Source organism: Teleopsis dalmanni, chromosome 2 (genome assembly GCF_002237135.1).
Source record: "Teleopsis dalmanni isolate 2A chromosome 2, ASM223713v2, whole genome shotgun sequence".
NCBI lineage: Eukaryota > Metazoa > Arthropoda > Insecta > Diptera > Diopsidae > Teleopsis > Teleopsis dalmanni.
The window spans coordinates 62,777,376-62,832,125 of record NC_051847.1 but is presented as its reverse complement, the minus strand read 5'-3'; the positions used below and the strand labels follow the sequence as shown (position 1 = coordinate 62,832,125).

The 54,750-nt window shown below is 28.3% G+C and overlaps 4 protein-coding genes and 1 long non-coding RNA gene across 8 annotated transcripts; 2 read left to right on the top strand and 3 right to left on the bottom strand.

Annotated features, from left to right (window-relative positions):
• Nucleotides 1–3,282: 3,282 nt before the first annotated feature.
• Nucleotides 3,283–13,959, bottom strand: LOC119678650 (multidrug resistance protein homolog 49-like). Its single transcript, XM_038090615.1, has 12 exons — nt 13,903–13,959; nt 12,499–12,685; nt 10,957–11,017; nt 7,848–8,041; nt 7,647–7,791; nt 7,462–7,562; nt 5,880–7,402; nt 5,217–5,386; nt 4,882–5,148; nt 4,376–4,821; nt 4,153–4,315; nt 3,283–4,090 (listed from the first exon to the last, which is right to left on the bottom strand). Exons 2-12 carry the CDS (start codon nt 12,648–12,650, stop codon nt 3,341–3,343), a joined length of 3,972 nt encoding a protein of 1,323 aa, XP_037946543.1. The 5' UTR covers nt 12,651–12,685; nt 13,903–13,959; the 3' UTR covers nt 3,283–3,340.
• A 2,842-nt stretch (nt 13,960–16,801) lies between these two features.
• Nucleotides 16,802–27,228, bottom strand: LOC119679636 (multidrug resistance protein homolog 49-like). The gene is made up of 10 exons (XM_038092101.1): nt 27,172–27,228; nt 21,978–22,171; nt 21,748–21,892; nt 21,563–21,663; nt 19,981–21,503; nt 19,262–19,431; nt 18,912–19,193; nt 18,422–18,867; nt 18,208–18,367; nt 16,802–18,148 (listed from the first exon to the last, which is right to left on the bottom strand). The coding sequence occupies exons 4-10, from the start codon at nt 21,568–21,570 to the stop codon at nt 17,390–17,392; spliced, it is 3,348 nt and encodes a 1,115-aa protein (XP_037948029.1). The 5' UTR covers nt 21,571–21,663; nt 21,748–21,892; nt 21,978–22,171; nt 27,172–27,228; the 3' UTR covers nt 16,802–17,389.
• On the top strand, nt 25,101–26,106 carry LOC119679637. Its single transcript, XR_005252416.1, has 2 exons — nt 25,101–25,531; nt 25,612–26,106. It is a non-coding gene; the product is annotated as an uncharacterized LOC119679637 (long non-coding RNA).
• Nucleotides 27,229–31,642: 4,414 nt separating the features above from the next.
• LOC119679635 lies at nt 31,643–36,986 on the bottom strand. 3 transcript variants are annotated; one of them, XM_038092098.1, is made up of 3 exons: nt 36,952–36,984; nt 36,590–36,631; nt 33,244–34,185 (listed from the first exon to the last, which is right to left on the bottom strand). In XM_038092098.1, exons 1-3 carry the CDS (start codon nt 36,953–36,955, stop codon nt 33,326–33,328), a joined length of 906 nt encoding a protein of 301 aa, XP_037948026.1. In that variant the 5' UTR covers nt 36,956–36,984; the 3' UTR covers nt 33,244–33,325. The 3 variants fall into 3 exon arrangements, with proteins under 3 accessions (XP_037948025.1, XP_037948026.1, XP_037948028.1); XM_038092097.1 differs by lacking the exons at nt 33,244–34,185; nt 36,590–36,631 and adding an exon at nt 31,643–33,099 and having other exon boundaries at nt 36,952–36,986; XM_038092100.1 differs by lacking the exon at nt 36,590–36,631 and having other exon boundaries at nt 36,952–36,986.
• A 10,276-nt stretch (nt 36,987–47,262) lies between these two features.
• Nucleotides 47,263–52,531, top strand: LOC119679634. 2 transcript variants are annotated; one of them, XM_038092095.1, is made up of 3 exons: nt 47,263–47,346; nt 51,483–51,882; nt 51,951–52,531. In XM_038092095.1, exons 1-3 carry the CDS (start codon nt 47,343–47,345, stop codon nt 52,405–52,407), a joined length of 861 nt encoding a protein of 286 aa, XP_037948023.1. In that variant the 5' UTR covers nt 47,263–47,342; the 3' UTR covers nt 52,408–52,531. The 2 variants fall into 2 exon arrangements, with proteins under 2 accessions (XP_037948023.1, XP_037948024.1); XM_038092096.1 differs by lacking the exon at nt 47,263–47,346 and adding an exon at nt 47,489–47,587.
• The last annotated feature ends 2,219 nt before the right edge of the window (nt 52,532–54,750 follow it).

Genomic DNA, 54,750 nt, shown 5'->3' with positions numbered 1-54,750 from the left:
AAGCGAATAAGATTTGTTATTTTATTATATATGTTAGAACCTAAAATTGTTAATGAAACTATATTGAACTATTATTCGTTTCAATGCTTATGCTAATATGATAATAAAATTACTTAACAGATGTTGTATCAGTAGAGACGTGGACTCATAGTCGATTTGCAATTAAATTTTTATGTTAGAAATTATAACTTAATAACTTAGAACTTATGTAATTAAATTGAAGGTGATATTTTTATATTATATTTCACAATAAGAATGGAGTGATTAAAATGAAACTCACCATTGAGTATGAATTACATGAGACTTGTACTGGTCTAAGACGCAATATGCATTTGAATCATTGTTTCTATTTTGCATATTAATAAGGCGAAGTGAACTATACATAAGCTAACACTTTCGATTTAAATTTTATTATTTTTTCTACTTTTACTAGAATTACATTATTTGTGAAATTCGTTTATACGTATTATTTCTTTGATGTTTGGAATTGTTTTCTCTCCTGAAAAGTATCTGGTTTCTCATGAGAAGTTCTGCATTGTTGTACTTTGGGGAAATCACTTACATCACGTTCCGTTAGTATATTGAAGTTGTTGTATTCTATGATGTTATTTATTATTTTTATTATTTATTTATTAATAGTTTTTATTATAAGTGAGAAATTATTTTTATTTTATTTCTTGGAATTATATTATCTTTAAAATGAAATTGTTGTAATTAAGTTGTTGAAATACATGAATTCAGAATTATGTATGTACGTATTTATAAACTTTTTCAATTCTTCTCTTCTGTCAAAAGTTATGGAAATCCTGTTTCTAAAGCGCCTTACACCGATTATTCAACAAAACAGACTCATCCCTGACCATCAATTCGGCTTTCGACAAAAACACAACACAATAGAACAAATTCCTAGACTTGTCAGACATATCCATAGTGCGATAGATGGTAAGAAATATTGCACTGCGGCATTTATAGATATTTCACAAGCTTTTGATCGAGTATGGCATGAGGTCCTTCTTTTCAAACTTCAATTGAATCTACCCCTAAATTTTTTCATATTTATTAAATCATACCTTTCGGCAAGGCATTTTTTCATTAATCATGGAAACGAAACTACAGGACTTGATGATATAGTAGCAAAAGTACCTCAAGGTAGCATAATGGGAACAATGCTTTATCTTCTATATACTGCGAATCTTCCCCTTACTGATGACACTGTTATCGGAACATTTGCAGACGATACAGTTATTTTCTCAGTTGACAGTGACCCAATTCGTTCTTCCACCAAACTACAAACCTGCCTTAACAATGTTGCTCTCTGTATGAAACATTGGCGTATCAAACCAAATGAGTCAAAATCTGTCCAAATAACAATTACTACAAAATGTTCTACGTGGCCGCCTGTGTAATAAACAATACTCAGTTACCTCAAGCTGTAGAAACAAAATACTTGAGCATACATCTGGAAACCACACATATTTAATATGCGTAAAGCCTTGGGTCTTAAATTGCGAAATTTATTTTGGTTCCTCAGCCGAAATTCCAAACTGTCACTAGACTATAATCTGCTTATATACAAAACTGTACTAAAACCTATATGGAATTATGGAGCACAATTATGGGTTACTGCAGCAGACTCAATATTGGCATTACCTAGCGTTTTCAATCTAAAACACAACGAATGATCATGCATCTTAGTATGTAACGAATGAACAGTTGCATAAACAACTACGTATTCCGACAATCAAGTAAGAAATATCTCGAAATACAAAGAATTACATTCATCGCATATATATGCCTCCTAACCCTCTGGATACACACCTGATGTCCCCCTCCAACACTTTTACAAGGCTAAAAAGAAAAACATCGAGAGACGTTTTAAATATGTATGTTATATGTAGGTCACACACTTCTATTTTAATTATACATATATGGATATGTCACTGGACATAGTCCATAAGTGCCTTTTTTTTTAAGATCGTAATAACTATTATTACGATTCATGTTAATATATACTACTTATTGTCATTCATACCTGACAGATTGTAATAAAATAAAAGGATTAATAAATATATATGTGACATATGTCGTCAATAATGACACTTATACATATATAAGTGTCACCTTATATGGTACCTTTAAAGCAATAATGATGTTATATTTCCTATGCCTGTCCTCAACTTCATCTGGAAAACCAAATGGTTTAACAAGAATAACAAGGGTTAGAAGCTCGCAAAATTTTTAAGGGCATCACAATGTCAGCACTCCGAGTGAAAGTGCTGACAACTGCCAGCACGCGCCTTCTGAATCTAAACTAACCTACTATGCAATATTTGACTACATATTAGTTTAGTACATATTATTTGATTAAAAATTAGATAATTTTAAATACACCGGAATTAAGGTTTAGTAATAAGTTAGTATACATCATATAACATGCAAAATTATAATATAAATAAAGAAACCTTACATATATTTGTTCATTATATATGTTTGGAAACATTATTAAACCCTGTTAGTCCATGAATATTTTATATTTGAATATTTATTTTGTCCAACCGTTCTATCTTTGGTAGCTTAGCTCGTCAATAATATTACTTCTTACATAAAACTGTTTTCTTTTTTTCCGCTATTAATTATTATAATTCATTCAAGTCAACAAAAAATAGTCAGATGTCCCATTATAAGAAATTGAAGCTGTGAAATAAATATGCTAAACATTATTTGCTAAAATAATAAATCTCAATAAGTTAATTGTTCATTAACCTTTTAAATAAATGAATAATTTATTCACAACAATTTCCTTATTACCTTGCGATATCCACTGAAATAATTTTTGTAATAATAAATAAACTCCTATACAACACAAGACAACATCATTTTTATTGCAAATTAGTTTCTTCTTCTTTATATCTTATATCTTCTTTATATCTTCTTCGTTATATCTTCTTATAAATATGTTCTAAAAAATAAAAATTAAAAATAATGATTGTAATATTATTTACTGAATATTTAATAACATTTATTTTAAATGCAAATGTGATTATAATTTTTTCATTTATAAGTGGATATCTTATTATGAGTCAAACGTTTTAGAAGCTGTTCGTATTATAAATAATCAATCATTAATTATTCTAATAATTATCGGTATTTAAAGTTTTATAAGTATTCTAAGTGAACGAAATAAATAACTAAAGTATTTATTCACAAAATGAGTCTACTTTATCTTAAATAATTTTTTGAGAATTACACGCTTCAATTTGAAAATTAAAAGAATATGAAAAATTTATTTTAAATAAAATTTAATTTTAATTTATTACAACTAGCAATAAAAAAGAATACACTATGTGACCTGTTGCATAACATAAAGTTTGGCATAGACACCATTGAGCAGCATAAGCTCATCATGTGTTCCTTTTTCTACTACCAGTCCTCTCTTTAAAACATATATCATGTTTGCATCTTGTACTGTTGTCAGACGATGTGCTATAGTAATACAAGTTCTACCGCTTCGAGCAGCATCCAAAGCTTCCTGAACTACTTTTTCACTTTCTAAATCTAAAGCAGATGTGGCTTCATCCAAAATAAGTGTTTTTGGATTTCTTAATAAGGCTCTTGCAATGGCAATTCGTTGCTTTTGGCCACCGGACAATTGTGCGCCTTTATTGCCTAAGGAAGTACTATAACCTTGAGGTAAGGAAACAATAAAATTATGTATATTCGCTTTCTTCGCAGCTTCCATTATCTCAGCCATAGGAATATCATCACGGAAGTTATTTCCATAAGCAATATTTTCTGCAATTGTTCGATCGAATAATACAGGTTCTTGTGATACTAGACCTAAACTTGAACGCAAAGTATCCATTGAAAAGTCTGTAGTTGGTATACCATTTATATTGACTGAACCACTATTTGGATCATAATAACGTAGTAAAAGTTGTACGCAAGTCGATTTACCAGATCCAGAAGGTCCTACCAATGCTACTGTGGTTCCACGTTTAATATCTAGGTTGAGATTTTGTAAGATTTGTATGCCTTTTCTTGTTGGATATTGAAAGTCGACTTGTTCATACGTAATGTCACCATCTGTTTTCTATTTAATTAGTATTAAAAAAATTAATAATTTTTTTTAAATGCTTTATATGAAAATCTTACTTTAACTATATTGTAAGGATCATCTTGCACACTTTGTATTGCCGGAGCTCTGTTAAATAATTTCAATAGTCTTCCAGCAGATAGTATAGCTGCACTTACATTTGGTGCATAAGCAAAGGCGTGACCTAACATCCATGAACCAAATATTAAAGCTTCAGATACTCTATAATATTAATAAAGCTTGTGTAATAAATATACGTATAAAATTATTTGCTTATCATACTTTATTACGTTTTTGTAGTGCACACTTTTGTTCGCAACTAACCATCCTCCGTAATATAGTGATACGCCATAAGACAAAAATAGTGATGCTTGCCCCATTCCGAAAACGGTTCCCCGAAATTTAAATTTTCTGCGACAAGCTACATTAGCATGATCAATTTGTTTATTGTAGTAACTCAATAAACTTTTTTCCAATCCTAAACTTGCCACTGTACGTATATTTGATATTGCTTCCACTGCCACTTGAGAAGCATTTTCAACAGCTACTTTTTCAGTAAGTGCACAAGATTTCATAAAGCGTGATTCAATATATACAGATAAGCAGACAAAAGGCAAGGTAACTAATGTAACCAAAGTTAAATTCCATGATGAAACGAAAGCTACTATGGAGCCGACAACAAGCGCAGATATAGACTGAACAATCATACCAATCCTTGCACCAGTAGCCTAAAATATATCAAGTAAGTCAGTAGACTTTTTTGAACACTAAATTGATATTGTACTTACGCCTTGAACATTTGAACAATCACCAGCTAATCGTGCACACAATGCACCTACAGAATTTCTTTCACTGTCAAAGTACGACACATTTTGACTGATGATTGTTTTGAAAGCCGTTTTACGTAGCCGGGAAGTCATCTTTACTCCAGCCATGTTAAACATATAATTTTGTGTTAATGTTCCCAAACCCGCTATTAAGCCAACCACAATGAATATATACGAGAATTGGTTAGTTTGCGATTGCACATATTCAGCGTCTTCATCGGACATAATCTGCGTATATGAAAGGATTTTCTCATATATATAGATTTCAAAAAATCTGAAGAACTATATATGTTTACACCGAAAAAGTCTCCAAATAGAATAGCCCAAACTGGACAAATAGCTCCATGTATAATTGCTGCTATACAGCCCGTCAGTAAATAACGCCATTCGGGTGCATTTAGTTTCATTAACTGTTTGAAGGATACTTTGTATTTTTCAACCTCCATTCTTTTCTCATTTGATTTCCCTTAAAATATATGTTGGAATATTTGGAATTTCAATACATTTAATAAATGTCAGTAATATGTTATATTAACATCGACAAAAGTAAACAAAATTTGATACTCAAAGTTCTGTATATTAAACAATATTATTTCAGTATTAATCAACTGAACTCTTAAAATAACTCTGACAAATTTTTAAAATATAGCTATTGAAATGTTATGAATTGAAAAATCGGTTTCAATTTCGTATCAGAATCACACTAGTAAAGTAGATTTCCGCATTTAGGTACGACTATTTTGTTATTAGCTATTGTGTTAAGAGCTATATATGTTAAGAAGCACTGACTTGAAGTCTTGAAGAAAAATTCTGCAAATAAATAAGTTTTCCGTACCCATCTTCTATATTCATTATATAATTCTCAAAGGAAAACTGGACTCAAATAACTAATGAAACCAATGACTATAAGTATATATAAGTATATTAATGAAATTTAATTTATTATAAAATAAACTTACTTTTCTCTTGACACGTGATATTGTCTTCTAGCTTTTCCCCGACATCATCTTCACTTTCAGAATCTTCTTCGGTATTTAAATGGTTTACAGAAATTGATTGAACTATATTACCTTCATTTGAGTCAGCTTCTACTTCTTCCTTCCGTTTAGTTATATTTACAAGTTGGAAGTAAAATCCTTTCTTTTCCATTAGTTCATCATGCGTTCCTTGTTCAGCAATTGTACCATTCTTAATAAATACAATTAGATCGGCACTAGTGATTGTAGATAAACGATGTGATACTACTAATGTGGTGCGACCCTTGCTTGCAGCTTCTAAAGCGTTTTGAACCCGTTTTTCAGATGTCGAATCTAGTGCAGAAGTGGCTTCATCCAAAAGTAAAATTTTTGGATTACGTACTAGAGCACGTGCAATAGCAATACGTTGTTTCTGTCCACCGGACATTTGAGCACCTCTCTCTCCTACCAATGTGTCATAACCATTTGGTAATTTACTTATAAAATCATGACAATTTGCCATACGTGCAGCTTTCTGTATATCTTCTACACTGGCGGAAGGATTACCATAACGTATATTTTCCTCAATGGTAGTAGCAAATAGAACAGGTTCTTGTCCAACCACTCCAATTTGAGAACGAAACCATGCGACATTTAATTCTTTAATATTTATACCATCTACTTTAATTGAACCATTCAGAGGATCATACAAACGCTGCAATAATTGTAATATGGTTGATTTACCACAGCCTGAAGCTCCAACCAATGCAACAGTTTGACCAGCTTTAATGTTTAATGAAAAACCTTTTACAGTTTCTAAATCTTGTCGTGTTGGATAGCGAAAATGAACTCGTTGAAGTGAAATATTTCCTTTAATATTTGAAGGAATTATGCCTTTGTCGTCTAGTGAATCAATAGCTGACTTGCGCTCAATAATTGAGAAAATACTTTGTGCAGCACCGTTAGCTGCACTAAAAGTTTCCACATGGGGTGAGGCAAATCCTAAATTTTGTGCACCCATTATTATACCAAAGAGGACAATAACTAAAACAGCTGTCGTGTATTGTCTAATTTCTTCGTGTCGATCCGCAAGTATAAGTTTTACACCATACCACATCGCAATAGCGTCACAAGCGTAAATAATGAACCACATTATGCCTGCACTTATACCAGAATAGAGCCCCTTTTTACGTCCTATGATCTCAGCAGGAATAAGTAATTTACTAAATCTTTCAGTTTCTTTATGTTGACCACTAAATCCGAGTACAGTACGAATACCAGAAAATACTTCTTCAGCTATAGTTCCAGCAGCAGAATATGCCTTCAATTCTCTTACGGTAAGAGGACCTTGTATTTTAGCAACCATAACGGTAGATATTATAATAAGTGGACAACAAATAATGACGACCAAAGTCAGTTTCCAGCCATACAAGAAAGAGGCGATTATTCCCGTTGTAAAGGTCATAAAAAGGAAAGTAAATATAGCAATTTTCTCTCCCATGCCATCCTTCATTTTCTCCAAATCTCTGTAGAACAACATTCGATTTTAATAAAATTTGAAAATAAAGGAGATTAGTTTAATTACTCTGTCATTTTTGTTGCAAAATCATTTCCTGAGTTTGTGTCATACCAAGATATATCTTGACGAAGTATTGCTTCTAAAAAGAGTTTACGTATTCTACTAGTCTATAGAAAAAATTTAAATCGTTGGTAATAGTCTAATTATCAAGTAGCAATAATATAATTATGTTGTAAATTATTATTATTTACCTGTTTTAAGGCAACATGATTCAATAGATCGACGGCAATAGCTAAAAATAGCCATTCTGCCAAAGCACCCACCAAACATCCTATGCCATACGCAAAAGCATCATCTCTAATGGCTTGTAGATTTTCTTCTTTAGTTGCATTTGTTCTAAAGAGACGTGAGTGCTACTTTTAATATCTTTTAAAATTAAATTAGTGACTTACAATTTCTTTCCACCTCCAAATAGTTGCAAAACCAATGTTGGGGAGGATGTACCAACTCCAACTGATCGATCTATGAGTAATGACGTGAATTCTCCATAAATTACAAAAGAATAAGTAATGCATATTGAAGCGAGTGACGCTAGTACTATGCCTACAACTACTAATATACATTCCAGAGTAGTTGAATACTTAAACTAGATTAATAAATAAAAGTGAGCGTTAATTCGTAGCTATATAAATTTCATTTCAGGATTTGATTCCTCACACCTGAACTAGCTTATGAATAAATCAGTATTCTAAATTTAAAGTTAAATGTCGTCATTACTTTAAAGTTAAGTTTACGCTTAAGGTTTAAACTTAGTACATTTCATTTCAATATAAAAAATGTTATATTTAACTAGCGACGCGATCTCAGTTATACATCTCAGGTAGTAAAATATGACTAGAAATACAATTAATAATTATATTAAGCTAATTATAGTGATTATGTATGGTTAATTTCTTTAAGGCAAAATCACCGATATGCGAGTCTGTCATATCTGTAACTTTCTTTTAAATATCTATAACCAGTTGTAATTCGATATTACTCACAGCCAATAACAGACACGACTGCAAAACTTTCAATCCTTGTAGGTCGAGAATATACCCTTAAATACATTTAATATGAATAAGAGCCGATTTTATCTTCAAATCACGAAATAACGCTTGACAAAGTGATTTTATATAAATTTGGGGAAAATATTTGATCGAAAGAATCGATTTTCAAATGAATTACAGAATTACTGATATATCCTTTTAAAATAATTTCGAGAATTAAGGTATTCTAAGTAAAGTTTAACGTTAGAATAAAGAGTAACATATTTTTTCAAATAATTTAAAATATAGATTTATTTAATCATATATTTAAATTCTATGTATATTTAGAAGTAGTCTCTTTGTTGAAGTATTTTAAACGTCAATTAAACGTGTTCACTGGCTGATAATAATAAATAAAGTTTGCCTAACTTGATATAACACCCATACATTATTCTTAAAAGATATATTGATATGGTGAAAGATATGTAAAACATGTTGCGGTCTCTCATTGAACTGAACTACCTTAAAATATTTCTAAAGACAATAATATACCTTTGGATCTTTTTAAAACCATACAAGCTTTCAAGACTTTGAGATGAAAACCATTTATTAATAAATCCTCAATTCCAGTAATTCAACAACAGTTTTTAAATCATTAGATACATAATATCTTATATATAAAATTAACATTGTCAAAATGTTAGTTACCGTACTCCTCCGAAACGGCTTTACCGATTTTTACTGGATTTGCCAGGCATGCCACCACACATTTTACGACTGAAAGTTGGATCACCGATTATTTTACTTCGGAATTTGAACCCACCACGGCTATGCAACAGTACGCGATTGGTAATTAAAAAATTGATGAAAAACATTATCGAAGCCACCATTTTGAATGGCAAGTTCCAAAACGAAAAAGTTTTATTGCCACGAATTCCAATGATTCTCACAGACAAGCCAATTTAATTCAAATGCGTTCAATTTTCTATTAGATTGGCATTTGCAAAGACCATCAATAAGTCACAAGGCCAAACGATGTCTGTTTGCGGTCTTACATATAAAATTTCCATGTCACAATATTAGTTACAGTACTCCTCCGAAACGGCTTTACCGATTTTTACCAAATTTTATATGCGTATTCAGTAGGTTTGAGAATCGGCTACTATCTATTTTTCATACCGCTAAAGTGATTAGGGAGTCCCTACACAGCAAAATATCCTTATTTTTGACATAAATTTTGTTTATATTTTGGAAAAAGAAAAATTTTTTTCATTTACATCCACTTCGTTTCTTCGTCTTCGCCTTGCATGGCAGATGGAAAATGTACTAAAAAATTTTCTAAAGATTTCACTAATGATACTATAACAAATACCGACGGATATCCAATATATCGTCGAAGAAATCCCGATAATGGGGGACAATGGCGGGTGGTTCCGTATTCGCCTCTGCTAAGCAAGACATACAATGCTCATATTAATGTTGAGTTTTGCAGTTCTGTGAAGAGCATCAAATATATTTGCAAGTATGTCCATATAGGCAGTGATATGGCTGTGTTTAGAGTAGAAAATACTAATGTAAATGCTCCTCCAATGAACAAAAACGGTGAAATTACACTCTACCAAATTGGTCGGTAATCAGCTCCAATGAAGCTGCTTGGCGTATCTTCGGTTTTCTAATTCATGAACGGGATCCAGCAGCTGTTCAGTTAGCCGTCCATCTTGAAAACGGTCAGTGTGTATTTTTCACGAACGAGACAGTGATTGATCGTGGTACAAATCCACCTAAATCTACACTCATTGCATTTTTTGAATTGTGTAATAGTACGGATGATTTTGGTGCCTTTGCAAGAACATTACTTTATTCACAAGTACCACGCTATTTCACATGGGCTCAAACAAAAAATGGATGCCACGCAAGCAAGTTTCACCAGTTGATGCATGTCTCAATTTATTTAAATCGAACGCTTATTTACAGTTAATCCAAGACACACTGAGTGCTTTTATCTTCAACTGTTGTTGCTTAATGTTACTGGCCCATTATCATTATTACTATTTACAGTCAATCCAAGACAATTTAAATTTGAAGATACAACAGTTGTTGCCAGGAAACTTGGTATCATACAAATCTATTGATTTTAAATTAATAATTTAATAAATAAACTGTAATAACTTAAAAATAAAATTGTTTGGCGTTTGTTATTTTTATTTTCCTTTTCGTTCATAGCGCTCCATGCCTATTTCATGCATATACCACATACTTACACACTTATAATAAGTAAGTTACTTTTTGTCAACACTAGAATTTATCTAGAAACTAGAAATAATTTATAAGGCAAAACAACGTTTGTCGGGTTATCTAGTAATATATAAATTCTCAACCATACTAACTATATATTTCACTTTTTAATGTGACATATGGAGACATATATAATTATTTTTTAATTAATATTAATGTTAATTAAAAATAAATTAAATGTAGAATATTAATTTATATATTAATATACAATTTATAATATTGACTTAGTTATACTTACTAACTGAAAATGTGAAGATTGTTTTTCCTTTGGTGGTTTACTTATATATTTTTCCAGTATACTAAAATAGGAAAAAAAATAATTCAGTTGTGTATGAAATAATTAGTCGTTATTAAATTTCTTCTCACATTTATTAGTATTTAATTTATTAAAACAAATTTTTTAATAAACATTAATTTTTTTTTTTAAATGTTTTATTTTTTTAAATTTTTTTTTAAATTTATTAAAAACTGATTTAATGAAAAGTTAATTTATATAACATGCATAATTTAATGAAGAATACTGTCTTCGACATTGCGTACAAAAATGTTTAAACGAGTTGCAGAAAGAAAGTATAATTATCAAATTTTCTTTTAGAATTTTAAATATTATACCAATTACCATAAGCTGTAGTAACAAAATACATCTGGATAGTGAACTACACTGTGAAACACACATATTCAAAAAACGTAAATTGAGACAATTTGGGTCTAAAATTGTGAAACTTATTTTGGTTCCCGAGTCGAAATTCCAAACTGTCACTCAATAATACGCTGTTAATATACAAAACTGTACTAAAATCTATATGAAGTTATAGAGCCCAATTATGGGGTACTGCAGCAAATTCAACCCTGGCAATTATCTAGCGATTCCAATCTAAAATACTACGTATAACCAAAAATGCACCTTGGTAAGTTTTTCGACAATTAAGGAACATTTATCTCGTATTATAAAAAATAACGTTCATCGTATATCTGTGCATCATAACCCACTGGTTATACACTTGATGTCCCTCTACGACACTTTTACAAGGCTGACAAGAAAACTTCGAGAGATGTCTTAAATGTGTATATGAAGGTCACACATTTCTATATAATGTATATATTAATATGCCATTGGGCATAGTCCATACACACCTTTTTTTCTAGATCGTAATAAATATTACGTATTGTTATTCATACTTGACAGATGGTAATAAAATAAATGAATTAAAAAAAAAAAAAAATATATATATGTACATAATTAATTTTAATCAATAAAAAAAAACTCAATCAGAGAATATATAATAGTTATTTTAATATAAATTTATCTAAAAATTAGTTATCTACATTATAGTATCTATTACCTTAGTTATCTGACCTGCTTGACTAGACCTGTTCACCAAAAGTAAAGAAACTACTTATAAACTTATATTTTAAGTAATATATTTTAATACTTATTTCTATATTAATATCAATTGTAAAGTAAAAATAAAATTTGATTGACATAGAAAATAACATGACTATATCTATATTCTCATATATTAAAATGAAGTGTAATATTTTTAATTCCATTTAAATGTCATTGATATATTGAATAAATATTAACTAACTATATATTATATATTTTCACGGAAATGAAACGATAAAGTACTGAAATACTATAAAAAAGGGTAGAGCTAGTGTTATCGGTTATATTTTAATTTTACAATTCATATTAATAATTATAATATGATATTATAAATTAATGAATTAAATTATATAAATTAATAATTCATTTTATTTCTAAGTATTCTATACGAACCTTTTATTTAATCCAATGAAATTATTTTTGCAAGGTGGATTGTTTGATATCTTAAGAGAACTTCTCCATTGTTTTTCTGTAGGAGTTACGGATATACTAAGGGCTATTGGTTCGCTAGAATTGTTGTGTGACATGATATATGATGTTACCATTAATATTTGTTTAACTCGATATATGATAGTTTTATCTAAATAAATTATTAAAGCATATAGATATTAAGTATCTTAACCTTTGCATGATTACAGTAATAATATAATAAAAATATTTTAAAAATATTGATTAAATTTATTAAAATTTTTTTTTTGTTAAATGTATTAAATATTTTTTTATAGATAATTTTTTGTTAGATTATATTTTGGAAATTAAAATATTAAATATTAAATGATGTTGAGAATTAAATTATAAGTTTTATAAAAACCGCTTTCCACATAATACTTTTAATTTTTCTTAAATATCTTTAATTCACAATTAATAAATTATAAAAAAATTGTAATAGTGAGGATATCAAAAATTTAAAAAATTAATTTTTAGTGAAATATATTTCTTGAGTTTTGTATGGTCAGTTGTTTTGGATACGCCAAATATTTATTTGCAGTAATTTTTTGACTCATTTGCTGGTTTAAATATTTAATTTAATATTTAATATTAATATATTTTAATATTATATTTAACAAGAATTATTAATGTGATTAATATTATTATTATTAATAATTAATATTATTAATTATTAATAATTATTATTTTATAATTAAAAAAAAAAAATTATAAATATTAAGATTTTATATATTAACTTTTATTTCTGAAATTAAATGATTTTACTTTTGAAATAACGACACTTTTGTTTGTTTTTTAGAAGTATTATTGCTTTTCTTATATTTATTTTATTCATTTTTTGATTATTTCGTTGATTTCATTTTATAAAAAAATGAAAAAAAAAAATTATAAATATCAAGATTTTATATATTAATTTTTATTTCTGAAATTAAATGATTTTACTTTTGAAATAACGACACTTTTGTTTGTTTGTTAGAAATATTAATGTTTTTCTTATTTTTTTTTATTTATTTTTTGATTATTTTATTGATAACAGCATAACACTAATATAATTATATATTAATTCCATTTACGATTGAAGAATATTTGAGACATTGTTTTGTTAATATTCTTTAATTTAAATTTTTTTAGCACTAAATCAAATATAATTTACATGTGATAAAACTAAGTAAATTCACTAGTTAATAGTTTTTTATTTATTATTAATTATATAATTAAAATTAACACATTCTTCTTTATATTGTTTAACTAAAATATATACACTTTCAATTCAGTATATTTTAACAGACCAAAAAAAAAGGATCAAACTTGGCATACCATATATTTATTTTGGTAGTTTTTGGAACTGACCTCTTTACTTTAATTTACTCATTTGCACAAATATATCTTTATCGTTGTTTGTAATTTTAATTAAAATTAAAAGTTTATTTATTTTATTTTAATATTTTTTTGAATGTATTTAAAATGTTGGTTTTTATTAAACAAATGTTCAGCTAACACTACCGGTAAGAAAGTACATCGATGATTGTCTGGCTCAAGTGAAATGTAAATCTTTTTATACATTTGCTCCTGTGAAATATCATAGGTAATTATTAATATTAATTATTATAATTTATGTAGCATGAACTATCTGATGAAATAAATAAACAGGTTACACAATACGTATGAAAAAATCATTATTATATTTGTTTCATTCATAATTAAAATCAGATTTGTTTACACATATTAAATATGTAAGAAGGGAATACTTAAATATGTAAAAATATTTCTTATTGCAGACATACAATTAAGATGACAATATATACAATACTATAAAGCATTTGCACTATTTTGCATATAAATATTATATTTTGCAAGACTTTTTTAAGACGTCTGTGCTAACCGATGCATTAATTAAAAACAGGTGGCTTCAAATAGAAGTATTAAAAAATAGCTAAGAATAATAAATTGATGAAACTTTCCCAGCAAATCATTAAACAATGACACTATGAATCGAATCTATTCTGTGGAGCTATAGTAATCATAATTAATCATCTACATAAAAAAATTTAAAAATTTCAATTATTTACTTTTAATAATTAGTTTTTATTTATTTAATGTAAAAATAAGTATTTTTGAAACTTTTATTTAATTTCTTGACGTATTTATAAATTTTAATGAACATTGGAATTATCATAAAAGTCTGATTAGTGTTGTTTGCTTAGATTTAATTTATAATGTTGCTTATTCATAAATGTTTCTTTGTATAATATTTATTGTTGTTAATGTGTTTTTTCTATAAATTAATTAATTTAAGTCAATTCATATTTAAATGCAATAATTATATAAAAACTTATATGAAACTAATCGTGATTACAAAAACTACTTAATTAAACGTGAAACAAACATGATCATTAATATTATTACTTGACTTTTTGTAAAAGTGTTAATCTATAATATGTCATTATTTGGATTAGTAGAACTCGCTCCATTTCTTGGAGATAATATTATTATGCTTCACGTTTTGAAAAATAATTCGATTTGGTTCTGTTAGTACTTTTATATGAAGAAGTTTTATTTCTTGAAACAATTAAATGCTAATATTTAAATTATATTTTGTAAGTGACTATAAACTCGTGATATACCCTATATACATATTTTTATAAATTATTATATAGTGCTATTTTTCATATTTTGTTGAATTATTGTAATAACATCTCTATTTTTTGTTATAATATAACGTCAGTTATAATAGAAGTGATTATTTTAGTTAATAAAAACTATTGTGTTTGGTAAAGCGGTTTCGAAAAGTACTAAAACAAACATTTTTATTTATTTTTATAATTTATTATTTATATTTAAACAAGTTATATTTTATTAAAATATTATTCCAATATTTCGACTATCTTCGATAGTCATCTTAAGGAAAACTAACAAAATATACAATGTAAAGCATGTATAGCAAAAAAATAAAAAGAAAATCACAATAAATACAATAATTATGTTGAAGCTGTTTTGAGCTAGTGCACTTAAGCACTTATACTCTTTTTTAACTCGAGGTATTTTCAAAACCCCTCTTTACACCTTGACTGGATTATTGTTTATCACTTCATCATTCTAAGCAATAATTGAACTCAGATCTGCATACCTCCCCAAGGAGCGTGTAACCATTATGAGATTTGATAACGCGGTGTTGGTAAGTCTGTCAGTTTTCGCAAATAATTTCAGGGCTCTATCCTTTATGTATTTTTTGATGAGATCAATCTTGATGTCCCTGAGGATGTTATTCGTCCTAATGTACCATGGAACTTTGAAAAATCTTCTCAGAGCCTGGCTTTGTGCAATTTCTAGCTGGTGAATAGTAGTGTTTGAAGCTTTGCTAAACGTTACGCAACCATATAGAAGTGACGAACGAATTATTTGGTTATATATCAGTTTCCTTTTTTTTAGCATTGAGATGTTCATTTCTGAATAGCGGTTGAAGGTGATGAAGAATTTTGGCAAAGCTAATTATTTTCTTTTAACAAAAATACAACAACATAAAAAGAGAATAAAAATTATAAAAAACATTTACAATATCATGTGTTATTTGTTTATAATATTCCTATAAATCTGGACACAGTTGTCCGCATCCGTTTTATAATTTAGTGTCTTGCTATTCTGGATTTTTAGATGATGACTATCGAAGATAGTCGAAATATTGGAATAATATTTTAATAAAATATATCTTATTTAAATATAAGTAATAAATTATAAATTATAAGTGGCCTTTTTAACAATATTTTTTATATTTATTCATTCGTAAATAATTGTTTTGAGACGACAAGTACAAAGGGTTAAAACTCGTGTCTTGCCAAGTTTGGCGCTCAGAGTCAGTGTTCATTAGCCAACTGATCCAATGTTGTACTTGACTAGTATGTTCCATATTGGACTTTTGTTAATTTCCTGTAAAATTTCATTACCAACATATCTTGCTGTGTTATATTAGAATGAAATTATAAACCAGCTGTAGAATAAATGAATTAATTAATTATGAATATATTTTTAATTACTAAATTTCAATACTATTTTTTTTAGAGGAAATAACTTATCTATGAATACTATTGTACTGGCTTATAATATAAATACATATGACATTTAATTTAAAAAAAAATTAATTTCAATGTATATACATATAATTAAATAAACATATTTATAATTAAATAAAATAAATATTTATTTTATATAAATTTAAAAAATAAGTTTAATATAAATGTCTAATAAATTTAAATACAATTACTTGAAAAAGTAGAAAGTGACAGAAAACTTGGAACTTGAACATTGAAAGTTTGTGGAGCCTTGGCTACTCGTGGAAAACACTAATAGTCATCGATTTTAATTTGACAGTATACCCGAAACAGCGCTACTCGTGGAAAAACACGATTACTCATCGATTTTAATTTGACAGATACGAGTTCTAAGCCTAGCTCTTGCAGTTCAAACAAATTATATACGGTCTTTAAACTAATTAAATAAAAATTCAAATATTTCCTAAGACCAAAGTTTCTGAATTGTAAAAACTTTTTTTGGAAGATAAGAAGATAATGGAGATGATATGAAATCTGGACACTCTGACATCATTATCCATATGAATATGTGAAAGACATCAATTAAATTGTGATTTCGCCATTAGACTATCCTAAAGAACAAGATGTAAGAATTGAATGTTCTTAAGTTGCTAAAGTTGATAAAAAATTATAATCACATATCTCAGTTTAATTATAAATAGAAATGTATCAGAAATGAAAATGTTGTATTTCTACTTTTAGTTTCACCAAATAATTTGCAAAAAAGGAATTGTTATTCTATTATAAAAAAATCATAAATACACTTGCTGCATTAAATAATGCTTAGCATAGATGCCACATTGTAATATAAGTTCATCATGTGTTCCTTTTTCTACCACTAGTCCTTTTTTTAAAACATATATCATGTCTGCATCTCGTACTGTTGTTAGACGATGTGCTATAGTAATACAAGTTCTACCATTGCGTGCAGCATCCAAAGCTTCTTGAACCACTTTTTCACTTTCTAAATCTAAAGCAGAAGTGGCTTCATCCAAAATAAGTATTTTTGGATTTCTTAATAAAGCTCTTGCAATGGCAATGCGTTGTTTTTGACCACCAGATAATTGTGTGCCTTTACTACCTAAGGAAGTACTATAATCTTGAGGTAATGAAACAATAAAATTATGTATATTCGCTTTCTTCGCAGCTTCTATTATCTTAGCCATAGGAATAACATCACGGAAGTTATTTCCATAAGCAATATTTTCTGCAATTGTTCGATCGAATAATACAGGTTCTTGTGATACTAGACCTAAACTTGAACGCAAAGTATCCATTGAAAATTCTGTAGTTGGTATACCATTTATATTGACTGAACCACTATTTGGATCATAATAACGAAGTAAAAGTTGTACGCATGTCGATTTACCAGATCCAGTAGGCCCTACCAATGCTATTGTGGTTCCACATTTAATATCTAAGTTAAGATTTTGCAGTATTTGTATGGATTTTCTCGTTGGATATTGAAAGTCGACTTGTTCGTATGTAATGTCACCATCTGTGTTCTGTAACTGAAATAAACTAAATTAATAACAAAACTTTTGAGCCCCAATTATTTAAAAAAACTCACTTCAGTTGTGTGGAATAGTTCATATTCCACATTTTGTAATGTTGTTCCATTTAAAAGGTTTAATAGTCTTCCCGCCGATAGTATAGATGCACTTACATTTGGTGCATACGCTAAAGCATGTCCCAATATCCATGAACCGTATATTAAAGATTCTGATACTCTATAACAGAAATAAAAACTGTATAGTTCTTTGGGTATTTATTCATTAACGTACTTCAGTAATTTCTCATAGTGTATGCTTTCGTCCGCAACTAATAAACCTCCGTAATACAGTGACGCACCATATACCAAAAATAATGACGCCTGTCCTAGTCCAAAAAAGGTTCCTCGAAATTTAAACTTTTCCCGACAAGTTCTATTAACATGATCAATTTGTGCATTATAAAGATGAAGTACATATTTTTCCAAACCTAAACTGGCTACAGTACGTATATTTGAAATCGCTTCCACTGCTATTTGTGAAGCATTTTCAACAGCTAATTTTTCAGATAGTGCATATGATTTCATGAAATATGCCTCAAGGAAGACCGATAAACAAATAATGGGCATGGTGACTAATGACACCAAAGTTAAATTCCATGAAGAAAAGAAAGCTGTTAAAGTGCTTGCAATAAATGCAGATATCGCCTGTACGATTACACTAACTCTGGCGCCACTTACCTAATAAACAAAATAATCAAAGTGGTTTTTTTGTAGCCTAATACTGATGTTGTACTTATGCCTTGAATATTTGAACAATCACCAGCTAATCGTGCACACAATGCACCTACAGAATTTCTTTCACTGTCAAAGTACGACACATTTTGACTGATGATTGTTTTGAAAGCCGTTTTACGTAGTCGGGAAGTCATCTTTACTCCAGCCATGTTAAACATATAATTTTGTGTTAATGTTCCCAATCCCGCAATTAAGCCAACCACAATGAATATATACGAGAATTGGTTAGTTTGCGATTGCACATATTCAGCGTCTTCATCGGACATAATCTGCGTATATGAAAGGATTTTCTCATATATATAGATTTCAAAAAATCTGAAGAACTATATATGTTTACACCGAAAAAGTCTCCAAATAGAATAGCCCAAACTGGACAAATAGCTCCATGTATAATTGCTGCTATACAGCCCGTCAGTAAATAACGCCATTCGGGTGCATTTAGTTTCATTAACTGTTTGAAGGATACTTTGTATTTTTCAACCTCCATTCTTTTCTCATTTGATTTCCCTTAAAATATATGTTGGAATATTTGGAATTTCAATACATTTAATAAATGTCAGTAATATGTTATATTAACATCGACAAAAGTAAACAAAATTTGATACTCAAAGTTCTGTATATTAAACAATATTATTTCAGTATTAATCAACTGAACTCTTAAAACTTCCAGCTTTAGCTTTCATTATATTCTCTGACTTATAGTTATTAAAACCTAAAATAACTATGACAAATTTTTAAAATATAGCTATTGAACTGTTATAAGTTGAAAAATCGGTTTCAATTTCGTATCAGAATTACACTAGTAAAGTAAATTTCCTCCTTTAGGTACGACTATTTTGTTATTAGCTATTGTGTTAAGAGCTATATATGTTAAGAAGCACTGACTTGAAGTCTTAAAAAAAAATTCTGCAAATAAATAAGTTTTCCGTACCCTTTTTTCTATATTCTTTACATAATACCCAAAGGAAAACTGGACTCAAAGAACTAATGAAACCAATGACTATAAGTATATATAAGTATATTAATGAAATTTAATTTATTATAAAATAAACTTACTTTTCTCTTTACACGTGATATTGTCTTCTAGCTTTTCCCCGACATCATCTTCACTTTCAGAATCTTCTTCGGTATTTAAATGGTTTACAGAAATTGATTGAACTATATTACCTTCATTTGAGTCAGCTTCTACTTCTTCCTTCCGTTTAGTTATATTTACAAGTTGGAAGTAAAATCCTTTCTTTTCCATTAGTTCATCATGCGTTCCTTGTTCAGCAATTGTACCATTCTTAATAAATACAATTAGATCGGCACTAGTGATTGTAGATAAACGATGTGATACTACTAATGTGGTGCGACCCTTGCTTGCAGCTTCTAAAGCGTTTTGAACCCGTTTTTCAGATGTCGAATCTAGTGCAGAAGTGGCTTCATCCAAAAGTAAAATTTTTGGATTACGTACTAGAGCACGTGCAATAGCAATACGTTGTTTCTGTCCACCGGACATTTGAGCACCTCGCTCTCCTACCAATGTGTCATAACCATTTGGTAGTTTACTTATAAAATCATGACAATTTGCCATACGTGCAGCTTTCTGTATATCTTCCACACTGGCGGATGGATTACCATATCGTATATTTTCCTCAATGGTAGTAGCAAATAGAACAGGTTCTTGTCCAACCACTCCAATTTGAGAACGAAACCATGCGACATTTAAATCTTTAATATTTATACCATCTACTCTAATTGACCCATTCAGAGGATCATACAAACGCTGCAATAATTGTAATATGGTTGATTTGCCACAACCTGAAGCTCCAACCAATGCAACAGTTTGACCAGCTTTAATGTTTAATGAGAAACCTTTTACAGTTTCTAAATCTTGCCGTGTTGGATAGCGAAAATGAACTCGTTGAAATGAAATATTTCCTTTAATATTTGAAGGAATTATGCCTTTTTCGTCTAGTGAATCAATAGCTGACTTCCGCTCAATAATTGAGAAAATACTTTGTGCAGCACCGTTAGCTGCACTAAAAGTTTCCACATGGGGTGAGGCAAATCCTAAATTTTGTGCACCCATTATTATACCAAAGAGAACAATAACTAAAACAGCTGTCGTGTATTGTCTAATTTCTTCGTGTCGATCCGCAAGTATAAGTTTTACACCATACCACATCGCAATAGCGTCACAAGCGTAAATAATGAACCACATTATGCCTGCACTTATACCAGAATAGAGACCCTTTTTACGTCCTATGATCTCAGCAGGAATAAGTAATTTACTAAATCTTTCAGTTTCTTTATGTTGACCACTAAATGCGAGTACAGTACGAATACCAGAAAATACTTCTTCAGCTATAGCTCCAGCAGCAGAATATGCCTTCAATTCTCTTACGGTAAGAGGACCTTGTATTTTAGCAACCATAACGGTAGATATTATAATAAGTGGACAACAAATAATGACGACCAAAGTCAGTTTCCAGCCATACAAGAAAGAGGCGATAATTCCCGTTATAAAAGTCATAAAAAGAAAAGTAAATATAGCAATTTTCTCTCCCATGCCATCCTTCATCTTCTCCAAATCTCTGTAGAACAACATTCAATATTAATTAAATTTGAAAATAAAGGAGATTAGTTTAATTACTCTGTCATTTTCGTTGCAAAATCATTTCCTGAGTTTGTGTCATACCAAGATATATCTTGACGCAGTATTGCTTCTAAAAAGAGTTTACGTATTCTACTAGTCTATAGAAAAAATTTAAATCGTTGGTTATGGTCTAATTATCAAGTAGGAATAATATAATTATGTTGTAATTTATTATTATTTACCTGTTTTAAGGCAACATGATTTAATAGATCGACGGCAATAGCTAAAAATAGCCATTCTGTCAAAGCACCCACCAAACATCCTATGCCATACGCAAAAGCATCATCTCTAATGGCTTGTAGATTTTCTTCTTTAGTTGCATTTGTTCTTAAGATATTATAAAATTTTGTTTTATATATTTAAATAAATATTTTGCTAAGCAAGTATAGCTTTTCTCAAGTAGTCAACTTACAATTTCGTTCCACCTCCTAAGAATTGCAAGATAAATGTTGGAGAGGATGTACCAATTCTGACTGTTCGATCTATGAGTAATGACGTGAATTCTCCATAAATTACAAACGAATAAGTGGTGCAAATTGAAGCGAGTGAAGCTAATATTAAGCCGATAATTATTAAGAGGCGTTCGAGAGTAGTTGAGTACTTAAACTAGATTTATGAACACAAATTAACTTAACATGAAACTTATGTAAATTAAATTTTTATAAATATTTATAAAAACTACTTGTATAATTATTTAAAGTAGTATCAATTAAGGATTATATCGACCTATTTAATAAATGTTTACACGTATATTGTAAACTACACGTCTTATTAAATATACTATAGTTAATGATAAAGATAGAAGTTCAATTTTTAAAACGTGTGCAGTTTTTCTGAATGAAGTGTATGGTTATTTAATTTAATAACCTTTGTTATAATATAATTAATACTGTTTTAACACGACAAGTTTACTCTCAATTTGCATTTTTATTTGTGTTGTACTCAAGTTATATTTAAAAATATTACCATAATATACTGTGTTAGTCACAATTTCCAGAAGTAAAACATATATGTGGTAAATAAAATAAAAAATGACAATAATCGTATTCATATGTTCAAATTAATTCGGGTGATGACAATTTTTCCATCCTATCTACTTATAGGACAAAGAACATATTTGGTTCAGTAATGTTGTAATTTAATTTATAAATTTTTATTTTATAAAATTTCAACGCTTTCTGTCTTAATTGCATTATTGCCTTACGTATATTATATAATTTTCTAGTATTAATATATTTTATTTCTACCACATATTTCTAAATTTTAGCCTGTTGAGCAACTGGCAAACAAAAACATAGCAGTGCTTTGCCGAGAGCCTGGTCGCACAGGAATTAAGGACAATGAGTTATATCGCAATGGTCGGATCAGACACTCAATTCTGTGAACCAAATCCTTATTATGTTTTATTAGATACCACAATAAAAATGGGTTATAATCGAAAGTAGACGATACCAGCACGATACTACTGGTATTCCCAGCCTGGTGCATCTCTTTAATTACTATAGGTTGTTCTTCTTCAGCAGAGTGGAACAGAAATTGTTCGAGACAATCTGACGAGTTATTATGACCTGGGTTATGATTTTAATACATCATGTTCTCTCTGCTTGCAAGTAGGTGAGCCCTTCAGTCACATTCGTTGTAGTTACACGGCTTTGATTTGACCCGAAAGAGATTGCCTAACAACAAGAGACAAGCATAGATAATCGAAAATGGCCAATATTATCAAAAAAGCTATCAAAAATTGTTTCCTTCTGAGGGATCGACGACGGAACAAATTTTTGTTATCTAACAAATTTTTGACGATCTGGAAATTTTGACAATATCCACGTCTTTTATATAATTATACACTTTAATTGTGTCTATAATCAATTAAAATAAAAAATATCTTTTTCAAGCCACGTAATAGTTTGGACAATTTAGTAAACGAATAATAAGTAAATTATGACCATAAATAAATGCTATAAAATAACAAATAAATTTAACAACTACAATTATTACATAAAGGATAGAGTTCTGAAATTATTTACTAAAACTGACAGGCTTATCAACACCGCGTTATCGAATCTCAGAATGGTAACGCGCTCCATGGGGAGTTATGCGTATCTGAGATCAGTTATTGCTTAGTCTGATAAAGTGATAAACAATAATCCAGTCAACGCGTTGAGAGGGGTTATGAAGAAACCCTGCAGTTAATAGAGTGTAAAAGTGCTCAAGTTCACTGACTTATGTTAACAAGCCTCAACGTAATAATATTACAATGAAACGGAGATCAAAAATCCAATACGATCTATTACTCGTACTCATTATTTTTAGCGAACTAAGACAAGATCTTTAGCAAAACACTTGAAAATGGGAATGAGATGCAATATGATAGACCAGATAGCACATATATGCAGTAAGAATCTTCGAAGAGCAAACTCTCTAGCAGATATTTGTACCAACAAGTAAAAACTGTGAATAGTGAATTCGTCACAATGACGAAATTTCTCTATTATACAGCCAAACATATATCGTAACAGATATTAAATTCTTTAGATTCAAATGGGCAAGACAAATACATAGATCCCATGAGTACGATATCCTTAACGAAATCAAATGACATTTAAGACTCATCTTTAAATCATAGTGTTCTTCAATATGGTATGGCACCTTACAAATTTGCAATTTTTTATATTGAAAGTGACTTAATTTCCAAATTTCTCGAAGTTTCATTATTACTTGAACTAACCCATACCAGAGTACGTTAAAAATGTGCTTTCTATTTAAAGATTTCACCTGTATTTAGTAAGTAATAAAATTAGCATATATTATTCATTTCATTTATTTTTCTTTCTTTTTTTCTGTCGTACAGATATTTGTCCCTTAAAATGTTTACAATGTTTTAAATAAACAGATACGAGATACAGAATACTTCCGAAGATCAATGTCTTTGTTGTAATACTATTCCAATTTTATCTATTAAATATCTAACCTATTATATCTAATATAGATAGTGCATGTGGATTCACACACAGAGGGCGCTGCAGTGTGTTCGCCACAGATCTATATTAGGTATCTAATATTATAGAATCTAGTAAATAAATATCGGACGTAGTCCGAAGCTTTTCCCTCAGTATTCTACGTCCGACTAAAGTAAAGGCAGACTAATGCAATATCTTTATCTCAGATAGACCTAACTTGTTGCAATATTAGCATAAGTTAAAATTTGTTTATAGATGACTTGGAAAAAGCTTTTAATTGATGAGAAAGAACTGTAAACAATTAAATTTGTGAAATAATGACTTCATAACATATATCACAACTTTAAATGGCTTATATGGATATATTGGTAAAGCTACTTATACGTTATCATTATATATTAAATATACTTTATTTCTAGTAAATAGAATCGCCTAATATATTATTTCTAAATAAAAATAAATAAATAAATGATAAATATATTTTTGAATTTATTTTTCTATTTAAAAGCGAAAATGCACGTAAACTAAGCAGACTTGGTAAATTATTTTGATTTTAAATAAAAAATGTTTAAAGCTTCAGTTAAGAATTTATAAACATATTTTGGTAGAATTATTTCCGGTCAAAATTTTCAATCTTCAGAAATGATTAAATTTTTAAATCTAAATTTTAGTAACTTTGGATCACCAGAGTATGTAGGTGTCATAACAAATCAAAATGAAGAGAAAACAATTCACTATATTCTACATAGTCCCATACAATTAATCAATCTACAAGCACATACTCTAAAATATAACACAATTATGGCACTATTTTCTACGAATATTCCATTTGGAGGTTTTGCATATTGTAATCCTCGTAATCTTCTTGCTATCTCGTTGAAAACGTAATTAATATGAAAATTCAGGTGGTGTGCGTGGTGGTGTTGGGATTGGAATTCACAGACTTCTTCCTGTGAGAAAATATTTCGAGAAAACCTTAGTGCAAAGAATGCCATATTAAACTATGGTAAGTACTTAATTTCTATCACAATACTTAACGCAAAGATAACAATTAAAGATAATATTTCTTCACCATTACTATATTAGGGCTGGAATGAAGACTAAACTGAAAAAAATGTTTAAAGAAGACTCAATGCAGAAGATGGCATTCTGTATTATGGGGTATGACTCGACTTCTGATGACATAAATAAAAATGAAAACATTAAACAAGAACAATATTTTCTCACAATCTGGACAGAGGTATTGAGATGCAAAAAGATGATTTCTGGTGATTGTTAAAGTAAAACTAAAAACGCCAATCCAGAGTAAGAAATCTAAACTTTGAATAGTTTTCATTTATAAGTCGGGCAGACTACAATTAAGAACAATTTGGTTCAGAATCAGGACAGTGGAGTTGAAACAGACGGAGTCCGTATTATGATAAGTTTTAGGAGGTTGGATAAAATAGTTATGGTAGTGAAGGCATCTACGAAGAAGCTGTGACTAAATTAAAAATTTTTTTTTTTTGAAAAATGAAATGCATGTTTTATTTTTTCTTTTTTTTTTGAACTAACTTATTAAATCATTACAGCAAACAGTGATTAATTTTTTTATATTCCAGTAATATTGTACTAAGCACTGTGTGGATTGTAAACATTAATTCAACACGATGGTGTAAACGTGAGTTTCAATGAAAAGCCTTAACAATACTATATTTATTAGAAATTGCAAAAAAAAATTTCTAGTAAGACAAAATTAAATATTTAGTAAGATTAAATTAATTAAGAAAATAATAAATTAAAATTAAAAACTTATTGTATATTAAAAGATTATAAAGTCAGTATGGACTTATTGTATTGTCGATAAGTCCATATATATATATATATATATATTGATATAAGTTCAGCACTATATTTCGAAGTGTAGACAATGTTAAAGTGTGATCAAATTACAAATACACGATTTGATATAATAAATTAAACTAATATAGAATATTAATATAGAAGCCTATAATCTTTTATATGTGTGTAGGCTATAAAGACACGTGAAGTGAATAATCCCTGCGACTTCTTCAGTAAGGAGTTAGAACAATAAAAAAGTTCAATACCCTATTTTATCATTCCATATGTAGAAATGAGATAGGAATATGACATATCTCTTTCTATTTTGTTTCCCTCAACGATAACAAAAGTAAACTTTATTTATATTGGATATTGTTATTTTGAAATCTTTAAACCGACTGTTTTTATTTTCTTAGTACCTATATGAATATTTTATTTAAATACTATATACATGACAATTATGTAGATAAACTATCACTCAGTAAGTCTGGAGAAAAACTACTAGAGGTAAACCAAAAACGACTGAATTCATATACTGGAATTATTTTTGTTACATGGGATCAGGCCTGATGAATACTTTGAATGAGGAAGAAATTCGAAGAAAATATTCTATCTCGATTTTTTTCTTTAAACGCGAAAACCTCAGCTATTATTTAAAGCTGATGGTGTGTGCTTACCTTAGCTTCGGAAAATGTGTTTTGTATGATACGTTTTGGTATATAATTAGTTTATATAGTTTATATAGTTTATATATATATTTTTAATATTTATATAATGCAGGTATACTTGTAGATGCTATGTATACAAAATTTATTCAATACTTACCAACTGAAAATATGAAAAGTGTTTCTTTTTCAATGGCTTAGTTGTACTTTTTCCAAGTGTGCTAAAATACAAAATATTAATTTTGTACCAAATTATATAATTAACTAAATTAAAATAAATTTCTAATTGGTTATAAAACCAAATAAATAAAAAAGTTTAATACAATAACTTATAAGAGTAAAATTTTTGAGGTGACAATTGTGTTGTAAAAATAGGAGACTACATTATATGTTATTTGTTCATAAAATAATGATTTCAATATTTATACATTCAATAAAATCTTTTTTGTCCTTGGGGGGATTCCCCAAGGATATAATATACATGTGCTAGCGCTTTTTCCAATTTTCGAAGTTTGAACACAAAAAAGATTTTAGGCAGAGTTATGCTATATCCAAAAAAGACTGTGCTATAACTGGAGGGTGTCAGTTTTTTGGACTTTCACGATTAATATCATATTCATGTAAAGCCATTAATCTACTCGACAAGGGTCGAATTACACTGGAGAATACAGGTTCCTTCGAGTTATTCTCTCCAGATCCATTCTGTTTAGTTAGACTTACGACTGAACGTAATGAATATCCACATTTCGAAAATGATATACTATTCTAGTAGGCATCATGATCCTAATGTCAGAAAGACTGTGGTATATTAGTAATATTACTGTGATAAAAAATGAGGCTCACTTTTTAATTTAAAATACTCTGGATGCCCATTTAATTTGGCCAATTTGTTTTTTTTTTCTTTATTTGAGAGAAAAGTAATTTGAACATAATGAATTAGGTCCAAAAGAAATATTAATATTTTAAAAGTTATAAATTATTTAGCATTATTTTTAGATTGCAGTGTTATATTACGCTTAAGCATAATGATTTTGTTAAAAATTCGATTTCACAGTATGCTTTAATAGCATATACAGCCATAGTCAAAAGTATTTACACAACGAAAGTTTTTGCACATATTGCATAAAAACATGTTTTTATTGTTGTTGTTGGACGTAAGTTGCAAAAAAATTTTTTGTTGTTATTTAGTTTTATTTATGCAGAACTAAATAAAAAAAGAATTGGAAAGATAACTGATAACAATTGACAAAAATATAAGCAACTGCGCTGATGCTTTTTAGTTGTCAAAAGTATTTACACAAATTTTTTTCGCCTCAAAAGTATTTACACAAAACGTTAATTTCATTTTCTTCTCCTTAATTGATAAATTTTTAAAAATTTTTTTTATTTTTATTTAATTAATATAATCAATATTTGGTTACACCACCTTTGGCATCAATAACTGCCCGTAACCTAGCTGGAATTGATCCAATCAAGTTGCGAATCAGTTTGGACCGAATATTCGCTATTTCAATTATGCTATCACTACATTTTGGATTTTTATCAATAGTATTTTGCTGTTTTATTAAGTCCCAATCATATTCAATAACATTAAGATCAGGGCTCTGTGCAGGCTACAAAAAAACAGTAGGATTCAACTCTTTTGAAATTGGATTAAGTCCACATCCTTGATGACATGGTGTAATGTCATGTTGTAGAATCTAGTTATTGATTGGAAAAGGTATATTTTCTGACGTTCAGACATGGTTATTTAAAATACCAATATAACCGGACTGATTTGAGGTGCCATTTTTCGGTACCAAATCTCCAAATGCATTGTATGATAGACATTCCAAAAACAAAACCGTGCCACCTTCAAATCTATTGTGTGGCTGCACTGCTTTATTCTTTTGGCGTTGCCATAAATGCATGGAGTGGATATCAAATGAACCCTAGAATTGAAATCCAGACTTATCTATTCATAACACATTGTAACAAAACTATATAGGTTACTTATAATACTTCAAAACAAATGAGAGAATATTTGATAAGGTCGTTAGAGTAATATTGCCTCTTTTGTGTACCACATATGTATTGATATTAATATTTTTTAACCTGTGATGTAGTGTAGCATCACTAATAATCTTGCCACTCAATTTTTCCGATGATGCTGTTATTTTTACAGGACTTATTGTAGGATTTTCTACGACTACTCGTAATAATCTTCTGCATTCCCTTTGATTCATGGGAGGTTTCCGCCCAGTTCTCTTCAAATTTTTTAAATTTTCGCATATGTACTTGTTTTTAACTAGATTTTACACCGTTTTATATAAAATTTTGAATAACTTTATTAAGTTCGTCGCCGAAATCCCACTCTTATATTAGGTACCAACCTCAGATCGAATTTCAAGTGATAATTCCTTGGTTTTTATCATTTTCCCGAATAATTTCTGAAATTTTGAAATCTCTAAACTTGTGTAGTTTGTGACAAAAGCTAACAACTGCACTTACTTAAACGAAATCCTAAAATAAATGCTAATTAATGTTTTGTGTAAATACTTTTGACGCGAAAAAAATTTGTGTAAATACTTTTGACAACTAAAAAGCATCAGCGCAGTTGCTTATATTTTTGTCAATTGAACAGTTATCTTTCCAATTCTGTTTTTATTAAGTTCTGCATAAATAAAACTAAATGGCAACAAAAAATTTTTTTGCAACTTACGTCCAACAACAACAATAAAAACATGTTTTTATGCAATATGTGCAAAAACTTTCGTTGTGTAAATACTTTTGACTATGGCTGTATATTATATATAAATTATTTTATACTAACCTTTCATTTAATTCTGCAGAATTATTTTTATAAGGCATTATATTAAATTTCTTTTTTAAATTTTAGTACATTATTTCCATATATTATTTCCATATGACACTTTCCATTGGTATACTGTATTTGGGTTGGAGAACGACCTCGTTGATAGGTATTAAAGGTTTATTTGTTGTGATATTTATGATACTTGATATTTTTTAAATCTTATTAAATTAAAAATTTTTAGTGTATAAAATCTATTAAAAAATGTATTTATATATATCGATTGGGTTTTTTAGAGCTCTATTTTGACAAAACACAAAATATCTCTCACATCAATCTTATCCTTTTTATTTTTAAATAAATTTGTTAATAAATCAGTAATTATTTAACAACAAAAATTATTTAAATTACACCTATATTTTCCTTCAATATATTAACACTTTCAGTTTTTGATTTAAGTAAAGGGATGTCTATCTTGTGGATCCGAAATTGAACGTAAATTAATAAAACTTTACTTTATTTATTGTTTAGTAGATTGTTAGTAGATGTGAAATACAATATCATTCAAATTTCTTCTTATCTAGTGCATTTCTAATTATATTACTATATGTATGTTGAAAAATTAATTTATTTTCCTTATAATATTTTCAATATTAGATCACTTAATTTTATTTCAATTATTTTTGTTTATTTTTATATTTTTATTTTAAGATATTTTAAATTTGAACAAATTCAAGTGAAATTGTTAACTTCCGTATATACCAAAATTAGTACAGATTTTAATTAAAAAGTAATTATGGACTTTACATTTATTCTATCACTTTTCATTTAAACAAAAATGAATTGATTAGTTTTCAAAATTTTTTAATCAAAATTAAAGGATATTTTTTTTTAAATTAATTTTTCTCTTAAAATTGATTTAACCGTTCTAAAAATTTTCTTCCAGATTTTCTAACACTCAATCGGAGATTATCTGATTCGAATGAATTTTTAATCTATTTATACCTTTTCTATTATGAAAAATTGTTAGAAATATATTAATATTAATTACTATTATATATAAATTTATTTTATAATGCGAATAATTGAATTTATGCGAATAAATAATTAGAACAGTTTTAGTGGGAAAACAGTTATAATAAAACAATTTGAATTTATTTTTATTATTGTATGAGGATTTGAAGATTTCTATACAAATATTTGTTTTCATAATACAGAGAAAAATTTAAATATAGTATTCCCATTGTTACTTACTACATACAATAAGATATATGAAATTGTACTACAGGAACTGAAAATAATTTTGAACTATATTATTCATAAATTTCATTCACAGATTAATATTATTAATAAATAAAAAATGTTCAATTATAAAGCTATAATAACAGCATATTATAGTTTTATTTTTTGTAAACTAATTTAAAATTGAATAAAATGAAATATACTTTATGTAAAAATAGTAAAGTAGAAAACATATAATAAAAATAGTACAGTTAAAATAGACAAAAGTCTAAATAGATAAGCAAAAATAGAAAAAAAAATATATATAAAATTCATTACATTTAATATCAATTGTTCTGAACTATTCTAGGGAGATATAAGCTTGAATAATATTCCTTATATAAGCCATTAAACAGTAATACTTCATTATTAAGTTTTCATTAAGAGAAAAGCAATAGACTGCGTCAAAGGTCAAATTTGTTGTATTTAGGATTGAGGGGAATATGTTATATATATTGTGCCACATATAGTATTAGTACTATATAAATTTATATATTTTAAAAATCAAAACATTAATATACTCGTATGCTGTGCTTTTAATATTTAATGTTCATCGAAATTAATAATTGGATATACAACACAAATACATATATAAAATAAATCTATATAACGAATATTTACAATAAACAACAAATAATTTTTAAAATATTAACTATATTAGTGACAATGCTTTTGAGAATTAATACAGCATGCCTTGTCCACGGTAGAATTCATCACTGCGCACCAAAGCTTCATAGTGAGTAACTCGAACCTCTCTCCCGCCATACGGTATATACAAGCATCTGTGAGAACACTGTATTCTACCTGGTGTAAGACTCCCACAATAATGAGCTCTACCAACATATAAAGGTTCTCCATTCATAGTACGACCTGCTTCAACTGCACCGGGCGGTACATTGCCATCACCAGATGATACCCAATGATATCTATCGCCCACTAATATTTCATAATTTGATTTGGTAATCTCTTGTCCAGCGTGTGATATATAAGCACAACCACGATTTGGTACACCTTTTCCGGGTAGCATTTCACCACAATGGAATGCACGACAAACTAATAATGTTGATAAATCTGTATCATGACCAGCGTGCACTGCATTGGGAGGTGTATAATTGTAACTAGCTGCAACCCAGAGATCATGAGTTCTAATTGGTGTTGGCGGTGCAACTTGTGCAGGCGTAAAAGTTGGTGGTGGCACATATGAATTTGGTGGTGCAACTTCTGCTGGTGTATAACCAGGTTTTGGTGGTAAGTATGGATCATAAGGTGTGGCTGGTTTAAATTCTGCTGTTGTATAGCCGGGTTTTGATGGTAAATATGGATCATATGATGTAGCTCCTGCAACATTCGCTGGTGTGAAAACAGGTGTTGGTGGTGGTGGTGGTAGTACAGATGGTGCAATAGGTGCATATGGTGGTGGTGGGTCATATGCTGGCACTGGAACAAATGGTACTGATGGCTTTGATTCTAACATGGGTGGATACGGATATGGTTTACTTTCTAATAGTTCAATAAGTGGTGGATTTGCTTTTTCAATTATTGGTTCTGGTGGTGGTGGTGTAGGTAGTGACCAACCTATAGATTTTGTTTCTTCAACTAATATTTCATATGAATTAAGACGTCTTTCTGCTCCACCAAATGGTATGAACAATGCACGATGTACAGAAGAGATCTTACCAACTGTGAGACTGCCTTCATACCAACCGCGTCCAACATAAATCGGTTGTTCTAATGAAGTTTTACCACAAAGCACTGCATTTTCTGGTATCACATGGTCATAACAATGACGCCATGCAAGATTAGTGCCGCATAATATTTCAAAATGATCTTTTGGTACTTCTTCACCTCTCCATGAGACAAATGCTATATGCTTTGATGGCATAACTTTAGCCACTAACATGTCTCCATTGTGAAAAGAGCGACCCACGTAAATAATTGCACCATCAGTGTCGTTGCCACCAGGAACAGCATCCTGAGGAATGCTTGAATATGCAGATGAATGCACCCATTTGTATTCTAAATTAAATAAAAATATTTATTATTGTTGCCTATAATTTATTAAAGTTATTTCTGTTAATAAGTAAGTTTAATTAGTAAATTAGTAATGATTAAGTTGATTAGTAAAAAAATTTTATTTATTTTAAAAAATTTATTTTTATTAATTTCATTATATTTTGATCATTTTGGGTATTAAAGAAAATCTTCATTACATACATTTGCGTTTATTAAAAGTAATATTAATTTATTGTTTGCATAAGTATTCATAAGAATCTACACGAATTTCGCGTCCTCCATAAGGTATGTATAGGCAACGTTGGCTTACAGACACAACTCCAGGTGTAATGCTGCCGTGATGATGACCACGTCCAACATACAATGGTTCACCGCTACGAGAGCGACCAGTGGATACGGCATTAGGTGGAATTGAGTGACCATATGATTTTACCCATGTATAGCCATAACCACAGAGAACCTCAAAGTGTTGTTTATTTACTTCGTATCCACGATAACAAATGTATGCACATCCTTTGCTGGGAATAATTTTAGCTGGTAGCATCTCACCTTCATGCATTGCCCGACCAACATAGATAGTGGCACGATCTGTATCATGTCCAGCAATTACAGCACCTGGTGGTGTGTAGTTTGGTGTAGAAGCTACCCAATTTTCACGACTCTGCTGTACCAACACTTCATAAGTACTCAAGCGAACTTCTTGACCACCAAATGGTATATATAAACAACCATGAGATGGATGAATTTTGCCGACAGTCAAGCTGTTGGCGTGATGTCCTCTGCCAACATAAAGTGGTTCTCCAGTACTTGTGTTACCTGTACGTACAGCGTTTTGAGGTACACTACCACCAAAACAGGGCACCCAACCGTAACCCTCACCAACAAGTATCTCATAATGGGATTTTGTGATTTCTCTACCGCCCCAGGCTACATATGCAGTACCTTTGCTTGGTATAACTTTAGCTGGTAAATTATCACCTTCATGATAGGAGCGACCAACATAAATTGGGGAGCCATCGCAATCATGTCCACCGATAACAGCAAACGGTGGCAATTGTGCATAAGGTGAAGAGTGTACCCAAGTATTGGCTGCAAATAGAGTGAAAAGAAAATATTATATATAAATTTGTATGGATTATATGCGAAATTATTTTATATATATATGTATGTATATAGGTAAGTAACTAAAGGTAACATACACAAAGTATTTTAGTAAAATTAAATGATTGCGAAATAAATTACAGTAGAATTTGAAATGGCATGATCTTATCGTTCTTATCAGAAAAATGCCGATAATTCCATAATATTATTTATCAAACACAAACAGGTTTTTAAAACAATAAATTAAATTTTGTTTTATGGGTGTTAGAAAAATGATGGGCAACGCCACATAATGAATGTTTTGATAATTTTTATGGACATATTTGATAAGATACATATTATATTTTTGACAAAAACAAGTTGATATTTGTGCATTTTGTGCACATCTATTTTATTTCTAATACATTCCATAACCTTAAAATAAATAATTGCTCAGAATGTCTAATCATTTCACCAGAAAAAATATATAAGAATCAAATAAAAATGATGAAAGATAGGTGCAATTCCTGGTGACGTTTACTATTGACTGTTTCCAATGAACTTTTGAAATGGTCGTAGAATTGAATTTTAAAGAATCGACTGATTTTATAGTGGTTATAGTGCCAAATATATAGTCTTTAATGGTTCATCGACATTTATTTAGATAGAAAGAATCAGAATAGTTTTTTTATTATATGTTAAAGCACATATGAAAAAAACTTCATAAAATGAATATTAAAAAATTCTGATTATTAAAATAATAATACTATTTGAATTTCTACATATTGTCATGTGTAGTATATAGTATATGCAATATATGTAATAACTATTAATATATATCATCACACAAATTTTTACACTATTTAATATTATTTTTTCTGTCTGCTTTTATTACTTTTAAAATTACTAATAACTAAATGACTAATCTGAATAAATATAGATTGGGTTAATTAAATAGAATGGATTATCAGAAAAGGTTATCTCAAGAAATAAGGCTTCGTTAAAGCCTTTCGAAATAAGCTGCCAATAGATCACTTGTAATACCAAGAAAATTTATGTGACTAACTATTTAATTACTCATTTATAATAAATTTTACATAAACCTTCTATGTTGGATCTAGCAATCAATTGCTTGAATTAATTAATCTTTTATACTATCAATATATAGGATAGGTGGTTAAAGCAATGAGTAGCAAGAGATAATAGTATTCTGGAGAGCCGTATACAGTGACAGAGAAGGTAAAGAAAAAGTGAAAAATACATCGTTTTATAAAAATATTTGTATTGTTATAAAAAAAAAATTTTAAAATAAGTGTCCACGTCTTGACACTTTCTGTTGCTTTAAATGACAATAAAACATTGTTTATTAAGTATTCCAGTGACTGTAGAAAGATTGATACTTTGGTTCTGCGTATAGACTCTATTAGATTAGTAGCGATGCCAAAAAGAGACTAAGAAATTGGTGTAATGATCATAAATTCTGAAACGTTATAAGTGTATATGGTCATTCATATTCTTTTACAAAAACTATCTTTGATGGTTTTAAGTAGGTGTCAATATTAGAACCGTATAGTCTAATTTTAATAACAGAAATGCTTCAAGCATAGTTTATTTTAAATATGAATTAACAATATTGTTCAGTGTCCAAAAACTCTATCTTCGGAGTGGGAATCAAGAATTCCTAAACAAAAAACTTTCAGACTTTCGTCCGATAGCATGCATTCTGTTGCTTATAGTACTATAAAAAATCTATTATTCTATTTATTTAAATAGATATATATTTATATATACATTAAACCATATTTGTTAGTTACTTTGAATAATTGTCCTTAGACCTAAATGGCAAAACTTATAAGGCACAATAACTGTCACATCTGCTAGATTAAATCGAAAAGCAACTCCAACTTTATGCTCACGCGGGGGAACCACGCCCCATAATGTTAAACGTTATATTAATGTTTCGCTCGTAATTAAAGCTTTTATGGTTTCATATTCAACGAAAAAATTATATGATTAAAGAGGAGAATACAGAAGACAATGACATCGCATAAGTATGTTAATATCAACTGAAAAATGTTTATATTATGATAAATTAGTAAATATTTATTGCGCTATTATTATGAGTAATATACAATATATGATAATAATATAGATAATAAGTAAGTATGAATCGATGACTCATATAATAAAATTGAACTATTATCATACTATATATATATACTTTTTAACAAGTTCTACTAAATACTTTGGAAAGAAGTGTTTTGATTATATTTATGTATTTTCTGAAAACTATTTTAAAGTACATGAAATAATAAATAACTCCATGTGTATGTGTGTGTTCAAGATTAATAAATACGTATATATATATAACACAAATCGCACAATTATAAAAGAACCCCTTATCGGAAATTACCATTATATTTTATTAGGCCAGTTTGTACCGAAGTGGTAATACCTAAAATATTGCAGAATACTTTTTATTATGAAATAATGCTTCTTTTTCGTTACTTAAAACATTTTACTTTAAACTAAATTTAATTTGCAATTTTTTAGGTCCACCGGTAAGATCCTGTCTACACCTCGGCGAACAACTCTAATATCCAAAATTTAAAACTTTTACAAAATAAATTTTATTTCACATAAAATCACTGTTCTAAATCATCCACTATTTTTTTTTTAGTTGCACTATTAATACACAAAATACTTTCTCCGTTACGTTTAATACGAGAACTCTTAGAAATGGTCTTTTAAAATATATATAAGCATAATTCTTACCCATAGTTAATTTGTTTGTTATCACAAGCTTTTTTCGTACAAATGAAATTAATCAAAATAATATATTGTTAAGAAATTTTTTTAAATTATCGAACTAAATATTTTTATTTTATAATTAGCACGTCGTGGTCGATGGTATTTAATATACTGAGTTAATTATGAACAAAAACATTATATTTCAGTAAATAAAAGTTTACGATGTTTCATCGACTATTATTTTTATCAATTCCATGTGTAATCTATTATTATTATTGGTTGAGCCGCACATGTGGAGTGTATGAAGAAGTGCTCTCTCACAGAATTTTGATAATGAAATTAAGCTCTTTAAAGTAGTATTCAACATATAGAAAACTTTGAAAACGAGCAAAAAAAGTACATTTATAAATACTTTATTTAATATTAATAACAGTCGTGTATGTATATATGTATGGAGTTCTGCACTTTTGTTTATTGTTCATTATATCAAATTACTTGTAATTCCCCTACAAGTATTATTAGATACACTTTCACTTATGCATTCTAGATGCAATCTGTATTTGCAAAAGATAAGTGTTCATATATGCGAAAGCTCTGCGTAAATTATATGTATTTGTTTCAGATAATTTTATCTAATTATTTTAAAGTCTAATTATGTGTTATTTTTTAAAAAGCTTTTTTCTTATTCAGACTTGTTTAAGTATAGCAGAAAAGAAGATCAAATTTTATTCAAATTAATATTGCATCTCTGTATTAATCATGAAACTCTAAAACTATTTTTTATAAGACTTTCTTAACGAATAATTGCATGTAACTAACTTAATCTAACCAAATCGGATGAACCTTCGTGTACTCTTTATTTTTTTAACTATGTAAATGATATTAGACTTCTTAGCTATTATATTAATTGTATCTTATAATTGTATAAGTCATATATATATAATCCTATAACTATATAATGTTTCTGCTTGTTATATATAGGAGTTATATGTTTAGTAGGATTCTTTATTTAATTTTGGTTATTTTTTGACTTTATATATAGACAAGACCTTCGTTATATTTCAATGTCAGTGGGCACAGACTACTAGGAATAAAAAATCACATATTTCTTTTTTTTTCATATTATACATAAAAGATTAATGTTATATTCTAATCTATAATAATAAAATATATTCTATATTTCATACATATATTCTATACGCTATAATAATATATATAATAACCTCCAGCAAATACGCCCTATATACATATTTAATACTGCGAACTTTTTATTTAAAGATATACGATGTATGTATTAAGATGTGGAATATCACAGATTGGTTTAAAATATTTGATGATATATAAAACTGTAACATATTGATTGATTCGAATTTTTTCTTGTGGAATACAATACACTACTCCAACCTAATACAATTTTAAAATTTCTAAAATTTTCTAAAATTATTTTTTTTAATATTCAATCCTCTTTTTCGGCAATAACTTTTCATTCAAGTTAACTATTTTTATCGGAATTTATCTTTAAAACAAATAATAGACGTAAGATGAAAATGTGAAATGGAGGAACAACGTGGTGATCTTTATAAAAATCACCCTGCTTTTTTATCTAAATCAGTGATGATTTGTAATTTCATCTTTGAAATAGACCAATTAAGCAGTGATATATGTATATAAATATTTTGAATGCCCCAATTAAACTGCAATCAACTTCAAAGTGCTATAACTTTCGAACTGGTAGCAACACACAACACAGTGTTTATACTTTGTTTTATGGATCAGATCCATAAAAAAGATTTAAAAATCTTTAATAGCATTTGCGTTTCTGTTTGTTGCAAACTATTGTTTATTTTTTCTTTTTATTACTCTCAGTTAATTCATAATTTAGTTTTAAATTGATTAAAATTTAATTTATTTAATTTAAAGTTTAAAAAACCACAAATAATAGTTAATAGAATAGTTATATCTATAACAGTTACATACATACATAGTAATAAATATTTCGGAGAATTAGAACGATTTTCTACTGCAATTGTGATGTCAATATCTATCTCTCTTTAATCCACAACTGACAAAATAACTCGGCCTATTAGACCGATATAGTCCTAATAGTCCTATTAGGTTATTTATAATCAAAGCTACCAGCGCAACACCAACGACCGTACTAAACTCCCACAGTTCAGCATTATAATACGAACATATATATGTAGTTATGTTCATGCCTTTTTATAGCACCTTAATTTATGGCATACAATTAAGGTCTAAAGGTGGATCTAGTGGGAGCATTATCATTCATTCTTAAGCCATGACCAAGCCAGTAAAACTGCTAAATTTTATCTTATATAGTTTATCAATTCGAAACTCGTTATTAAGGAGTACATAACCATTAATCTCCTATAAATTTTTCTCTTCAATGCGTCCTTATCATACAACTCTCGTGCACCATACAGCAGGACATGCATGATAAGAGACTTGTACAATTCCCTACTTAACCCGAAGTCTGATATGTACGCAAGAGTGAATCTCTAATTTAATACTTTAGCCTAACGTCATCTTACATAATTAATCTGATTTCCAAATAAAGAAAGCCTTTCAAGAATTCAAACTTATAGTTGTTATTAGGGAGTGGATCCAAAGACGCTCAAGAGATTTATTTGTTGATGGAGAGAGAAAGTACAATGTTATATTCATATTTACCTCCATATCCATTTGCTTCGCATAATTTTCTAAGTTGGAAAAAGTTACATTGAGGGTGTGAGTGTTTGGACCAATAACATCACTTTACTTAATAAACCAAGAAATATTTCGAAAGAATATTTTCGATCAGTCATGTTGAATATTTGACAATATACGAAATAGCTGTAAAGTTTGCCTCTTAATATCAATTGATTAAGATTTTATTTTTAGATTTTAAATTTTTTCACATATATATATTTTTTCTCTTCCCTTTAGATCTATAAGACATAAACATTTTTTTATAAAATAATAAATTAATTTTATTAACTCTGATGTGTTATATCTACTTTCTTTTTAATATGCAAATATGTCTTTAGATAAATTAAAAACTTACAGATACGTTTAAGGGTTACACTCATATAGTCTTGTAAGAAATATTAGTAAGTAATTAAAATTAATTATATTAACTTAATTTAAGTTGAAGAGCAGATTTCAATTAAGAATAAAATATGAATATGAAATTATTGTGTCAACATTTTTAAATTTATTTTTTTATTTAATGTGTTTTTTTGTGCAAATATGTATATGCAATTTAAATATATATAAATACTGAAAGCTCTAGATAGCAAACAAGTGTTAGTAAATAAAAATAAAATTAACAAATCCATAAGTAAATAAAGTTTTTGTTATTCGTTTGTTAGAGTTTTACACCTGAAAATCGATTTTTATCTTATCAAACCGTTTTGATAAATACCTAAATGAGTCAAGTGCTTCTTAACTATTATGTCAAAGTATTTGGTACTTTTTTTATAATCACTAAGCGCCATATACATATGTATATGTATGTTTATAGATATCTTAAGTACGGCTATATATAAATACTGTTCAATATTTTAATGTTTATGCGAATGAGTGGAGAGTACCAGGTAATGACTCATTCCCAGTCTTGAGAAACAGAAAAGCTGTTATCATACTATGAATTTATCAACTTTATTTATTAACAACAAAACACATATTATCTTTTTTTAAAGCATTTGTTTTTTTTTTAATTAAAATAAATATTTTATAAAACAGTGCTTTCTTTTATAAAAAAAATATATATTAATCTTTGTATGAAAGTGCAGTGAATTCAAGTTGACACACTTGAAAATACATTGACAAATCCTATATGACAAATGTATGAGTATCTATTTATAAATTTTAATTTCTTTTTTAAGTAATGGTAAAAGCTTGAAAAAAAAAGATAAACTAATAATTGCAAAAGTTCCTAGAATTAAGAAACAGGTGCTGGAATGATAAAGTGCATTGTATTTCGGTACATTCTTAGGGCGACTAAAATTGCAAAGTTCTTCCAGAGATAACTTGTAATCATGATAAAATCCACACAAAATAAAAAAAAATTACCCATGTATATTATTAATCAAAGAACAAATGCAAAGTGAAGTAAAGAATGTATAAGAGCTAGTCCATATTCAATTTAAACCATAGGGGTATTCACGATCCCATGTATACCCATGCATATTACCCATGCATATTATTAAAGAACAAATGCAAAGTGAAGTATGGTAAAGAGTGTATAAGAGCTTTTTCATATTTAATTTAAACCATAGGGGTATTCACGATTTGGGTAAACGAGTAACATACTATAATAGTAGTGCAAAGCGCCAATAGCAAACCGTATTTTGAGTACAAGTATTTTACTGTTGGCACTTGATTAGTAAATCTGGATTCAATTTAGATTTACTCGCGATCTGTCAAATTTTGTGCCCCAATCGGGTATTTTTAGAGTAAAATAATATTTTTGTATATGTATTAGTAGTAAATACATATAATGAATCAACTCACATTTTATTTGTCGTCATATAAAATACCAGTTAATTTCAGGGTAATTTTGCTACTCTGGCAAAATATCTAGTGTTATACATTAATCTCAATAGTTATACATTAATCTCAAGAGGGTTAAACAAATTTACTAATCGAAAATGAAAATTGCACTAAAAGTGCAATTCACGGATATTGATATTTTTATTATATGTTATGACTCAATGTATTAATAAGTAAAAGTTTCAGTGCCAAAAATTCAGTTTTTGAACTTTCAGTCGTTGTTGGTTTTGTGGTTGGTGTTGGATGTCTATATATAAATTATCTGTCGTTTTATTATAATAATATATAATATAAACCACGCATTAGTTTAATATGAAATGTGTGACTTTATGGAAAGCCACTTAAATTTTTTTCTTCTTAGTATTAATATTTTTTATTCTTATTCATATTTATATTTTTATATTTTATACTTTGTCAAAGCATCTGTACTTTTTACATATATAATTTTAATGTATTTATATTTTTTAGTTTAATATTGTAATATAATTGCCTTGTCCTTCTTTTTTTTACCCTTAGGATGTAGGGTCTTAGCTTGTCTTTTTGTTTAAGTTCAGATTTAACAGTATTTTATCTCATTTGTAATAGTTTATCTTACCTGTTCTTTTTTTAATTCATCTGCAAAAATTGCTTTACTTCGTGACCGTCCCTTTGATCTTCTCATTATAAAGTCGTACTTGTGGAAACCATATTGTTGTGACTTTGAACCGATATGTATGATTTTTCTGCTATCTTATTTTATCCAACATCATCATTCCGCTATTCCCTGCAGTATAAACCTTTTTGACATATCTATATGTCTATGTGTCATATCTATATATCATTACATTATCAGATGCTACGTATAATGTAAAACTAGATTATGACTTTTTTAACGAGGTATTACGCAAACAATGCGACTATGCAATCAACTAAAATTATCCCGACGATATTGTGGATAGCCGTCTAAAGAGCACCGCTTTGACATTTCGTGGAGAAGCTGGTAAGAACACTAAACTCAAATAATGTAAAATTATATGTTATATATACTGTACCACTTGATTATACCTTTTTTTAACAAGATGTAAAGCAATCAATGCGAGACTTCAACCTACTAAAATCAACCCAGTGAAATCAAGAAACAGTCCATAACACGAATTTCAAATATCTGTTTTATATGGTCATTGTTCGCCTGTTTTTCATCTGTGATGGTTGCTGTTTTTGTACTTTTAGCTGCTCTTATTAGACTCGCAAATTCCCTAGTTGCTATTACCTGTTTACGCGAATTGGTAGTTTGGGCAATAAAGACTACCTGTCAGTTGCAAACGGTGGATGCATTCTAAAAAGCATCCGTGGCCACCAAATAACTAAGTTCATTAAAATTAACTATGTGTCCTTGTTACCTATATTTCAATATTGGGAATGATTGCATGGTTTCAGCGTCCCTAGAATAATTACTCCTAGCTTTACTATTCTTTATTCTATAATTACTCCCAGCTTTATTCTATAAGTGAATATAAACGATTGGTAGATTTCTGAACTGTAGCCGGTGTAATGTTTTGCCGTTTTGCCACCGACTATATAGCAGCAGCGTAAATTATAAAAGAAGTCATAAGACGTCTAAAGTACTTCAAGAACCACCAATGTTATACTTAGATACATACAGCGTTATCATACATTAGAATTGTTAGTCTGATTGTTTGTTTTTATATTTTGAGTTTTAACTTTTGAAGTATTTTCAATATTCATAAACTTTTGAGTCTTATACATAATTGAAAATATGTAATTAAATATTTGAGCTACTAAAAGTATTGAAAAGTTAACATCAAGTTTTCAATTAAAAGAAAATACTATAACACTTTATTACTGTAAGCACATAATTAGTTATAAGACATAGTTCGGTACTAGCTCGATAAAAACTTCGTTACTAGGTACTACCTTACCAGTGACAATAGCTGTGACAACACTCCTTTTTCGTAAGGTTAAACGAAGTGTTTATATTAGTGTTTATATAGTATCCACCATATAAGGGGAATTTTAAGCTTCAAAACTCTTGTTCATACCCAAAAACAAAAACGGTTCATACATTATACACAATATATAAAGCTTTTCTTAATTCAATATTTTCGTATTAATTTTGATTGATTCTTAAAAAGTCTCCCATTAATAAATTTCTATACAGGCATATAATCATTATATAGACAACTATTATCTGATTTGAAATATTTTGGAATCTCATTTCTCTGATGATCACTGACGACTAAATGCGGTTTAAAAGTTTTGTGATAGAGTTTAAGTGTTCTCAAACTATGCAAAACAAATAGACTTTCTCAGGAACAATTAAAAAATTCAGATTTAGCACCAATAAATCACCTGACGAAAGCTTAAATATATATTTATTGGAAATTCTATTGCCTCTATCAAACTCAACAGATCTTGAAATCAATGAAATTTGAATAAGAAGTTCTCTGTACATAAATGAAATTTACTACATAATCAAACTCATACTCAAACTTATGATCAATAGATACTGCTCAATATATATAATAATTTTTGACCTAGTTTTTAACTGTTGAAAAACTGAGAAGAATTGGAATAAAAATTTTTATATTTAAAAGTAAACGATTCAAGCATTGACCACCCTGTATAAATTTAAATTTTTGTTTATAATAGTATCGATATTTCTTTATCGAATATCGTACACTTATTATCTAGTGTCTAGATATATGGGTGTAAGTAGAAGATAAGAAAAGTCAAACAGCTTTTCAAAATTAGAATAAAAGAAATTGAGTTACTTACTGTAGTACACTGCTGAAGTTTAAATATAATTGGATACATTTTAATATATTACATATATATAGTATATATACATAAAACATTTGATATATTTAAAATAAACTATTTTAATAAAAAAAGCTTATCATGATAATATTTAAGTAACTGCATAAATATTAATAGTTTTTTAATGCAAATATTCTAATAACTTCTTTATCAACATAAATAAAAGATTTATAATAGCTAAGAAGTGATTTGTTAATAATATTAATAATAGTAAAATATATTAAATTTAATTTGTTTAGATATCATATGGGAAAATACTATAAAAGAATTATATATAATTATTAATGTAGTATATTTATTCACAAAAATGTATTTGAAGTCACCGAATCCATATCGATAGTCACGCCAATGTGAGAAAAAGTTAGACGGGTGTTAAGAATGTAGACTAGAATATGGTAAGGTTAGCCATATGAAAACTTTGGATTGCTGTTTAGTTCCCATTACGTCGTTGTTAGGTCGGTTTTTGCAGTTGATGTGTGCAGTCTATTATATTATCCACTTCTGTGTTGATTTAGTAGATTCTGTGTGTGTATAGTTCCAATCCTGTGTGGATAGTTTAGATTGGTCGCATAAGCATCTATAATGAACAGTGAGTTGGATATGCAAAAATTGAACCAGCTAGCGTATCACTCTTCGATAAGTTGGACATCAGACATACATAGATTTTAACCCAACTATTTAGGGATTCTATAGAAATTTAGCCGTAAATGCGGTGGGTGAGTTGTCGGCATTCAGTAAATATTTATATTGATAATAACTTTTTCTTTTACTTAAACGAGAGCTTGTTTTCGTTGAGGTGATTTCTTTAAGGAAAATTTAAGCGAAATTTTAATATTACAAAAGTATTATAAAATGAAAGTTAAATTCGGATAACAATTCTTAGAGGATATACCTGAATCAGTTAAGTAATTAAGCATTATTATTATTTTTATTCATATTCATGCATTATATTAATTCATAAGAAATATATTATATATTAATATATTACGGATTATACTTAAGAAATATTTACTTGAATATGTCATACACTGCAATGTTTATCGAATTTTGTTACATCTATTTGGAATTCATTCTGCTATCAATTTTTTTCATTTCAGACATCGTATCCTTTTTCTATTAATTATGCAGACCTGCAATGTTTCAATATAATTAGTGATTTTTATAGTATTTTTGGCGCTAATTTCTTTGGTTTCTTTCGTTATAGTTTGGTCAAAATTTCAATTAAAATCAGTTCTTCGAAGAATATACTATCACATCTGACCGCTCTTCGATTTTGTGAACAAGGCTTCCTTTAAGTACTTTACTATAAAATAAGGTGATAAAAATATGTCACGGACCTCACAAGTCAAGATTAAAATCAAACGTTTCGTTTTGGTATTTCCGTAGTGTGAAGGGAAACGAAAAATCATAGTGATTATTGTTATATTTTTTTATTTAACATGCATGGTTTCTCATTAAGAAACGAAAAGGACATATCTTGTCTTAATATCTAGTTAGTAATTCACCCTCTTCTGCATGCTTCTACTTCACCGATATCTTCTCCATTAGATATTTTAAATTTTGTGGATGTTTTAGGGTCCAGATTGAATAAACTAAGAAAAAAGAGTTTGCGTTTTTTTTCTCAATAACTGTCTTTGTATATCACATTGTTCCTAGAGTTATGGCAAGTCATACATATAATGAACCGAAAAAGATAGTGTCCATCTCGATGTATCAAAAATAAACTTTAATGCAGCACTCTATGCTACTGCTTCGATATCTATTAGCCATTTTGTTTATAAAAATCAATATTATTTAATAAAAGAGAATGGACTGTTATTAAAAACTTGTCGGTTGGAAGAAAAATGAAAGAAAGAATCAACAAAAGAGAATGTACTGTTAAAACAAACTTATGGACTTGAATTAAAGACTCTTGCAGATATTAAAGCAGTTCCGCTTCTTTCAATTTACATGAAAATGAGTCTATTCAAACAGTTTGTAAAAATTTTTGCCAAAAAAAATGATAATGCTCTAGTTATTTTTCTGAGAAAATCCCAGGTTAATCTGAGAATACCGAACTGTGTTTGTTGGACTTGAGTTCCAAATAAGACCACAATGAAGCAGTAAGAAAAAATAGCATGACTATATCTTAAAAGAATCCAAACTAAAAGACTATTGTGGCAAAAGCTTTAAGAATTTATGCTATAATATTAGTCTTACGGTACGTTCTCTCCTCTCTCACGTTTCTACTTTCTCCAAAATCTTTATGGTGTTAGCAAGGAACAGAACGATGAATTTTATCAATATACGAAAGAATTTAAACAGTGATATTAAGGGAAGTGAACTGCTAATGTGATGACGAACTATTAATGGATTCTGAAAACGATACTAAGGGAATCCACATAAGGTATTAAAAAATGTGGAGATTTGATATGATGGTGGACTATTCCTGAATGATGTGAAGGAACGTTTTTCAGGGGATTCCCAAAAGTTGCAAACACAATATTTATTAATACATAAAACTTATATATGCTTATACTTTTAAAGTATAAATATAAAATTAAATAAGAATTTCTGAGTTCTTGAAATTATTTCGTGAATATGTTTATTTTTTTTAGGCAACTGTGTTTAAAATACACACGTGTTTTGTGGGAAAACCTAGGTGTTGGTCAAAAGCGTACACTAAAAAGCATTTAAGAAGAAATAACAAGATAAAATAATTTAAAAAAAAATTTTTTTTTTCGTAGACCTGTGTTATAACCCTTTAATATGTAATTGTTAACAAACTGCTGATATCGTTATTTTTTTTAACTGCGAACTAAGTTCCGCCCCTGAATCACGTATTTCCATCCATCTGTTGAGTCAATAAAAAATGATATGAAGTTTATGTTGGAAAAAAAAGCTTGTTCAAATATCTTATCAGACATTAAGTAAAAATAATTTTAGATAAGAAATCCAAAAATTGCGAAAGTTTCGAGAATTTGATTCAGTTCTCCTTGAGGCAACGAAGACAACGCTTCGAAAGTGTTACAATATTTTTAATTATTATTATTTAATTATAAATAATGGGTATGTAAAATGTTTAATTTATTTACAACTAAAGTGATAATGACACATGTTTTTTTTTTGAAGTAAATTGCATTGTATTGCTACTTTTATAATCGATGTACTCTAATTTAAGAGACAGATTTTCCATTAAAAGCTTGCTAGTTCCTAAGAAGACTTCATACCGTGAAGTTCATTACGAAATTAAATAAAATATATTTTTAAGTGTTAATTAAATTATTTAATAATAAAAAGGGAATAATGGGTAAGCAATGAACCGGTAATTTATTGATTGACATTAACAACATTTAATATAATTCTGTGCCGCCTTATGAAGAATTTAAAAGGATTTAAAAATCGATTAATTATAATTAAAATGCTAAAAGAATTAAAGCATTTAATAGCTAATTTAATAATCCAGTTAAAATCAATTCAATTTATAGATTTATAATACAAATTTTTTTATTTAAGTGTTTAATTTTTAAAAAAAGCATTGAACTATCGATTAATCAGTATTCAATTTTTTTAAAGTACTTCCAAGTGTATTTTTTTTTAAATTGGAGGTAAAAAGTTTGAAAAAAAAAATCAGATGTGTCGATGGTATAAGAACAATAGTAATAATTTGTCGACATAATCAGTATCGAATTTATCAGAGAACGTGCTCAAGTATTATTCTTCAAAACAGGAAATCAGATGTCGATGACAATTGAACGATAGTTAAAATTATCGACATCATCATTTTAAAATTTTATTAAAGTACTTCCAAGTTTATTTTTTTTTTGACTAATAAATCAACAGATTAAAAACTGAAAACAGGAAATTAGATATTTATGTCATTATAACGATAGTAATAACTTGTCGACATAATCAGTATCGAATTTATCAAAGTACTTCCGCGTATATTATTCTTTTATGGCAATGCTAATAGTTTACGGGTTAGGCTAAGGTCTTTATGCACTGCGACCAGCTTCATCTTTTATGCATATATTATTCTTTTAAACAGAAAGTGATGAAAAGTTCGAAGCAAGCAATCTGATATCGAAGATAATACAACGATAGTGAAGTTTATCGACATTTTAAAATTTTATAAAAGTAGTTCCTAGTATATTATTTTTTTTTTTGACTAACAGATTAAAAGTTTGAAACAGGAAATAGACATCGATGTCGATAGTATTCGATAGTATAATGTCGGAAATATTTTGTAACTCGACTCAGTTGGTCTATTGTGCTAATAGTGCTACTAGAATGTAAGACTTTAAGCTCACAGCATATATTTTAGAAAAAAGAAGACTAGACATTTTTTTAAAGCTTTTATTTAAATTTTATGGTTCAATTATTGATATCTCCAAAATATATAAAAAACTTTTAATTTATTACTACTAATTAAACTACATTTCTAATCAATATATTAATTTTATCTACATACTTTTTATAGTAACTGATAAAAGCAATAACTGATATAGTTCAATATTTATGATATTATAAGTCAGTACAAGGTTAATAGACTACAACAATTTTTCTATTGCAAAGATTTATATATTAAAAATTTAAAAAAAGACAAGACCTCATTGTAATCTGTAACCTTAATATTTCCACTGATTTAAAAGCTCAGTACAAATGATTATAAATGGTTAACTTCTTACCATGGTTTGCATTATCATTGTTTAGGTAATAAGCAGTTCTAGAAATATTATGATCGGTTATTATCTAACCGGGGATTGATGGTAACTATGTTAAGAAGTTTGTCATATATAATGAATTATAAAAACTGGAATTTTGAATAAGTGTTAATTTATATATTATCCTCCTGGATATCATGTCACCAACTCTATCCAATTAATAGAAGTGACCATTGAATTAAACGTATATTATATGAAAAATAAAAATTACAGTCTGGTAACATTTTACAGTTAATAGAAATGAACTTTTATTAATTGAAGGATACGAGCAAAATGGATGAATCGATTATTTACTCTTCCTTTCACTAAGTCTGAATGTAGTATAATTTTTTCCAACATATAATTTCTGGAATTAAAGCATATATCTTCTCTTTCTCAGTGTCCGTTCCCCTTGTATAATTCTACACCCTAAAATTAATTCTGACCAGAAATATTATAAAAAGTCTGAAAAGTTATACTTCTTAATATTCACCAGCTGTGCATTGTCATTGTCATACAACGAAGTCCAAATAATATATATGACGTCTTGTTTTAAAAGTGAATGACCTATTTATTGTAGATGAGATATAATATTTGTTAATTCATTACCGGCATTTGATATCTATTTTTTCTTTGTTTTGTTACTATGACTCAGTTTAATGTCTACTGCGTTTGTGCAGTCACTTAAAACTGACAGAATGTCGTGTTGTCAGATATATTACCTCAAGTTAACTCATGGATTTCGCTTTTAAACTTTTTTTTTTTGATTTATAAAGTACTGAAATCTATTTTAAAATCTATATCATCTTTAATAAAATATTTTTAGTTAATTAATCATTTTATATAAAATATATTTTTTTTAAATAATTTTGTATCACTACCTCTAACTGTATTAATCTCTTTAATGCTTATCTTAATCCTCTACATCATAATGTAACTACTGACTGCTTTTCTACATAATACCTATTAATGATGAAGTAGTGGGGCAAATAAATACTCTTGACTTCCACTTCTTAAAAACCAGCTCACCAAATAAGCGCAAAACTCTGACTAGAAAAATAGCCCTAACGAACGGATTTTCAACTGCTGCTTTCAAGTATTAAGTCTGACTGATGCAGTCTAACAAATTATTAAATAAATTAGTTAAATAAAAATTTAAATATTTCTTAATGAGACTGATGATGAGTACTTGGCAATATTCGAAACAGCGTTGTATGATCAGCCTAATTGCAATATTCTTGATTCTTGATTCTTCTTCTTGAGTTAGTGCTATTACGCACTTTTACTCTATAATGGCTGAGGGGCTTATCTCTACCCCACACTAGGCTTTAACTAGGCTAAGAAATCATATAATTTATTTGTCTTTTAGTTGATGACGGACCTTAAATCAGCATATCTTCCTGAGAGTCCAGAAGTGGACTTGAGGATTGTTAGGGCGGGGTTAAGTAGCGTATCAACTTTAGGGAATAATTTTAGAGCTCTGTCTCTGATATATTTTTTCACTGAGTCAAGTCTGTTGATCTAATATACCATGGAATCTTAAATAGTCTTCTTAAAGCCAGGTTTTGTGCTATCTGTAATTGCTTTATGCAATAAAATAACTAAAAATATTTGTTGTTGTTTCTTTGTTACTGTTCGAAATCTAGTTTTTTAGTTTTTTTTCGTCATAAGACGCATCACATTCGACAAACAAAATTAACAAAATCAAGTTTATTTTAGGTAATATCGAAAACCTTTATTACGAGACTGCTAAAATGAAAGTGATGAATTAAATATGAAAGGTTACAGAGTGCTAATATTGAATGTATACATTATGTTATAGTTTATTTTAAAAATAATGGATTATTGTTTTTATTTTATTTTTAATTTTAGTTTTAGTTTTAGAGAGCTAGTATTGGGTCTACACGTTGTATTATAGATTACTACAAAAACCATGGACTTTTGTTCTTGTTATTTTTAACTCTTATGGTGTACGGTGCTATTGCTGCACTCGTTTATTTGTAATTATTTCGCAGAATTTTTCCACTTCTCACCTGACTAAGTAATTTGACTTTTTAACCAATAGTTCTTTTAGTTTCAATACTGATAAGACCAAAAAGTACAGTTACTAATTGATAACAATGAAGTAATCATTTCAAAATATCAAACAATAAATATAAAATAAAAAACAACTTAGGTACATCTATATATTAAACTTATGTATACGTACACGTATTATATATAAATTTGTATGTGTATAATACCCGGCAAATTGACAAGCTTTTAGCAGCAGGAAATCTATAATTGATAAGTTAAATTTTTAAAATGAATTTCTAACAATAAAAAAACAAAAATCGTTCAAACATAATTTTAAACTAATATCAAATAATATCAAAGCAAACAATGAAGTGTAAATAGCTTAGTAACTTACTTACTCACTAACTTAGTTGGGTATACAAACGATTTTCACCTTCACATGACACAAATCATAGTTAATACTTTTATTCGTTCTAATCTTATCAGCATCATATAACTGGGTACACAGTAACGCCTACGCTGATATACCACCCTTCGCCATACATGCTGGCCATGATTCAGATGGTGATGCAATTTACGTTGGCCGCGCTTACCACAATGGCGATGTAGTGCCAGCCAAAGTAATACCCAATAAACATCAAGCCTACGTAGCATGGGGTGGTGAGGAAATCAATAAGCACGATGTTGAAATCTTAACTGGACAACATTTCTGCTGGATTCCAAGCTCTGGCGGTAATGTACCACCAGCTGCTCTACGTGTAGGTCGTACAACTGACGGTGAACCATTATACATTGGCCGTGGTCATTGGCACGGTAGTTTAACACCTGGCAAGATACATCCATCCCATGGTTGCTTATATATCCCATATGGTGGTGGTGAGCACAGGTAAGTTTGAGTTATAATCTTACATTTCTATTCGTTTATTCTATTAATAACATATATTTTGTTTGTAGATTGGAACACTACGAAGTTTTGGTACAACCCGAAACATGGGTCAGTTCAGCTGGTAGCAATATCATCCCTGGTACCATACATGCCGGCACCGATTCTGATGGTGATGCTATTTACGTTGGACGTGCTTATCACGAGGGTGATTTGTTGCCTGCTAAGGTTATACCCAACAAGGGTTGCGCTTATGTAGCCTATGGCGGTGGTGAACATGTCAAACACGATTTTGAATTGTTGTGTGGTTATGGCTATGGTTGGGTACCAGACTCTAATGGTGGTGTACCACCAGGTGCTGTTATCTGTGGACGTACTAGCGATGGTGAACCACTTTATATTGGTCGCGGTCATTATTGTGGCAGTTTTACACCTGGTAAAATTCATCCATCTCATGGTTGTCTCTATATTCCATTCGGTGGTCAAGAAGTGCGTCTACACGATTATGAAGTACTTGTTAGGTCTTAAGCAAATAATGCGTAATTTATGCTTTAGAGCTGAATCGAGTTGTTTTCGTAATATTTCATTGTTCAATTTTTTGTTAAAAAAATCTTTCTTAAATAAATTCTTTCCTATTAATTTTTAAATATAACTATAACTTTTTTTATAACAATAATAATGTATAATTTTTTTTTTAATAAATAGCTTTACTCATTTAGTAAAGCTCAAAGAATTTTGTACGTCATTTACTTGTGAGTGAATAAAAATAAGATAATTGGTTCTTCTGAACTGCTTTGATTGGGTTTTTATCTTAATTAAAAAATCTATTGAATTAATAAATAGTTTTTAATAATGCATTTTATAATAAACAACGAGTTCACAGAAAGTAAAAACAAAATTTCTCTAAATTCTTTCGTGGAAAAAGATTTTCAAGAAGAAAAAACACAGATATAGATTTACATTGACGATCTTTCGGAGACGATCGATACTGGGAAAGATCGATAAACGTGAAAATCGGAATGATTGTATGCAAATTGTGGTATGTTACACTTAAAAAATTCTATATAAATTCTTTCGTTTACAACGATTTTTACCAAGCTAAAATATATTATCCAACTTAAAGCTGATTATTGTAAATTCTCAGAAGAAAATTAATACAGAAAATGGAGCAATGAATTTGAAAATCGTTGCGATGATTTTATGGAAGTTGAGGTAGATAGCACATAAAATATTCTGCATAAATTCTTTTTTTTTAAATGATTTTCACTAAACAAAAAGATATTATTCAGTGTAGAGCTGCATATTATAGATCTTCCGAAGAATAGCGATGCAAAGAAGACAAGAACGATCTTGTCATTCATCAGCGTATTTCAGTTATTATTTATTATATTAAAAATAAAGCTATTTTATTTTTAATAAAATAAAATATATATTCCAAAAAAAACTATTATTTCTGCTCCATGAACTTTTTATACATTCAAATCTGAGCTTTTTAAACAGAACTAAACTATATGACCTTAATACAAAAACTCTTTTTGGAGGTATGGAATCAAAATATACTGTAATGTCAACAAACACATATCAATAGACAATCTTCTTCAAGTATTATATATTTATATATTTTTAAATATTCTAATTGAGATCAATGTTGAATAACACACAATTTTTTAAATTAGTTTTAAAAACTTTATTATATTGTCACCGACTTTTTGACTATAAATTTATTTATATTATTTTTTATATCATCGAGGTATTTTAAACTACCGGAAAATATTTATTTATTTTTTTGAAGTATATACATAAATTAATGAAAAAATCAATAAATAAATAAACAAATAAAAAAAGGGTATGTAACATATTTATTGATTCATTTAATAATTTTTTGTTTTAATGACCAAAAAAAATTTAATGATACTTTTGTTTTTTAAATGGTCAATGGTTATATATATTTTTTTTTAAAGTAATAAAAAAATTTTTATTTTAATATAAAAAGAAACAAGTAAAAATTTTTTATTTTTTTTCACAAAAAAAATATATTTAACTCTTCATCAATAAGACCGTTGAAAAAACAAAAATATCATTAAAAATATCATCATTATAACAATAAATTATTAAATTAATCAACAAATATATATTTAAATAATTCAATGAATATAATAAAATAAATTAATTAATTAAATAAATAATTCAACAAATATGGTACAAAAAAAAAAAAATAATATAAAAATAAATAAATAAAAAACCAACAGATAAAAAAATAAAAATTTCAATAAATAAATTAATAAATGAATCAATAACTAAATCAATAAAAATAAATATGTATTTAAAAAAACAAACAAATAAATATTCAAATGATTCAACAATACATATAAAAAAATCAAAAAATTAACAAATTAGCAAATAAATGAATAAAAAAAATAAATCAAATAAACAAATAAAAAATAAACATAACAATAAACATAAATGAATAAATATATATAAAATTAAATAAATAAATAATAAATAATCAAATAAATGAATAAATAAATTAATTAATTAATGAATAACTAATAATAATAAATAATTAATAATTAATATAATAAGTATAAGTATAAATAAATTAAATGAATAAATAATTTCAAGAAGCGATATTTTATCGTAATTTTAGACCGTAAGAAATAATTACGGTCTTCAAATGTACTAAAATGGATGTTGTATTAACTAAACATGTTCAGTTTGATACAAGAGAGCAGTTGTCAGTTTTTCAAACAAACAAATTTATTTGGTTGTTGCCTAAAATAGTGCTATATTATATATAATGTATGCAAATAATATTATAGAAAAAATTTGTTAGTGTGTGTTAAAATGAATTTTTGTGTTAATATTCTTCAC

Excerpts from the sequence above, each read along its gene's own strand:
- LOC119678650 (XM_038090615.1), bottom strand. The coding sequence starts at position 12,650 with ATGGTAACATCATATATCATGTCACACAACAATTCTAGCGAACCAATA. Across the intron at positions 5,149-5,216 it reads TATTTGGAGACTTTTTCGGT|ATTATGTCCGATGAAGACGC; the intron begins GTAAACATATAT and ends TCATATACGCAG. Across the intron at positions 4,822-4,881 it reads ATTGTTCAAATGTTCAAGGC|GCTACTGGTGCAAGGATTGG; the intron begins GTAAGTACAATA and ends GATATATTTTAG.
- LOC119679636 (XM_038092101.1), bottom strand. Across the intron at positions 18,368-18,421 it reads CACTATGAGAAATTACTGAA|AGTATCAGAATCTTTAATAT; the intron begins GTACGTTAATGA and ends TTTCTGTTATAG. Across the intron at positions 18,149-18,207 it reads AACTATTCCACACAACTGAA|TTACAGAACACAGATGGTGA; the intron begins GTGAGTTTTTTT and ends AGTTTATTTCAG.
- LOC119679634 (XM_038092095.1), top strand. Across the intron at positions 51,883-51,950 it reads TATGGTGGTGGTGAGCACAG|ATTGGAACACTACGAAGTTT; the intron begins GTAAGTTTGAGT and ends TTTTGTTTGTAG.